This window comes from Cyprinus carpio, chromosome B3 (genome assembly GCF_018340385.1).
Source record: "Cyprinus carpio isolate SPL01 chromosome B3, ASM1834038v1, whole genome shotgun sequence".
NCBI classification, from domain to species: domain Eukaryota; kingdom Metazoa; phylum Chordata; class Actinopteri; order Cypriniformes; family Cyprinidae; genus Cyprinus; species Cyprinus carpio.
Genome location: NC_056599.1, coordinates 44,813,072 through 44,885,160, shown reverse-complemented (window position 1 = coordinate 44,885,160; position 72,089 = coordinate 44,813,072). Strand labels below are relative to the sequence as shown.

Below are 72,089 nucleotides of genomic sequence, written 5' to 3'. Positions count from 1 at the left end.
TTTAATTTTGAATTGACTTGAATTGTTGTTGATTTTTTTGATTTGATTTTTATTTTTACAATATAATTTTTAATGTGAAGAGCTAAAATTAAAAGTGCAGCACAAATGAGACGTGTAGAAGTCCACCTGACATTAAAAGCCTGAGAGCTTTAGTAAGTCCTCAACCCAGCAGACATCAAGGTTACAGGTGTTAGTTCTTATATCTGACTGTCCTGGTTTAGGTCTCATACGTTAAGCATATCCAGTTGGGGATAAAGAGGTATTTTTAGAAACCAAAGATGTGAACAATGTAATGCAAAGCATTCAAATTTTTGCCATCTAATATATTATGTTTTTATAGAGAATTATGTGAAGGAAATTAGAACTTGTAAGAATAATACTAAAATTATCAGGCCATGGCTGCTAAATTGGTAATATGCCTGGCTGTACAGAAAGCTTGCTCACCTGTACATATTTCCTTGTAAATATGGGAGGGGAAAATTGGCTAGATAATGCAGATACACCATACATTTGCTATGAACATGTGGTAGTGACTAGCCAGCCATATTGTTAAGACTGAGGCCAAAGAAAAGCTACAAGGCTTACAGTTACCTGCACTGCAAAATGAACAGATTATGTTTAAAGGGCAAAATGTGTTAAAGTGGGAATATCATGTTGCACAGATAACCCTCATAATGAGGCGGATGGTAAATGATTGATAAAGGTTTACTGAATATGTCTAGGAATGCTTAGGAATTATAAGGCAAGGGAAGTAGCGAATACTCAGAATGATTTTTGCCTTGATTCGCAAGTTGGTAAAGGATGCTCGTAAGTGCATTGATGAATAGAACTGTTAAATGTGCTGATCTTAAGTGGATTGAGAAAAATGCTGAGTTAATGTTAAGAGAAGGGGAATTGGCCAGAGAGCCTTTATGTTGTTTATTGTATAAACAAATGGGGGAACTGTTAGATTATATTATGCACTCTGCCAGATTTTTTGTGCCTCTCTGCAATCCCTCCTCCCTTCTTACTCCTTTTCTTCTGTCTTGCTCCCTCCTCCCTTCTGTGTTCTCTTTCTCTACCTCAATGTATGCGCACACATGCATATTTCCTCATGAGTTCAGAGGTTCAGACCAGGACGGGGGCTATAGGCCCGAAGGTTATTGAGTTCGGTCTGTCCTTCTGCTCAGAGTTGAGGTATCCTTGGCCAAGTGTGCTCCTAATATGTCCAGAACTTCCTGGCCATACTTCCATTTTATATAACGTATATTTCTTGGTTTGGGTACCACACATATGTAATCCATATCTCATTGGATAAACTAAAACACCACCCCTTGCAATGCAACTATATAATGTGTGAATTTAATAATAAACTGGGAAGAAATTTGTGAGCAGACTAAGAGGCTTCATGTTCATTTACTTCTTTCCATGAGCTCATGCAAGGACTGAGAATGGTCAGATGGCATCGAAAGATAAAGACAGGATTATGTGTTATTTAACAGGTAGTGAAACTGACAATACTTCGCAAAGGCCTATTTGGCCTGGCCATGCTGAAATGGCTGCCAAACAGGAAGTGATCACAGAAACAGCAGAGGGAGTGGTACCAGTCAGAACTCGGACGAGGGTTCCCTCTGAAACAATTCATATTGGTTGTTTTAATTTATTGCTTTGATCATGATTGGTTAATCTGGCTGTCATCCAGGAAACTGGCCAATGAAACTGCGCGCCTTTCTAAATTCGAAAATATGACTTTTATTATTGTCTTTGTGAATGATACTGTGAGCGCAGCTCATTGAGATTGCTCAGTTGGTCCCAAATTATTTTATATTAAGATACAGTTTTCAGAGCTTTACTTGGGTATCTAAATATAATTTCAATGTATGATGTTAAATTGTTATTTCTCCCTCAAATTTCCATTTGGTCATCAGTTACTGACTCTCACTTTCATGTCTTTCCAAACCTAACTTGCTTATTTCTGTAGAATCTGTGGAACAAAATTTTTTGTAATAAAACTTTCAGTTCCCATTGACTTGAATTTGTGCTGACCAAATGTTAAATTCAAGTCAACAAGAACTGAAACTCTTTTCTTACCGACATCCTCCAAAATATATTTTTTAGTAATCCACCTCGGTGTGGAGGTGTGTCCACACTGTCACCAACGCCCTTCTGTGCCATGCCGGGGATTACATCCGGGAAATCATCATTTTCTGACGCTCATGTCGTTACAAACCTGCATGAGTGAGTTTCAATTTTGGGTAAACTATCCTGATTATTCTTAAGCCCGAGGCACACTGCTCGATTTTAGCAATCCTATAAGATCACTGCAAACCACACATACTACAATAGTTTGGTTCCAAAACGCAATAAACTGCATTTTTTTAAAAAAGCTGAGTTTCCGCCAAAATCAGTATTGTATCAGGGCCCGGTTCCCCAAAACGTTCTTATCGCTAAGTAGTTCTTAACCTATTCCTTAACCTCTTTCTTAACCTTATGGCACGATTCCCAACACATTCGTACACTAAGTATATCTTCTGTAAGTCACACTTTCGTAAGGTTGGTTTGGACCATTCGTAAGCTCTCTCTTAGCGTTGTTTGAGCTCAAGACGCTAGTCGCCGCAACTGTGCAGCAGTCTTTAGAAATCAGTGCAGCGCAGTACAAGTCAAACTATGGTATGTTGACAATGTTGTGGCTCAACAATGATTTTATGTTATGGACATTTTAAGACTACTGATAAAATATGTTCGCAATGGATACAGGCCTATTTAGTTGACTTTATTTGGTATCAGAACTAATATAGTGGTAATTAGCCTAGGCTATTTTGTAATGTCATTAAAGCGTTTAAATTGGCAATCACTTTTGATAATTAAAATCTGGCAAACAATTTGGCTCTAAATGGCTAAGATCTATAAATGGGTAAGCATGGTGGTGTCCAAGCGACCAACTATGGCAGCGATCCAACGTGTCCTTGTATTGAATCAAAGACGGCGCCGGCCGTGGAGCCGTTTAGTCCATGTCAATTTTTTTATTCGGCAAAATTTAAGCCCTTTTGACATTTTGCCTGACGTGGCTATATTAAAATAAATTCGCCTCCCAAGACAACTCATTATGGAGCTGCTGGACCTTCTCAGACCTGTGCTTGCCAGGCTAACGCAGCGGAATTTTGCTTTAAGCCCTGAAGTCCAGCTGCTTGCAGCGCTAAGGTTTTTTGCTACAGGGAGCTTCATCGAGGTAGTGGGAGAGGGCTACGGCCTAAGCAAGACCTCGGTGTGGAGGTGTGTCCACACTGTCACCAACGCCCTTCTGTGTAGAGCTGTAGTCAAGTCCAGCTTTGTCGAGTCCAAGTCAAGTCCAAGTCCAAAAGTTTCGAGTCCAAGTCAAGACCGAGTCCAAAGAGGTTCGAGTCCAAGTCAAGTCCAAGTCCAAAAGTTTCGAGTCCAAGTCAAGACCGAGTCCAAATGAGAGAAAAAAAAGATCCTCTTCAAGACCACATACTTAACTAATGTATGTGATGCGAGAGACAGCATCCTATTCTAAGAAAATAATTTTACATTATTATTTGTAATAATCAAAAAGCATGTGCAAAGTAACAACTCTGTAGGAGTTTAGCTCCAACTGGCCTTAACACTATCTGGATGTTTCTAGTGTGTCTAGTAAGAGCTTGATTAGCTGGTTCAAGTGTGTTTAATTAGGGTTGGAGCTAAACTCTAAAGGACACCGGCCCTCTAGGACCGAGTTTGGAGCTGTAGGGTCAAAAATTATTTTTATGTACTTTATTTACAGTTTATTTACTTTATAATGCTGCTGTTGCTGACATTATGTCTGTGGTCAAAAATTAAAATGACTGATGCCTTGGCGCAGCATACACACGCAAAGCTCGGGATATGACAATGCGCAGTTAAGGCTAGAAGGGATACGTTTGGCTCCACTGGGCATGCGCACATAAATACAGCGAAATTTTTGTCATACTGTACTAGGGCTTGTCGCAAACAATCGACTACTAGAGCATGTATTAACCATAATGCATACAAAGAGTTTGCAAGTGCGTGAATTTTAGGATTACAATATTGCGTGGAGCTGTTACTTTCTATGACTTTATCTATGTTCCATGTAAAAATAAAATATGTAATGTAATAATTAGGCGTGTGCCTAAAGCCTAATACCTGGATAATGGCTTCAAAAACGAATAAGGGACAAGGAATAATTCTGCCTGAATAATCGGCTGAAGCTGGCACAGTCCGGTGTTTGCTAGATAACAGCTGAGTCATGTGATCAGCGCAATATTATACACAGACCTCTAAAGTCACGAGTGTGAAGTGAATGAATGTAAACTTTATGAGTGAAAAGAGCGCAAATCAAACACCGCATTAGTGTTTCCTCTCCGTGCATCTCTCAGAAATCAGAGCTCGGCAGGAGTAATATCTCCTACATCATACACGTTATATTATTTGTATATATTTAAAAGGCAATGATTTAAACCTCAGGCTACGATATGATACGAATGAATGGAATAAGCACAGCGCGCTCACCAATCAAACAGCCGCGTTGCGCGTCTCAGTCTCTCAAAAACCAAACCAGTTCTCTCTCAAGAGTAGGCTAATAATCAGCGTAGATACGGATACATATTCTACTTGTCCTACATGTTTGCATCGTTATCTTTTGCTGGTTTGCGCGGCACACCCACATTTGTTTAGTGAAGTTCACTAAACATTGAGACTTGCTTAAAGAGTTCTGCGTAATGAAAATGTGCGCATTGAATAGATTCAGTCGTGTTCAAATGATCACTAAATGTTTGTCATGACATCTCTCTGCTTGCATGATAAATATTATTTTAGAAATTAATAGTTATTTTAGTTTAACATGACATACTTGTTCAGTGATAACTATGAAAAAAAGATAAAAAGTCATAACGGTCTTGTCAAGTAACTGTACGACGTTGTATCCGAATGCAGATACGAAAAATGTTGTGATTGCTACAAATACTGGCTGTTACATGAAAATTTTAATATGTAATGTCATAATTATAAAGTTTTGCAAATTTACATATGTAATTGTTGCATAAGGCTATAAATTAATAAGCGTTTATTGATTAAAAAAAACTGTTTAATGTGTTTTCATTAACAATAGCATGAACCACGAGTAGTTGAGTAACTAAAATAAAATAAAAAATCAACTAGTAGAAATCAGTAGTCTTGCAACCCCTATACTGTACAACATTAATAGGTATTTCATTATTGGTAAATTTAAGGCTACCTATGTGTAGACGTAAATAAAACACAATCTAACAGGTAGAAAATTAAATTAGAAACATCTAAACTTTTCAGAACGCAGCAAGTGCGCCGCTGGTCATACACATCCTTTCCATAACAAAATTGAAAGCTAAGCCAAGATGGAGAAACAGGTGATCATAGTTGTACAAGGATAGCCATTTTTAAAATGAATTTTTTAGCAGAGCTACTGCAAGGGATTTTTAGTGATGGAAATCCATTTATTTTTTGCTGAAACTTGTGCGTCTTCATGGATAGCAGGTCATGGTTTCTTAGCAGCAGCAGACGCCACTGGAGCGCAAGCATAGAGCGCAGGCTGCAGAGTGCTTTGGAAAAAAAGGAGAAAGCGGCGCGTTTCCACACGTTTTCAGTCGCGACAAATGTGGTTTTGTTTTGAAGGAGAAATTTTTTTTTTTTTTTTTTTTTTTTTGCTGGACTCGACAGCGAGTCCAATGACCAAGTCCGAGACAAGTCCGAGTGCAAACACCACCAAGTCCGAGACGATAGAAAAATGTCTCGAGTCTGGACTCGAGTAATACAGCCCTACTTCTGTGCCATGCCGGGGATTACATCCGGGGAATTCTGATTGTAAAGTACCTTACCATTAATATAAAAGTGTATTTCATCATTTTTAGAAGTCGTTAAACCCATGTCAAGAAGCGGCACAAGTGGCACAACGGGATAAGGAGGGTGGATGATTAGTGAGGGATGGTTCGTCTACCCGTCACAACATATCGTGTGAACATATTACTGACAATTTGATAATTTAATTAATAGACTATATTTTACGGATAACTTAAAACTATGTTAAATAAATGTTACTGGAATAATTTGAGGAATGTTTCATTTGCATAGAACGTGTTGTCTTTCTTAACGCTGTAATGCACCTTCGCGTGAAGTGGAAAATCGATTCCTGAGCAATCTATGCCAACTTATTCAGCACCTTCACTTGGGACAGCGCCTTTTGTAACGTCGGACGTAAGAGGCAGCGTGATAAGAAGCTTCCTAAGGGACACTTCGGGGATCACACTTAGGAACATAAACAACTTTGGTAAGATATATCTTTCGAGTCTTCTTAGCGCGCTAAGAGTGAGCGTTAACGGGGAACCGGGCCCTGGACGGTATTGAAAAGTCCATTTTTAATTTTACGCAAAATGGGATACCCGCTGAGTTATTAGGTCATGTTTTCTCCCTTTTTTTCAAACCGCAACAAACGCCAGTCTCCTTTCTCTGTAGAATTCATTATATATGCTCTCAACCAATCACAGCACACCATTCCAGGCATTCTAGACAGTAATGGCGACGCCTTTAATACACCCGACATACTAGTTTTTCCTCATTTACTTTGTACTTTGTGATCAAAAAAACAAGGGCTGCATGAATCGCTTTCGATTATAAACGCGATATTACGTGGCTTCCCTGCTGAAAAAAACAGTATATGCTGGTTAGGTATGTATTGACGCTGGGATGCTGGTTTATGCTGGTTTCTGCTGGGCCTTTGCTGGTTTATGCTGGTCCTTTGCCAGCATATGACCAGCAAAGGACCAGCATATGACCAGCATAAACCAGCATCCCAGCGTCAAAACATACCTAACCAGCATATGCTGGTTTTTTCAGCAGGGTTGTCAGTGTTAGTGTTTTTATTAATGCCATTTATGGTTTTGTTAATACAGCACATAGCACTAGTCAACTAAATGAATGTAACATGGCAAAGATGAATGCACTTTTGGAAGTTGATTGTAAGGGAAATGTCATTTTGTAATATCTGTGGTCTAATGTGATGTTGTTCATGTTCTTGTTCATGATGAAATTTTCTTTTATTGTTGTAATTAATTTATAGCAAACAAGATGACCGTTGAATTCATTTTGGGAGCGATGACTGATGAAAGTTTTTTTAGTCCAGTGCCTGTATATAAGATTAGTATTGACCAAGTTCAGAGGCTGTCATATGTGGATCAACTTACTATGTTGTGTACTTTCAACAGTTCCAATATGAAAAATAACTTTCATATTAATTCAATGGATTTATTGCATTTTGAAAAAAAAAAAAGAAAACAAAATTATCATGGATTTATTGCATTTTGGGGATTATTATTATTTTTTTTTCAATAATAATAAATCTTTGAAAATCAAAATCTGGATTTTGAATTTTTTATGTTATTATAACCTAAAGATGCTATGTGAAAGTTTGAAACAGAAAATAGTGGTTTTCATCTTGCCACTTTCTTGGAAAAGAAAATTTTTACTCAAATTAATCAAAATGGATTTATAGCATTTTGGAACCAAACTCTTAATATATTTGATTACTACATAATACTACAAAAAGATATTTTTGGAGGATGTCGGTAAGAAAAGAGTTTCAGTTCCTGTTCACTTGAATTGAACATTTGGTCAGCACAAATGCAAGTAAATGGGAACTGAAAGTGTTTTATTACCAAAATATTGTTCCACACATTCCACAGAAGTAAGCAAGTTAGGTTTGGAAAGACAGAGTGAGAGTAAATGATGACCAAATTATAATTTGAGGGAGAAATAACTCTTTAACATCATACATCATGCATCAAGATATACAGTACTATAACTCTGAAAATGGTATCACAAGAAATTTCAGCTCAATACTATTTAATTAGCAGGTTTAACCAAAAAACTACTACTACTACACACACACACACACACACACACACACATGCATGTTCCTCTGCATTTAAACTTTGATCATTCCACTTTTTAGTTATTTTAGTTATTTCCATGAGTACAAATCTTAATGTTAAAGCATATAATGATATTCTAGGGAGTTGTGTGCTTCTAAACAGTTTGGACAGGACCCTTTTCTATTCTAACATGACAAGTCCTCTGTGTATAAGGCAAGGATTCAAAATGCAGACCTTGAGCCAAAAACTCATCACCAAACAGCAATAACTTGTACATACACTATATGGACAAGAGTACTGGGACACCCCCTTATTTAGAACAGAAAAGGCACTTCTGAAACTGTGGCAACAAAGATGGAAACAATCAATGCATTTAAAAATGTTATTTTCATCTCTGTTGCAACAGTTTTGGAAGTGTCTAAAATGACTTTACCAATATGTATAAGTCATTGGTGTTTGGTGATGAGTTTTTGGCTCAAGGTCTGCATTTAAAATCACACCAGAGGTGTTCAGCTGGGATTAGGACTTGGGTTTCTGCAGACCAGTCAAGTTCTTCCACACTGACTGAATGAATCATTTCTTTTTGAACCTTGTCTTATACACAGAGGCAACAAGTCACTGGTTCTAGTCAATGCTTGTGTTTAAACCAGCCTTGCCATGGCATGTTTAAGAAGTGTCCCAGAAGTGGCTCTCCGCACTGCTTTGCTTTTTGTGAGTTAGCACCCTGTAAAGGATGGAACAAAACCCTCATCGCAGCTGTAAAGCCTCGTTCAGACTGTCAGCCCAAATCCGATTTTGTGCATACTATTCTACTGCTAGTCAACTTCGTGAACACATCCCAGTCAGCACATGACCAACCTTCAACGTTGAAATATGGTTGAAATAATGGCAGTTCGTTTCAGCGTTGAAACAATGTTGATATAACGTTTAATGCGGAACGGTTGAAAACCCAGTCAGCACATGACCAACCTTCAACATTAATGTCAGATCTTGTTTCAATGTTGAAATAATGTTTAATGCTAAATGGTTGAAAAAGGTTTACAAAAACACTTATAAATCAACGCAATGTCTTCAACAACATACAAAAGAAATTTCTGCCTTTTAAATTATTATTACGACCATTATTATTATTATTTTATTAGCATTTTACAATATTTTGATCATGAAACCCATTCAAAAATCGAAAGGTATGTATTCAAATATAATGTTATCATCATTAACAACTATACAATTAAATATATTTCACAATGTTACCATGCTGTAATCAGGGTGAGGCCGAGGCTGTGTAAGAATCCATTTGCAGAAGTTTAATGAGCAAACAGTTCAACAATCCAGAATGTGGGGCAGAAATCAGAGTTGTGGTCACAGGCCAAGAAGTCAAAATCACAATAATCAGTCCAACCAGCAAACAAGCATGAGGGAAATCCAAAAGGCAAAATCCAGAGAAACAGGCGATAAATTGTACACGTAGAAATCAAAAAATGGAAATGCTCGGTAAGATAGTGAAACTGACAATACTTCACAAAGGCCTATTTGGCCTGGCCATGCTTAAATGGCTGCCAAACAGGAAGTGATCACAGAAACAGCAGAGGGAGTGGTACCAGTCAGAACTCGGACGAGGGTCCCCTTTGAAACAATTCATATTGGTTGTTTTAATTTATTGCTTTGATCATGATTGGTTAATCTGGCTGTCATCCAGGAAACTGGCCAATGAAACTGCGCGCCTTTCTAAATTCGAAAATATGACTGTTATTATCGTCTTTGTGAATGATACTGTGAGCGCAGCTCATTGAGATTGCTCATTTGGTCCCAAATTATTTTATATTAAGATACAGTTTTAGGAGCTTTACTTAGGTATCTAAATATTATTTCAATTCATGATGTTAAAGGGTTATTTCCCCCCTAAAACTTCCATTTGGTCATCAGTTACTGACTCTCACTTTCATGTCTTTCCAAACCTAACTTGCTTACTTCTGTAGAATCTGTGGAACAAAATTTTGATAATAAAACTTTCAGTTCCCATTGACTTGCTTTTGTGCTGACCAAATGTTCAATTCAAGTCAACAAGAACTGAAACTCTTTTCTTACCGACATCCTCCAAAATATATTTGTGACGAGTGGGGCGGGGCCGAGAGCCGTGGGAACGGAGCGAGGCCGGTGGAGTGATTGGGAAATGAGCGACACCTGCTCCACTCACCGGTCTCGAGTCCCACGGAGGAGATCGGGAGGATACAAAAGAGGAGCGACGACAGTGAAGGACGAGAGAGGACCAGGCCTGGGATTTATTTTGTGTTTGGTTTTTGTTTATGCGCGGCAGTCGCACGTGAGGGGCTGTCGCGCTGTTTTGTATTTATTTTGTCATTAAAGTTTTATTTGAGTGTCAAAAAAAAAAAAAAAAAAAATTCCGGTTCCCAGACACGCTGCCGCTCGGCCCTCCACCGGCTGTGTGAAGTCCTCCGCGGTGCCTGGCGGTGGCACTGGACGGCCCTCGGTGGACGGCACGACACTCCTCCGCCGCCCGGTGGACGGCGACGGCTTCTCCGGTTTCGGGCAGCCGGCGGGAGTCCCCCGTTCCCTGCTCCTCCCCATTCTTGGCGGATGGCAGCAGGCTCTCGGCCCCGCCCCACTCGTCACAATATTTTTTTAGTATTCCACAGAGGAAACGCTATCATCATTTTCTGACGCTCATGTCATTACAAACCTGCATGAGTGAGTTTCAATTTTGGGTAAACTATCCTGATTATTCTTAAGCCCGAGGCACACTGCTCGATTTTAGCAATCCTATAAGATCACTGTAAACCACACATACTACAATAGTTTGGTTCCAAAACGCGATAAACGCCATTTTTAAAAAAAGTTTCCGCCAAAATCAATGTTGTATCTGGTCTGTATTGAAAAGTCAATTTTTAATTTTATGCAAAAAAAAAAAAAAAACTTGGTTGAAATAAGGTCAGTTCTTGTTTCAACGTTGAAACAATGTTGATACAACATTTAATACTGAACTGTTGAAAACCCAGTCAGCACATGACCAACCTTCAACTTTGAAATATGGTTAAAATAATGTCAGTTCTTGTTTCAACATTGAAATAATGTTTAATGCTAAATGGTTGAAAAAGGTTTACAAAAACACTTATAAATCAATTTTGATTTTTTTTTTTTTTTTTTTTTACAAGATCTTCGTTGAATAAACGTAAATTTGAAAATATGTAAATATGACCGTTATTATCATCTTTGTGAGTGAGGCTGTGAGCGCTGCTCATTGAGATCGCTCAGTCGGTCGGTCCCGAATGATTTTATATTTGCCAGTTACATTTTTATTTTGAGTAAATTTGTGTCATGACATATCATGTCAACGGAGAACAAAACCTGGAATGTGAACACAGAGGAAGTGTCAGATGTGATCTGCGAGTTCCTGCAAACACAAAGGCAATATCAGGTAAGAAAATCGCTATCTTTATTAACTTACCTTTCAAAAATAGTAAAGTATAACGTTACCAGAATTTACAAATGGGTAAAGGGCATATAACCTGCAGAAGATACATTCTTGAGTGTGTGTGTGTGTGTGTATTTTTGTATTGCTTTATCACAGATGCTATAGTTAGATGCTAAACATCTGATGTTGTTGCTGGTAAAGTTAAGTGTTAATATCTTTTAGAGATTTTTCACATTTTTCTGATGTGAATGCCATGCATTAGGTGTGTTATATTTTTAATTGTATATAATAACAGTCTCAAGGATAAAATACTCAGTTTGTGTTTTCTGAATATCATATAATGGCAAATGTCGGTACAATTTAAATGAATTGTTTAAAGGAACGGTATAAAACGAAATCCTGCTTTTTAAGAACTTTTCAGTTAACCATTTCTTCTTTCTCCTTGTAGAGTCATTAAGGTTCCAGCTTATTATTGGCAATTTGGTAAGGAATTGTTCATCTGGTCACTTCTGGTAGATTCATTGACCTTTTGTGATAGGTTTTGATTTTACTTAGTTTAATGAAAATGTACTTAATTTGATTTGACTGGTTTTACTAAATATACTGTATAGTTAATGTTCTAATTAAAACAGTGTTAACTGGACTTCAGTAAAGTTGGTTTTATATTCGCACATTCAGACTTCCGCGTTCATTAACTTTCTAATTATATGTGCAATAAAGTAAATTTTTGCTAATTCTATTCAGCGACATGATTGTAAATCTACTCAATTTTTCACAGTCAATCAAAATGGCCTAGTATTGTTTAAATGGCATACTTGCAAACCTCCACTGAATGTCCAATGTAGTGCGGTAAATTCAGTTCAATTCAATTTTATTTGTATAGCACTTTTTACGATACAAATCGTTGCAAAGCAACTTTACAGAAAATTAATGTTTCCATAATATTTAGTAGTAGCTTATCAGTGGTGACTCAGTTTATGTACATATGGAAGAAATGTATGTAAAAATCAATTAAAGACGTAATCAAACAGACGATGAACAGACGATGAACAGACGATGAACACTATTAACAGCAATTATTATGATGCAATCAAACTTATAGCATAATTTGGTAGTTGTATGTTGTATGCTGTTTCAGGGTAAGCATCATCTGAGGTCCTCTGAGGGGTTGGCATCAACTCTTCTCAGGTGTTCTGGATCCAGACTGAAGCTTGTGTAAATCCTAGTTATGTAAATCCCATAGCAAAAAAGAGAAACAAATAGAGACATAATAAGCATAACTGCTGTTCCAACCAAGAAAAAAATTAATTAGTTTAACCCAAGCTAAAGAATAATAATGCACATTTGATCAGATATAACTGCAGTCCAAAATTAAGAGATGCATTATTTGAATGCTTGGCCAAAGAGATGTGTCTTTAATCTAGATTTAAACAGAGAGAGTGTGTCTGAACCCCTAACATTATCAGGAAGGCTATTCCAGAGTTTGGGAGCCAAATGCGAAAAAGCTCTACCTCCTTTAGTGGACTTTGCTATCCTAGGTACTACCAAAAGTCCAGAGTTTTGTGACCTTAGGGAGCATGATGGATTGTATCGTGGTAGAAGGCTAGTTAGGTATGCAGGAGCTAAACCATTAAGGGAATTTTAGGAGTTTTGTGATATTTTGTAAATGGTGGGTTGTTTAGTGGTTGGAGGGTGCAGAGACTGTAAAATTGGGGTAATATGATCATATTTTCTTGAACTGGTAAGGACTCAAGCTGCTGCATTTTGGACTACCTGTAGCTTGTTTATTGAACAAAAAAAAAATAAAAAATAAAATAAAATAAAAGATGCAGGACAACCACCTAGCAGTGCATTACAATAGTCCAGTCTAGAGGTCATGAATGCATGAACTAGCTTTTCTGCATCAGAAACAGGTAACATGTTTTGTAGCTTTGCAATGTTTCGAAGATGGAAAAATGCTGTTTTTGTAACATGGGAAATGTGATTTTCAAAAGACAAGTTGCTGTCTAATATAACACCCAGATTTTTGACTGTAGAGGAAGTAACAGTACATCCATCTAGTTGCAAATTGTAATCTACGAGATTCTGTGTACTGTTTTTTGGTCCAATAAGTAATATCTCTATCTTATTCAAATTTAATAGGAGAAAATTATTGGTCATCCAATCTTTTACATTTTTTACACACTCTGTTAGCTTAGATAATTTAGAAGTTTCATCTGGTCTTGTTGAGATATATAGTTGAGTATCATCAGCATAACAGTGGAAACTAATCCTGTATTTTCTAATATTATTACCAAGGGGCAATATATATATATATTGTGGCGGGGTGAAGTAGGACACGACACGAGGATGAGGGTAAGTTCCCCGAAGGGTGGATTTTATTAACTGAAAAGGCAGTGCGGTGAGGTGGTTTGGGTGTTCGGTGCTCGGCATCTTGTCTAGGAAGTGCTTTTAGTGCAGTGTGGGTCCGTGCTCTCCAATGGCGTTGGGGCTGGCGGTCACACGCTGCTGTCTAGGGGCAGAGGAAAAGACAATGTTAGCCGGCTCTCGTGGAGATATCTCTCACCTCTGTGCCCGCTTGCGGGGTTTAAATAAGCAGCGGCTGATGGCACGCACGTGTGGCCGCTCAGCCCGTGATGAGTAGGCGCAGGTGTGCCTGCGCTGTTGCCAGGGCGACGCTGATGAGTGCTCGGGACACGCGTCACACTCCCCCCTCCTAAGCGTCGTCCTAGTCCTCTGGAGCAGTAGGGAGATCTGGGGAGGGCGGGGAGTGGAGCCTGACATGCAGGGGGGCGTGGTCCGTGAGGAGGGTGAAGTGGCGGCCGAGGAGGTAATAGCGGAGCTCCAGGACTGCCCACTTGACGGCCAACGCTTCCCTCTCTACGGTGGCATATCGTTGCTCTGCGGGGGTCAGCTTTCGGCTGATGTACATCACCGGGTGTTCCTCACCATCGTGGCCCTGTGACAAGACGGCTCCCAACCCGGTGTCGGATGCGTCCGTTTGCAGCAGGAAGGGGCGGTTGAAGTCAGGGGCACGGAGGACCGGTTCCGTCGTCAGGGCGGCCTTGATGTTTAGGAATGCTGCTTCTGTTTCGGATCAGGCCGCGACCCACCTGATACCCCAAGTATTTGGCTTCGGCAAGGGCCAGATGACACTTCCAGGGGTTGGCGGTCAGGCCAGCCCAGCGCAGCTCCGTGAGCACCCTCCGCAGCCGCTCCAGATGGTCCTGCCAGGTCTCCGAGTGGATCACGACGTCGTCGAGGTAGGCCGCCGCATAGTCCTGGTGCGGTCGGAGGAGGACGTCCATGAGCCACTGGAAGGTGGCTGGGGCCCCGTGTAGGCCAAAGGGAAGGACCCTGTATTGCCAGTGGCCGCTTGGGGTGGGAAAGGCTGTCTTGGGTTTCGCCCTCTCCGTTAGGGGGACCTGCCAGTAGCCCTTGGTGAGATCAAGCGTGGATATGAACCGAGCCCTTCCCAACCGGTCCAGCAGCTTGTCTACGCGGGGCATTGGGTAACCGTCAAACTCGGAGACCTCGTTCAGGTGGCGGAAGTCGTTACAAAAGCGGAGGGTGCCGTCGGGCTTCAGGACCATGACGATGGGGCTGGACCACGGGCTGCGCGATGGTTCTATTACCCCTAACCTCAACATCTCCTGTACTTCCTCCTCGATGGCGTGTCGCCGAGCCTCCGGGACACGGTAGGGCCGCTGCTGGACGATGGTCCCTGGTGGTGTGCGGATGTCATGCTCCAGTACTTTGGTCCGCCCTGGTTGGGGGGAGAACACATCCGGAAACTGACTGACCAGGTGCTGCAGCTCCGACTTCTGGGCGGCAGACAGTTGGGGATCCATATCCACAACCACGGGAGTGGAGCTGGCGTAGGCAGAGAGCTGGGGCCCGGTCCCGACCCAGCGGTTCAGCAGATTAATGTGGTAGAGCTAATCCTCCCTTCTTCTACCGGGCTGCCGCATGTGGTACGTAACTGGTCCAACCTTTTCCGTGACTGTATATGGGCCTTGCCAGGTAGCCAGGAACTTGCAGGCAGCCGTGGGCACCAGGACCAGGACGTGGTCTCCTCGCTGGAACTCCCGTGGTTGGGCCGCCCGGTTGTACTGTCGTTGCTGCGCCTGCTGGGCCTTCACTAGGTGTTCCCGGACGATGGGCATCACTCTCTCGATCCGTTCCCTCATCTCACGCACATGCTCGATGGTGGTTCGGTGTACCGCCGTTTGTTGTTCCCAGGCCTCTCGGGCTATGTCGAGCAATCCACGGGGCTGTCAGCCAAAGAGCAGCTTGAAGGGGGTGAAGCCAGTGAAGGCTTGAGGAATCTCCCGGATGCCGAAGAGCACGTAAGGAAGCATTTGGTCCCAGTCCCGTTTATCCTCGGCTGCCACCCAGCGCTGCATCTGCTTCAGGGTCTGGTTGAAGCGTTCGACGAGCCCGTCGGTCTGGGGGTGGTACACTGTGGTGCGGAGCTGTTGTACCTTCAGTAACTTGCATACCACTGCCATCATCCGGGACATGAAGGGGGTACCCTGGTCAGTCAGTATCTGCGACGGGATGCCAACCCGGCTGAAGAGGAGGAAGAGCTCCGGACGAGCTGGGTCTTGGTGTCAGCCCGCGGAGGTAATATGGAGGTCCTGACTAGGCTGACTATGCTGCCGGAGTCCAGAAGGGCGAGGAATGGCCGTCCGTTTATCCTCACGTCCGGCCGTGGTGCGTTCTCCGTGTGCATGGCACAGCCCGCCAGCCAAGGTCGTCCTGGGGTGCGGGGTGCTTCCGTGGGCATGGGCTCATCCTGTGGGCCGGGAACCGCCGGCCTGCCTACCGGACACTGGGTGCCCTCCGGTGAGCGCCGCTACTGGACCACCCTTCGGGGAAACGGCGGCGCTCTCTCCCCTATCTCCCGTTGTTGGGTGGCCTCCTCCAGCTCGATGGCCTCGACCAGCTCGTCTACGTTGGCCGGGTTCCGCATCCCGGCGGCCTGACGTAGTGGGCGGGGAAGGGCACGTAGGAGGCGGTCGACCACAACGCGCTCCGCTACCTGGTGTGCGGTGGGACCCCCGGCCAGCAACCAGTGTTGAGCCAGACGGGAGAGGCTAGCGGTTTGGGCCCGGGCTGGCTGCCGTGGGTCGAAGGTCCACTCGTTGAACAACTGGGCCGCGCTGATCGGTGACAATCCCATTCGTCCCAGGATCTCCTTTCGTAGGTCCTCATAGGAGGTGCTTAGCTCCGGGGAAAGAGCAAAGTAGGCACGCTGAGCCTCTCCCGTGAGCAAGGGTGCAATGATGCGTGCCCAATCTTCTTTGGGCCACGCTTCCCTCACAGCTACGGTCTCTAACATCTGGAGGTACATCGTTACATCGTCATGGCCAGTCATCCTGGGCAGCAGCTGGGTGGCTTGGACACGGGGGTCAGGTAGCGGAGTTCGCGGGGCTGTGGCTAGGCCCAGCATTGCCAACTCTCGCTCGGTTTCCCCCTGCCGAGAGGCCATGTGTTCCATAATCTGTTGCTGGCGGACGCTCACCTCGGTGAGATGTTTTAGCAAATCTTCCATCGTTGGGGGAGGAGCGCCACCTGGGGAACCAGAGAAGACGTGTGAGGCAAAGACCGTGAGGGGAAAAAAATCACAACAAAGAAATCCAAACCAGTCCACTCGTAGCCGCGGTGAGGGGTGGAGTCGTCGGTGTCCACTTCAGTTGTTATGCCCGCATTCTCCACCAGTGTGGCGGGGTGAAGTAGGACACGACACGAGGATGAGGGTAAGTTCCCCGAAGGGTGGATTTTTATTAACTGAAAAGGCGGTGCGGTGAGGTGGTTTGGGTGTTCGGTGCTCGACGTCTTGTCTAGGAAGTGCTTCTAGTGCAGTGTGGCTCCGTGCTCTCCCGTGGCGTTGGGGCTGGCGGTCACACGCTGCTGTCTAGGGGCAGAGGAAAAGACAATGTTAGCCGGCTCTCGTGGAGACATCTCTCACCTTCTCTCACGAAGGTGTGGCCACTCAGCCCGTGATGAGTAGGCGCAGGTGTGCCTGCGCTGTTGCCAGGGCGACGCTGATGAGTGCTCAGGACACGCGTCACAATATATATGTATGTGTATATATATATATATATATATATAACAATATATATGTATGTGCAATATATATGTATGTGTATATGACAGATCCTTGTGGCACTCCATATTTTACTGGTGATAAATGAGATGACTCCCCATTTAAATAAACAAAGTGGAAGCGATTGGACAGGTAGGATTAAACCATCTTAAAGCCTGCCCTTGGATACCTGTATAGTTTTGTAATCTATCTATGAGTATGTCATGATCTTTGGTGTGGTTGGAAGGGTTGGGTTCATGTTAAAGCATGAATGAGATGCAGTCTTGGTCTGACACAAGAAGCAAGTCATTTGTAATATTAACAAGTGCAGTTTCTGTGCTATGGTGGGGCCTGATTTTTTACTGAAATTCTTCATACAGATTATTTCATCATCATTTTTTGTAGGAAGGAGCACAGTTGAGCAGACACAACTTTTTCTAAAATTTTTGACATAAATGGAAGATTTAAAATGGGTCTGTAATTTGCCAGTTCACTAGGATCTAGTTGTGGTTTCTTATTAAGAGGCTTAAAACCCCGCCAGCTTGAATGGTTTTGGGACATGACCTAAAGATAACGACGAGTTAATAATATTGAGAAGTGGTTCTTCTGCTACATGTAACAACTCTTTCAGTAATTTACTGGGTACAGGATCTAATAAACATGTTGTTGGTTTAGATGCAATTTATCTGCAGTTTATCTTTGGGAGCGATGAATGAAGCTGAAGTATTAGACGCTGTAGCATCTACATTTGTTATTGTATTTCTGAAGTTATCTATTTTATCAGTGAATAAATTCCTAAAGTCATTACTATTAAACTGTGAGGGAATATTTAGATCGGGTGGTTTTTTTCTATGAGTTTGTGGATCTGCTCGGCCCCGGCAGTTTTTAGAGCTTGTCTATACTATTTTTCCACACAAAAGTTAATTGTTCTCCATTTGTCCTCAAGATTCCATGCAATATAATTAAGTCTAGCATATGACTAAAACGATGAGTGGGCCCGGTGATATTTCGCTTGATTCCAAAAGAGTGTATTAGGTTAGTAAACGCAAGTCCTAACGCATCATTTGAATTATCAACGTGAATATTAAAATCTCTGACAATTAGCGCTTTATCAACTGTAACCAAGAGGCCTGAGAGGAAATCTGCAAATTCTTTTAGGAATTCTGTATACGGCCCTGGTGGTCTATACACAGTAGCCAGAGAAAGAGATACAATAGATTTCTTTTGCATATCTGACAGTGTAACATTAAGCAGGAGTATTTCAAATGATTTAAACCTGTATCCTGTTTTCTGGGTAACATCACTAATATCACTATATATTGTTGCAATACCTCCCCCACGACCAGTCTGACGGGGCTCATGCTTATAACAGTAACTTGGTGGAGTAGACTCATTTAGACCAATATAATCATTTGGTTGTAGCCAGGTTTCAGTCAAGCAGAGTACATCAAAACTATTATCTGTGCTTATTTCATTTACAAAAACTGCTTTGGGTGTGAGTGATCTAATTTTTATAAGCCCAAACTTTAAAAACTGTTTTTGTTCAGTTATTTTACATTTTTCTGGTTTAATCACAATCAGATTTTTTTCTAGATCCTGCATAAAAGATAGGGACCATCACAGAACAAGATAGGGACCGTCTAAGAAGTTTTTTTTCTTTGTGTGCAAACAGACAACTACATTTTAGCCAACTACAGATGTACCAGCAAATATCACTCACATTATGCCTTCTAATGCTATAGATTTTCCTTTAGCAACGATATAAATTGCATTATAATGATTGTGTTTGAAAAGATGTTTACAAAATGAAAAAGAATGTACATGAACTGTAATTTGGTAAAAATCCAGACAAGTGGAAAATCACGTATAATCTCCTGAACCTATGGTTAATCGTTTAATTTTACAACTGGTTTTATTTATTTATTTGCCTCAAAATGGTTTTAACAATGACATATGATACCAAAGCAAGTTAGAACATCCTGTCTGGACCCTACAGAATATACTACAGCCCATGTCTTGCTGTTTTATTCACCTATGTTTTTCTGGTTTTAAAGGGGTCCTAAAGGGGGCTAACTTTAGTTAGTCTGTAATGTTGCTGTTTGAGGATAAAAAAAGATCTGCAAAGTTACAAAGCTCAAAGTCCACTTCAAAAGGAGGTATTTTATTTAACAGAAATCACTTTTCAAAAACTACAATGAACGACTCATTTGGACTACAACGCATATTTTCCGGGATTTGTGATATCACAAATACAGACGAATTGGACGAGACCTGGTTGAGCTGCAGTAGAGAAGGCAACGAGTGTTATCACTATGTCGGAGACAAGCTAGCTTTCCCAAGACAGACGAGCTTAGAGTGGTTACAATCATCCGGGTTTAAATCGCGCGCAAATATCTTAATTTAACTAAGGCCTAGTCCTGGCTTAAAGGGATACTCCATCCCAAAATGAAAATTTGGTCATTAATCACTAACCCCCATGTCGTTCCAAAGCTGTAAAAGCTCTGTTCGTCTTCAGAACACAATTTAAGATATTTTGGATGAAAACCTGGAGGCATGAGACTGTCCCATATACTGCCAAATAAATAACAGTGTCAAGGTCCATAAAAGGTATGAAAGTCGTCATTAGAATACTCATTTTGGGATGGAGTATCCCTTTAATCTAATTAAATTAAATCCCCATTTGTGAAACCGGGCCATTAACACTTAGCAGTGTAACAGTGTTCTCCAGGTGTTGAATGAAAAGTATGGCTAAAGTTTTATGTTTTCTTGTTGTATGACAGCTTTGTTTAATATTGAACTCTCACAATATCACAATTCATGTGCATTGATTGATGTTTACATTCCTGCAGAAATATCACTGTCCATGGTACTGAATCCATCAGATTATTGCAGACTGTCCTACAACAAAAAAATGACCTTATAGGTCGTTTGTGCAAGCACCTTATTATGACCTGTATTTACATTTTGAAGTTTAGTGCCCTCTAGACTGTCCTACAACATGTTGATGATGTTATTGTTTGTTTGTGCATTATGAAATTTGATTTTGTTGTTATTAAATAATATTTGTGTGTGTTTATTTATATGCTATTTTTGGATTTTTTTGTGTGTTTTTTTTCATGGTTTGAGTCTTATTACTAGATGGCTAATTAATGAATTTGAGGCCTGTTCATTAATTTTTCAACGAAATCTGCAATTTGCTTGTTTAATTTAAATGCTTTTTTTTTTATTTGTTTTTTAAAATACATGGTACTATCTTACAGCGATTTGCAACGATTCTCCTTTCCCCCACAATTTGTACCAAAGCCCGCCTTGAGAGCATATATTACTAGATGGCGCAGATTATAGATGAATAGATATAGATAGATAGACAGACATTAGATCGATAGATAGATATCGACCAACAGCGACCCCAACGCACTCACTTCCCTACAGCACAGCTTTCCAAACACAAGCACCAGCCAAACTAACACGCGCTACGTTTGCAACCATTTTCACGGAGAAGAGATCACGCTTAGAAACGCCCATATAGCTTAGTTTTACGACACTATGAGGTTACTGGTACTTATTTTCATGATCACTGCCACTAGATATAAAGAAAACGTTTATTTTTCACTGGGCTATCCAAAACAGTAAAAAAAAATAGACAGTAAATACAGTATATATATATGTGTGTCGTTATTGTGCACTGGTTTTTGTGTTCATTGTTGAGTTTTTATTTGTGCGTTGCTAAATGATAGCAACTCACCAGGACACTTCACTAACTCTCCACTCATTCATGCATTAATTGGGCTTTGACGGCCAAGTTCTTGGCAATTCCTCATTTGCTCTCTCTCGTCTGGCTGGTTCAAAATTATACGGCTGCGGTCCATCATACATGTTGGCTCTTGCCACCTCTTCCTCATCCCAGTTTTTTATCGCAACGTTACATTGTCCTAAAATCGTTTTTTTTTCAACGTGTACCACTTGCATAAACACTGCGTCCATAGGCAGTATTATCCGTTCTGTCATTGAGGTTTCGCGTCCTGTGTGACGACGGAACTCGGAGTACATCGATCTAGTACGAGTTCACGGGTGGGAAGTCACGGGTTTGACTGCCGTTCCAGTGCACTTTCACGGGTTTAAGGTTGGAAAAACACGGGTTACGGGTTTTGCCTGGAACGCGCATCATACTAGGCTGAGGCTACCTTTCCTCCACCTCTCCCCAATGTGACGTCATCACCGAATTGCGTAAAAAAACCCCGTTAATACCAAAAACGTAAAAAACTGGTTTTTAAGGCCATTTTTGAGACATTTTAAAAATGATATACATATCTTGAGTGATTTATGTACCCATTAATCGACAGTGGTGGTTAACCTGCAACATGGGCTTTAATGACCACACCTAACCCAAGCCACTAAACCTACCCTCACAGAAATCAATTGATATCATTGAGTATAGTTATTAGTGAGTGTGTACTCTGGGATCGAACTCATGAACACATGATTGTATATTGTCCTATAACGCTATGCTCTACCAACTGAGCTATACGAAACCCAAATTATGACACAGATAAGAGTACAAAGCATTAATATGAAAGTGTCCTGTTGCCGATAGGAGGGCAATTGTAGTTTATACTCTAATGGGTCGTATTTCTGGGATTTGGGCAAACGACCTATGCGGGTGTATTGGTTGGATTATTGACAAGTACTCAGAAAGCATGACTGCAAATAGGATGTTTATTTTGGGTGAACACTTCAAAAATTAGTGGCAAAACATCTTAAAGATGGTCTATAAATTATTTGCGCCTCACATATATATTCAATTTATAGCATCACTGTGCTTTATGGGTTTTTTTAATGGTTCATTATCTTATTTAAGTAGGTTCTGAGTGCTTTTACAATGCAAGTTGTAAAATCTTTATTTGACCCTATAGAACTTACTACAACTATGCATTCTACAATTATTTGCTCTATATGTTTAATTTGTACCATCACTGTATTCTATGGGGTTCTTCAATGACACACCACCCAGTCCAATAGCTTTCCAAAGGAAGGTCACACTGTTCCTAAACAAGTTGCAAAATATGTTTTTTTGACCCTAAAGAACATACTACAAGTCTTTAATGTACAATTATTTACTCCAGGTGTTGAATATCTACCATCTCTGTATTCAATGGGGTTCTTCAATGGCACACCATCCAATTCAATAGCTTTTAAAAGCCTTGATTGACTGTTCCAGAACATAGTGGAAAATGTTTATTTTTACCTAAAGAACACACTACAGCTCTTCAATGTACAATTATTTGCTTTATTTGGTCAATGACATCTCCCAAACTGTTGCATTGGAAAAAATAGATCAACCAATGTGTAATGTGTCAGTGCCATTATGACGCCATCATTTGTACAGATTTATTTTTTTTTCCCAATAAAGTGAAAAAGTAGGTTATTATCAGTAGAAAGAAAGGAAGACAGAGGAGCAATTGTCTGAGATGAGTACAAATACATTTGCGCACGCTTAAAAACGTTTGCTCAGCGTTCAAAAACGTGCTACCATGATTTGGTGGCCAAAATCAATCAGCTCTCAAAAGTCCCCACATTATCATGGCCTGCTTAAAACTGTGCAAGTTATGCTGTTTTGACATGAGTGAATAAATGTGAATGAATGTGTATTGTTTTACCCAAGTTTCCATTTAAAAATAATTTTGGGTTGAAAAGGTTTTGATGGTCTTTTGAAACAATTTCTTCAGACATTTAAGGCCTATTTAAAGGTCCTTGTCTTGTTAAAATCCCTTTTGAAACTTACATTCAATTAAACTTTAACATAATTTAAGCCAGCCTGCAATTTATATAAAATGTCAGTCATATATGATACAAATTGTCATACATGGTCTCAACTTTAAGTTAGTTCAGAATGAGTCTCTACCAAAAGCTCTTGATGTATTTATCCCAATACATCCTGTTTAATGTCATGCTCTATCCTGTTTGTGTAAAGTCTCTTTAATAATATTATGGGTTCAGTACCATGGAGATGGACATGAGCATATTCCTTTGCTGTCAGCCAGTTTAACAGTCTTAAACCAGGCTCACACTACAGGATTTTTGGCAGGATTTTGCTGTCGAGGACAGATTTCCACAGTCTGCGACAAAACCCCCGGATCGCGACCAAATAGGTGCTCGTTGCGGTCGCCAAAGCGCAATAAGTATGAGTAGGTCAGCAACGTGAACCTGTCACTCCGCTTAATCTGACAGTTAATCTGCTTTAGACCAGGTCAGTTTCCCAGCATAAATTGCCACAGTGACTAAGCTTGATCTATTCTAGGCCCATGCTTTATGGATCCAAATAATTTGACAATGAGTCAAACTACCTGAAATAACCCTGGCTTATTTGGTAAACTTGTTTTTTGAAACAGGCCTCAAGGCATTAACAGTGATCATATTTTCTCCATTGCATCAAATCACATTGTGTTGAATCGAATCGAATCAAAATCATACCGCACTGCATCATAACGGGTGAATCGTATCGCATGGGTAGCTGCTTCATATGTATCTTCAATGTATCGTATCGTTGGCTATGCATCGAGATGAGTATCGTATCGGCCTGATTCATGAGATGGGTTAGACCCTAACTAATACTATTAGTACTACTACTAAAATTATTAAAACTTACATTTTTAAGGAATAATCACACAACCTTTCTTCAGTGTTTTATTAATAGTAAATCCCCTTTGTTTGCCAAAAATACAGTTTGATTTATTTTCAATAATTAAAAGATAAATGAAATGAATGTATTATGCCTTCATTTGATAACCAGAAAAAATTAAATACACAACACAGAATTTCTGAGAAAAAATAAATAAATTATAAGGCAATTTTAAGAATATATTTGAATAAATTAAGTTGTTTTATGCATTCATATGATCAGACATGCTAAAACAGAGAATTTGGTAACAATAAAACATACGGTGAGAAAAAATAAAACATTTCATAGGGCCCTAAGCATGTAGTTGATGTGAAATTGTATAAGTTTCATGGTTTGAATTAATTAAACATGCTTTTTGATTAATACAATTTAATTTAACCATTAAAAAGGAGTTCAGAAAAATTAAAACGGAAAAAAAATTTATTTGGGAAAAACATAAAACGGAATTTGAGAAAAATAAAACGGATTTCATAGGGCCCTACACAGTTGAGCACACGCCCACCAGCGGACAGAGGGTGCGTGTTGGAAAATGTCACGTCAAAAATGCCCTGCGTTCGCCTCTGTAGTTATTTACACTACATGCATGAATCGCATGTGCTAAACAGGCAGTGATGTAGAAACAGGCATTGGTCTTTTTCTGCGGAGGTGGTGTTTAGCCACACTAATACATCATAGAGTGGCACATTCCACAACCTGTTGTTTTGACAGATTGGTTTCAATATAAGCTGTTTTTAGACTACCGAGAAAGTTTTGAGTTCTGAAACTAACAATATATTTTTATAGTAATGGCCTCTCATATGTCAAAAGATCAAGGGAATTTTGGTTCCCTTTAGATTCTTTACTTAGACATTGCATTTGCTAATGCTTATGGAGAAACCCCTTCTCCAAATACTGCAGAAGCCTTATTAAATCACACCAGTAACACTGGTGTTCAAGTGCATGAAAAATATGAGGGGCTCCCCTCTCTGTATAAGGCAATGCTTGTACATCATCCATTTAGTATCTTTTCCTTTAGCCAACATTCTGCAACTAGAAAGAAGCCTATCATCAAAGAGTACTTACCGTAATCTACACGTTGCAGTGGAGAACGTCTTCTCTTCCCCTGCTGTGTTCCAGTGAAAGTGACAGCTTGAGCGATCAGCCACAATGTAAAATCCTATGGTGCTAGATCATCACCTGTGGCTTATGCTGACTGAGTTAAAAGACTTAGAAGAAGACAGCCCTTCTGGACGTACACCCGTGAATCCCTCAGGTCTCTTCAGAGTTGCGGTGGAGAAGTTCACGGAGAAACAGTCAAAGGCCATTAGCCACTTCCTGCCAAAGTGCGCTGGTGCAAACCCTCCAATGCGTTCCTGCTTCTCCTCAGCACAGCTTACTGGAAGATCACACCCTCCTTCTGCTGCTGCTTTGCACAAACATGAACCGGCAGTTTGGCCGAAGCGTTATTAGGGCTTGAAGTGCCAGAGACCCTGCCCTGTCAGAGACAGCAAAGCCGTGTTCCTGACACTGTCCCTCTGAGAAGGAAAGCTGCACCCAGCGTCAAATTCCACTCGCTCCACTGTATTAAACTCACCGCTCCCCAATGGCGAGTTATCCCTCACAGTGTGCAGTCTGCCTCACCCGCTGTCACAATTCACAAAAGCAGGGGTATCAGAATGGGTTATGAAATCAAACAAAGAACGGCTACATGCTTCAGTTCTTCCGTAGACCACCCCCTTTCAATGGTGTGTTAATGTCCACTGTATGGTAGAGACAATGCCACTTGCAGATTGTGAGAGTGGCTTCTACAGTCGATATTTTCTGGTACCAAAGAAAGACGGCGGACTCCGCCCAATCTTGGATCTGAGAACACTGAATCACTCCTTCAAAATAATTACGCCGAGGCAAATCCTCTCACACAGACCGGTTGATTCTTTTTTTCTCTGTGCATTTAAAGGATGCTTATTTTCACATTCAGGTAGCCCCTCATCACATGCGCTTCCTAAGATTTGCATTCGAGGTGATAGAGTATCAATTCATGGTCCTACCCTTAGGGTTATCTCTGGCCCCGCGTACATTCACAAATTGCATGGATGTGGATCTCTCTCCTCTGAAGCAGAGCAGAATGTTCATCCTGTATTATCTCTTCGATTGGCTAATCTTAGCCCAATCAGAGAGCGCACTGCTCAGTGACAAACTCATGTGTGACATCTTGCTCAACTTCAGAGCTTAGGGCTGACTGTGAATTTGTAAACGAGCATGCTGGCACAGAGCCCGAACATCTCCTTTTTAGGAGTGGAGCTGAACTCAATATGCGAGTGCTTCTGTCGGAGGAATGCTCACAAAAACTAATCTGCTAACTTGCAGTCTTCAAGTTCGGGCATTCTCCTCCGCTGAAATGCTTTCAGAGGACAATAGGCCAGATGGCTGCCACCTCAACAGTATGCAAATTAGGGCTACTGCATATGTGACTGCTTCAGCTCTGGTTGAAAAGGCACGTGGGCACTTTACGTGTCAGAGTGACGCGTGACTGCTTGGATGCGCTGACCCCTTGGTGCGATATGACTCTGTATCGCCAGGGTGTTCCTATTGATCAAGTGATCAGGAGGAAGACTGTTGTGACAGATCCATCGAACACAGGCTGGGGAGCCATATGCAATGGCACACAAGCCTTCAGAACATGGTCAGAAACGGAGAAGTTGTGGCACATAAACTGTCTGGAGCTCCATGCTGTACACCTAGCACTTGAGTACTTTCTCCTGGACATTCTCCATCATCATGTTCTCATCAGGACGGACAACATGACACAGACAGTGGCAGTGTTTATAAATCACCAAGGGGGTGTAAGATTTGGGTCTCTGCTGCAGCTGGTGAAAGACCTTCTTGTGAGCAGATCAACACCTCCTCTCCATTCGAGCAGTACATGTCCCTGTACGCCTGAATTATGGCGCAGACTTACTGTCAAGAGGTGGGGTGATCCACGGAGAGTAAAGATTACACCCTTTGACTGTCAATATGATTTGGAGTGTATTTGGTAGGGTGGAGGTGGATCTCTTCACATCCATGGAGAACAAGCACTGCCTGCTGTTTTATTCACTGACATCTCCCCTGGGGGTGAACGCATTCGCTCACAGCTGGCCAAAAGCACACAAGTATTCCTTTCCTCTAGTGAAATTTCTGTCTTGCATGCTTTGCAAAATCAGAGAAGAAAGAAAATGGCCCAACCAGCCATGGTTCCCAGAACTAGTGGAGATGCTGGTGTGGTAGATTTTTATTAATCAAAATCTAAATTATTCAAGGATAATCAATGGGAATATAGCCATTTATGTGTTACATTATTCTGCATTATTTAAGGCCTAATGACTGCATCGTGATCCCATAACAAATTATGAATGAAATGTATTGAACACGCCTAGAGAAAAAAATGTATATAAGAGAGTACAGAAAAAACATTCAGGAGGATTACTCTATAGAGTATTTCTTGGCTTTATTTCATCTGAAGAATAAAGTCTATCTTCTGGCTTCAAAACCCCAAGACTCTGAGAATGATTCCTTGCAGCACCTGCAGAAGCCACCACACTGGTAGTACCTCCGTGGACTATCCCACTGAAGAGAGACCTCCTCTCTCAAACACAGGGAATGATTTGGCAATACAACATAGAGTCATGGAATCTTCATGTCTGGCCGCTCGACGGAGCTCACCAGTAACAGATGCGCTTTCTCAGCATGTGTGGCCATATAGTGGTCTTACCCAATCCACGTTGAAAGTGTATGTGGCCGCTATAACAGCGTTCCACGTGCACGTCGATAATTGCCCAATCGGTAGAAATGACCTGGTCATATGATTTATAAAGGGAGCAAGAAGGCTGAAACCCTCTCACCCTTCCACCCTACCCACTTGGGACTTAGCTCTCACGGTACCCCCATTCGGGCCCTTGCAATCAGCAAGCTTGTATGCGCTCTCTCTCAAGGCAGCGCTCCTACTCACGCTGGCCTCTGGTAAGCAAGTTGGGGACCTGCAGGCAGTGTCAGTTGAGGACTCCTTGTACTGAATTCAGGCCAGGTGATTGCAGAGTCACCTTGAAGCCTAGGGCCTAAAGTCCCTATGGGCCTAAAGTGCTTTCGACAATATCTGTCTCATTTTAAATGATGTAAGTCATATCGAAAACAAATATTCTGTGATAAAGTAATCCATGTGAAACCAACGTGATGTCCAGTTTTTCCCGTCTGAGCTCATTATTTCTAATGTAATCATGCCCATGCGCTATTCGTGCTTTTGATATTACAATCAACCACGTGAGACACCCGGCATGTAAATGCCCACATCAGCTGCGTAAACAAAGAAACAGTCATCAAGTTCATCTTGGCTACTTCCCGTTTTTGGAAGAAGACACATTGAGAGGAATAAGCTTTGGATTACCTCAGAAAAAAAAGGAGATGCAGTGTGTGGCTTGATCCAGCAGAGGATATTATTCTGATGAGTAAGTAATGTTTCTTTTTTGCATTAGTTAACGTGTTATTGTGATAGAAACTTGAACAGATTTACTAGGGGTGGGAATCACCAGAGGCCCCACGGTACCATATTATCACGATACTTGTGTCATGATACAATATTATTGCGATATTAAATATATTTATTTATTACCTTTTTCCAACTTCAAATTATGTCCCCAAACGAAAACTTTGGCAATATCTATTTTAGCTAAAAAGAAATATTTCTCAGTTTGTGTATCTCACTTCAGTTTTATTGTTGCAGTGCAAAATGGGTATTTTGAACAACACAACTTAAACTTGTCCAAAAAAAGTTGTGCAGACCCTTCAGAAATTGGGGCATTTGAAAGTAAATTACTGTTAAATTTAAAATAAATAAAACATAGCCTTACATTAAAATAAAAAATATATATTTTTTAAAAATGTTAATTTTAAGCATTTAAATTAAACATAACATGTACTCTTAAAGTAAACAATATGCTACAACAGGTATACTACAGTAGGTGGCCATCCAAAACGTTGGTTCTACCGCCGCACGTACCGCCGCGTCTGCAAAGTGCATTTGCAGCTTTTGACCACTGAGTGGCGCTTTAATCACAAGTTTTCAAACAAGCGCATCAAAGCACATTTTCGCAAATAGCCGTCAGCTTTGCCTCACCGAAGTGTTATATTTCACTGTAGTCTGGGAAAATGAAAGAAAAACACTGTAGGCTAGTTGAAATATTTAATATTCACAGATGAAAGTTTAGTCCTTATGAAGATATGTGTGTTTCTTAGAACGAATTAAAGCAGGATAAATGTCAAGCCTGTGCCTGAGCCTGTGCTTATATTTTCTCTACATCATATTTTAGATTTGACACATTTAAATAGTGTGAAGTATTATTTATATAATATGAATTATGTGTTATATTATTAAAAAGAAAATGTGGTTTACTTTGCATCGGAGCATTAAAAGTGGTAGCCTATTGTGAGCTAGGCTTGCGTGTTTTATAAATTATTTTCTTTATTTTAGTAAAACATGAGGCACTGTGTAATTTCGCTCCCATTATTTAGGCCATTATTTATATAAGAAACGAATAAATTAAACCTGCACGATTTAGCTAAATCTTTGAAACTCTAAAGAATGGATGGATTAATAAAACGTCCTCACGTTTAAACTCAGGTTCTCTCATTATAATCAACAAAATACACACGATGTAAAAAAGAGCTTCATTAATTGACAACTTCAGTGATTTTAAATTGAGCCTTCTTTACTTGCTTTCATATAATTTAAGTAAAAATAAATAAATAAAATAAATAAATAAATTGCAGCCGCATTTTAAATGCAGGTTTGTATAATATTCCGTAAAATATCAGTGCAAGATTTGCTCTGCATGATGCTGAGTGCACGTGCAGCATTTATTCTTATTTGTCTACATATTTTATCTTCATTAGAAATCTTGTTTGGTTTTATTTTGGATAATTGCATGTAAAAAAAAAAAAATATTTACTTTGTAATGCATATGTGAAATGTGAATTATTATTCATATTCAAGTGTTTGTGCAAAAATTATTAATGCGCATGCATGACAGGGAGGCGCCCTCTCGATCACGTGATTTTATTTCCTGATAATGAAATAACTGAAAATTGGGGTGTCTCACATACATGAGAAATATATCTACAGAAAGCTTGAAATGTCTTTTAAACGAATCAATTTAAAACTAAAGCATTATGTAATCTGTGAAGGTGCATTTCTCTCTAAAGGCGCATCCATGTGGAGAGAGCCAGCACTGTGAATTTCATCTTGCAGCCAACAAAAAAAACATTTGTTTATTAATAAATAATTAAAATGTTCTCCTTTTTCACAATTATTAGGCTACTTCTGCCTGTGCTTTGTGGCAAACTTAATGCATGTGCTTGGATTATAGATGTAAATTTAATATAAACCTGCGATTAGTTGAATACGAATAATGACAAATGACCGACTAATAACTAGAAAAATCTTACGTGGGGGCAGACCTATTAAATACCCTCTAGACATCTCTGTTAAAATTTTTAAAGCATTTTATACGTTTGCATAAATTCTTTTCTCAGAAAGGTCTGTAATGAAGAGATGCCTTAAGACTGAATGCATTCTTGAGGTGTAGACACGGTTAGACAGTGTCTGCTATATTTTCAAATAATTGATATAAGAAATAAAAATAAATACATAACCTAAACCAGCGGCATAACGAGATGAAAATATAGACTAGAAAAGATATTTACACTTGCTCTGCCCTCCGTCCATGACACTGACTCACTGTGGAGTTGCCAGTTTTAATCTGAACATCTCTTAGCGCCGAGTGGCTGGTTAGATGCATGATGGGCTGGTATTAATAAATAAATAAATAAATAAATAAAATAAAGGTCTTTCCAGCATCAAGGAAATAACATTTCTGCTTTTTTAATCATCTTGTTTCAGTTATAAATTTGACTGGTAAATGATAAAGAATTATATAAAAACTTGTTTTGAACAATTTCTTTGTCATTTGAATATTGATTTTAAGTAGGGAGGCAAAAAAAATCTAATTAAATCGTAAATCGGATTTTTTTTTTGTGAAAATTTTTTTTTTATTTTTTTATTAGTTATTATAACTTTTTTATTTTTTTAGTTAAGGCAACTTTCTCTGAAATTAAGTTATAATAACTAATAAACTTTATTGCGCTATACAGTAGTCAATATTTGAAGTGGATCAAACCTTTCTTTAAAGTTGTCCTAAAACCTGTTCTGCAAGTTTGATACCCTCATAAGGCACTGTGCATATGAAAGAGCAAGAAATTCACACCTTTATCTCGACCCCCACAAGCTACAGAACTACCCCAGCCCCCTCCAGCTGAGCTGAATTCGGTCTGTTTTGGGGTGTGAGGAACCGTGTGTTGTCATGTTACTGGGCTGAAACATGCCTGCACTCACAGCAGCCATACTCTTTGTACTCATTATTTTATCGCAGCCCATATTAGTATTTTCACTAGACCAAAATAATAACAAATTATAAATTGATAATTAATCATTATTTTTTGTGAAAAATCATTCTTATTTGTGACCGTAGCGTTTGCGGAAGGCTTAAAGACCAAGCGGAGTCCTCCATCAGCTGCTCCCGCTTCACAGCACGTGGACCTCGTCTGACCCAACATTTAGCAAGGCAGGAAAACATTCAGTCTGCCTGAAGGAAGACGTATTTCATTGTAAGTTAATGCTGTTAAATAGAGAGTAAAAAAAATAAATAAAAAAAACTAGTGTTGACTATTCTTAAACTTGGATCTCATTATATTGAAGTCCAAATCCAAACACCAGACGCAACCTACACTCTCAGTGTTCTTTCACTGAAAAGTATGCATTTTATTTATTCACAGGCTATATGGTTGAAATAGTAATATTTTAGTTGAAAACTTTAAGTGACATTGTTTAAAAAAATGCATCATAGAACTGTTTCATAGACCTTCAGTTGTTATGCTTTGAAATCCCATGCCATTTGTAATTTCACTTTATTTTCACCTCCTAAATTACTACCCCAGTTCTATAATGGTAAAATTTATTCAGGCCGATGGCATTTTTTATGACATTATTTATTTTTATTTTTATTTTTTAGACTAGGCTAATTGTAGCCTACATAAATGGATGAATCAAAACAAATATATCTTTTTAACTGCAGGCAGATATAGGCCTATATTATTGTACATTACAAATATTTGGATCGTCCCTTATTCTGTCCTTTATTTTATTAAAAAATAAATACTTATTTTCTTTAAGAATAAAACATTATAAATAAATATATAAAAGAACCTCTATTAGCCCTTATTTGTAGGTTGTAGGAGATATGCGAGCGATTAATAGATTTAAAAAAAGAAAAAAGTGGGTGCTTGGTTTCAGAAAATGAATACAGATCGTAAAAAATGCTATGATGAAAAAGTCATGCTAACTTATTAATTCATAGAAATAATTTAAGCAATTAAAACCTTTTTTATACCAGATTCAACTTGAATTTCAATACTATTAAACTGACTTTAAAATCTCAAGGAGTTTATTTGTAACGATAAAATGTCACAGTGCATGTTAAATAGTCTAAATGAACTTGTATCTTGTATAGTATCCGAAGACCTTGATTGCATGTTAGTATAAAACTAACAATATAATTGAATTGTTTGTTTAATAGTATAAATGATCTTTGTATATTGTGTGGTATCAACCTTTATATCAAACATTTTGAAATCGTCCACAGCTGAACAACGCGAGAGGCGGATCTGAAGTTATATTTGTTTTGTTTACGAAGTGAATGTGAGGCACAAAGTCATTTTTAGATGCAATGAAAAAGTAAAGCTGAATAAAAACATACACGAAAAACACGCTAAAAAATAAATTAAGTTTGTGAGAGTTGCATTTTATTACATTCAGAAATAATAACGGCAGGCCTAATAATGCTATAGGCTAATGTACCAACAGGATATTTTTTAGTTCCCTTCACTTCACAACAAATTCTTTAAATTTAACAAATTTATCAGAACAGAACAAGAATTACAAATATATAATTCTAATGGATAAATATAATTGCAGTATATAATAATATAGGCTTATAAACAACAACAAAAATATTATTATAATAATATTTTTTTAATTGATAATTATTGTAAGTTTTTTATTGTGTTTCTTATTTTGGACAAATCCAAACATGTTGCCCATTTGAAGTTAAACTCTTATTTATTAGGTAAAATAGGTTTTTGATTTCACACGTGTTTCAGTATCGACGGAAAAAAAAAATCATAATGAGCAAAAAACATGCCAAAGTGGACCGCTGCTTGCGCCGCATGGCTCGGTGAACGACTGCTGTTTCCAGATATGTGCGCGTGAGGCACCAGCACAATCAAAGTCACAATTCACAATTTTTGGTCACACAGTAAAGTCATAATTCAAAAATGCAAAGTGTTAGCAGTTTGAAAAATCAAGAATGATAACAGAGTTAATAAGAATTATTTGTAAATGCTGCACCGTTCTCATTTCGCTCTGTAAATGGAACCTGAAGATTATTTTTTTTTTAACCAAGAATGAACCGAAATGAAAACATTTAGCTTTTAATGTGTATATATATATATATAATGACTGTTTAATAACAATAGCATGCATACGAGCCTTTGTGTAAAGGTCTTTCTTTAATTTTTTGATGAGTAGACTGTAGCCTAAGAATATCCTATTTATTTTTTTAATGGCTTTTAAGGATTTTATAATGTATATTATAATGTTATTGTTGTTTTACGTCTTCCTTTCATTTTACAATTACATTCAGTTCACAATCCGTCCCTTTGCGCCACCCGGCGGTAGTTTCGCGAATGATTTTAACACGCGATTGATTTGCAGACGCCGCGGCAGTTGTTTTACGTCTTCCTTTCATTTAGCGGTCGATTGATTTGCAGACGCCGCGGCATTACCCATTTTGGTTGTCTTGTATATGCTCTGCTGTGCTCTTAGAATATTTTACTTTCATTTATTCCATTGTCTGTTGGAATTCTTGATTCTGAATGGCTGGCAGGTATGCATTAAAACCATTTAATGCTCAGGTAGTGCCCCGCTACTTTTATTAATAAAATGGATTAGATACTCAATCACTTCATTATATTCCTCAGCAACGAGGAGGTTAAAATCTCTGTTTTAGTTACTAAACTCACAGCTTCATCGTTTGTAGAGCCCGACGCACAGACGCAGGTAATTCACACACACACACACACACAACTGTCATCTTTCTCTCTCTCGAACAAACGATTGATAATTAATTCAAATGTTATAATTCTGTAATTCTATAATTCCGTAACTGATGAAAATAACCGTCATTTTTACCCATTCGGACAAATATTGCGCTGCAAAGATCAATACTAGTTTTAGCTTGTCTATAACTTGGCAAATGGAATAACGGGCCAGGTATACTTCACTTTTTCGCATACCATTCCATCTCACACACAGCTGCGCCCGCACAGCTTTCAACCGCGGATGGACGAGCTCAACACATGCACAGTACCAGCTACTGGACTTGCGCTCTGTCTCAACCATAGACAAAACATACAGTTCTTCTGTATGTTTTGTGGCATTATATCAGTGACTTATACATATTTGTTTTTCCCTAAACATTCATAAATGTTTTCTCAAAAGTAAATACTTGTACACACATGCTGCTCACATGCCCAGTTTGTGCTGGATACAGTGTAATCAGACTTTAGCCATTAATACGTTATAAGAAACTGAAAAAAAAAACACACAAACACAAATGACAGGGCATGTCAAAACTTCTCCAGGGTCCCCAAACCTCCTCAGGCCCCAGAGGGTTAAATATGTCATCGCTTGACTCACATGTACCCAACTACCCAATCTCAGTTATGATCTGAGCTACATGCCTCAGTGGTTTCAACCAGGTCGTATACACCCCTGTATTGACATACCCCCAATCCAGTGCTGTCCCTATCAGCTTATCACATTGTAATGATATAGTTCATCATGTTTTTTATGAAATGTGATCACCATCATACTCTACTCATTTGAGTAGATAGCTGCATGCCAAATTTTGTGCACTTGTTACTGGCATGATTCAATAAGCCTTCAGTAGTAGATGGAGTACGACTTTTTTTAGTAGTTATTTGCAAGTTGAATTTCTTGTTTTATATTGTGGAGGGAGTTTAGGTTACATGAGTTTCCAGAACTCAGTTCATGAACCCTTTAACCCTCTGGGGTCAACAAAAGTGCCAGCGCGTTTTGTGGCATTTTTTCCTGATAATGCCAAAAGGAACTCAAATTAATCTGTCATTTTTGATCATACAGATAAGAGCAATACATCATTAGAATCTGTAAAGGGTTTAAACAAGGTACGCTTTCTGCCGTCTTGGTCTCTGTGATCTTCTTTTTGAAATGCGTCACAAAAATTAACCAAAAGTCAGGGAATACTTGACACACCGACATGAGAGAGATATCTAGAGAAAACTTGAATTGTCTACTTTTAAATGAAGTAAGTCTTATCGAAAATAAATATTCTCTGATAAAGTAATCCATATGAAACCAACGAGAGGTCCAGTCTTTCCCGTCTGAGCTCATTATCTGTAATGTGATCACGCCCTCAAGCAACTTTCGCTTTTCATATGACAATCATCCACATGAGATGCGCTAACATGTAAACGCCCACATCACCTCAGTAAACAAAACCTGAAGATTCAAGTTCATGTCGGCTACTTTTCGTTTCTGGAAGAAGATGCGCTGAGAGGAATAAGCCAGAATTTACCTCAGAAGAAAAATCTGATGAGTAAGTGTTTTATTACTTGCATTACTTGTTTTTTGTTATTGTGACGTAACTTGTACACATTTTACTAGTTAGACTTTTCCCAAACTATAATTACTGACTACATGTATAATCAAATGAAACATTTTGAAGTATGTTTCATTTCATTGCATCTAAATGTCTCACTATGCCAGGATGTTTTTTAAATATAAAAACAAATGTTCATTTAAGGTCTAATTTCAGTGGCTTAATGCTCACATATTATTGTAGCCCAGTTGTTCTTGATATAGTGTTATCAGGCTTTAGACATTAATATGTTTTTAAGATACTGACAAATGCACAAATGTCAGGGCATGTCAAAACCTCTCCAGGGCAGTGGCGGAGCCTGGATGTTTTCACCGGGATGGCCAGGAAGGGGCCAGCAACCAGTCTGGGGTGGCACAGAAATCTCCATTATTTCAATATGAAAATGTTTGACTATAATGTTCAGGACTGTTTTAGTGCCTAAAACACAACTGAATACAATTAATTTGTACTTATTTGTAAATTAAGTTGTGAATGAGATCAAGTAATACTGAGTGAATATGACTTTTTTTTGTATTATTCCTCATCTCCAGGTATTTTAATGAAGGGGCTCACTATAGCTTTATTGCACAGTCAGTTTGGTTTTGGTTATCAACACCCCCAAAAGCTTGTTCCATCATTGCATACTCATGGACGAGACATGCAGATAACTACTTAGTTTAAAGTTGTCAACCTTCACTGAATTTTATATAATCAATGAACTCTAAAAAAGTAAACAGTGAATGTTTAACATTCTATTAGTTGCCAAAATAAATGAATTACAACATTTCTTTCATACCTTAATTGAACTCTGTACAAAGGAAAAGAAAAAAAATGTTCTCTTTTTTTCCCCATGTGCAATTACAACATTTCTTTCATACCTTAATTGAACTCTGTAGATGAGGCCACAGTAAATCTTGGGGTGGCACATCAAAAAATAAATAAATAAATTTGCAATATTGACAAAAAAATGATATCTCTGTGATTTCTGGGATTTTATCGATAACGAAAATTAGACAATATTTTGCTGTGTGTGTTATTGTGCTGATATCTTATTTCTAAGTGTGGTGACAGCTGAGGGTTTTTTTTTTTTTTTTACCTTTACGCCATTTTTTTTTCTAAAAGTGTGCACCATCTTTTAAGTCAGACACTTGCATTTGGGCTGTTACCAAGCAAATGCAATCAGTATCAACAAAATTGATCTTTGCAATGCAGAGAAAACAGAAACTGCATCTGAAGTGCCATTTAGGTGTTTTTTACACACTGTTTAATGGAGCTCTGAGGGACATGGAATACTTTAACCTGGAGTTACAAATGAATAAATAATGTTTTGATATTTTAAACATAAAACATTAAAAACTGATGTTTGAAATTGTTTAAAAAAATGAAATGGTACCTTAAATGTGAAATTAAAACAGCCAGTAGGTGGCAGCGAGTCACTGTTAATAAGTGAGTCATTGCGATTGAACCGAATCATCATTTAAACGGTTGATTCATTCAGGAACAAAACACTATCATGTTTCTCAGAGACGCAAAACAGTGGCTGTGTTTGGAATGATTTTTGTTTTTAGAAATAGAGCGCAAAAACTGAATATGTTGTCTAAAACGTTAAAACCCTTGATATTAACTTCTTGTTTATTGAACTATTGTATAAAATCAATGTCACATTTGCAATTATGCAGACTTCTGGAGAAAAAAACGTCACTCTTAGTGTGATAGTAACTATATTAAATGATATATAAATTATATAGATCTAAAATTAATAGATTTATAATAGATTTAAATTAATAGTAGCCACTGCAAATCATCCTAGGGGTGGCCACAGGGGTGGCCAGAGTTTATACAGGGGTGGCCGTGGCCACCCCTTGGGGGCGCCCCTGTCTTTTTATGTGTGTGAAAAGGGGTGGAGGTTGTTTATATAGGTGTGGGAATGTAAAATTAGATATTTTATGCATTTAAATATGGTTTGATTTCATTTTCATACTTACAAATGAACAAAAAATCAGCAAACATTTTTCTAGTGCAAGTGCACTGTGCTCACATTTACTTGTGCATTAAATTGCAAATAAAAAAAAATACATATCAGCTTGCACCTTATATTTTGATTTTGAATTGTAGAATATTTTTGTAGGCCTATACGCATTCGAGATGTTCTTAAATGTGATATAAATACATGCATGCTCAGCCCCTGCTCCAGGGCCCCAAAACCCTCTCAGTCCCCAGAGGGTTAAGATTTGAAAATCATCTACTATGTCCCAGGCCTTAGTTTAGAAACATTTCTAAGGTGGAAAAAGACTGTTATGCAAAGATTGTATGATGAAATATGATCTTCCGAGTTGTTTGATGCAATAACTACCTCTTTTGTCAGAATTGAGAAGGAAAATACTGACCTTTCAGTTTTGCTAACTTGGCAAATTGAGAATGTCACATCTGGGGAAAAATAAAACTGATTGGAATTTATTAATAAACTGTTTCATGAGCTAACAGGAAGTCACGTGGAAAAGAATTGAAGTTTTAGTTTTAAATTTGGGGTGGTAAATGTGTGGTGTAAGGATTTTTGTAAGGATTTTAGTTAAGATGAGTGTTTAGGTGAGTAAATATTTAAGTCATTTTTTTTAATATATTTTTTTTTTCGTTTTCTGAGCCAAAATTAGAAAAATAAATGATAGACATCTTCAGCTGATCAATATATATTATACATATTCTTAAAACAATAAATATAAAAACGTATTAATATTTAACATACAGTGAAATCTATATATATTTTTTAAGTGTTTATTTACCTCAGGTACATTTCAAATTAGAATTGATTATTTTATTAGATTGTCTCTATATTACACTGGATTTTTTTGGCTAAAAATGAAGTATAAATAACTGTGTGTCTCAGTTACCTATTTCAGACCATTACTGTGTGTTCTTTAGTGTTGAAGGAAATCTATCACAAGTTAGAGGGGAATCTTTATTTTTGGAGGGAATGTATTTTTTTTTATAGGGTTATTAATGACTCAGAAGTGAATTTCAAAGGCTTTTGTGATTTTTAATGTTATGATGTTGTATTGTTTTTTGACAGCAAAATATCATCAATAAGAACTAGTATTGTGGCTAATGTAAATATAGTTGATAAATCCAAAGAAAGAGATGTAACTATGGGACAATTTACTTGTGTAACATTAACAGAACTTCAGAAGGTTGTCAACGAAGGTAATTCTACTACTTCATGCATTGACCCTGTACCTACAGCTTTTTTTAAACGGGTGTTTGATTGTGTCTCAATTCAAGTTTTATATATTAGAAATACATCCTTGCAGATTGGGAAGGTAATTCTACTACTTATAATTGCAGTTTTGAATAATGTATTAGTGGTAGAATATTTTTTAAAGTGGTGTAATGTGTAATTTTATGTCGATATCAAATCTCCCGTTTATTAGTAAAATACTTGAAACGGTGGTTGCAACACAAATAAAATCTTTTCTAGAAGAAAATCAAATTATGAAAATATGGTTTCAGTCTAGCTGTAGAAAGTTCCACAGTACCAAAACTGCTCTTATAAAAATGATGAGTGATCTTAGAGTTAATTCTGGTGAAAACAAAGTTTCAATTCTCGTTCTTTTAGATTTGAGTGCAGCATTTGACAGTTGAAATTGACATTTTAATAAATCATTTGGAAAAATTGGTAGGTCTTTTCTGATAATGTGAAAACAAAGTTTCAATTCTCGTTCTTTTAGATTTGTGGCCCTTTATTATTTTCATTATATATGTTGCCACTTGGTGACATCATCAGAAAAAACAATGTAAGTTTTCACAGTTATGCTGATGATACACAGCTATACATTTCTGTTGAGCCAAATGACACTGTAGCTATTAACTGTCACTTGACTACTGCAATGCACTTTTTACCGGTCTTTCACAAAAATCAATTAATAGACTTCAGCTAATCCAAAATTCGGCATCTCTGTTATTGAATTTTTATATTAAATGAGCTTATTTCCTATAAAATGTAGAATAGATTATAAAGTCCTTCTTATTACATATAAAGCCCATAATGGGCAAGGACCTAATTACATTAACAGTTCTCTTGTTAATTATACGCCATCAAGAACTTTAAGATCATCTAATACAGGTTGATTGGAGGTATCCAGTTCTAGAAGGAAAAAAAAGTAATTTTTGATGATTCATTAATTATTTTTGTTAAATATGGATATTGAATTAATTTCAGTTATTTGTTAGGGTGGTTAGTTCAGTATTTTTAAAAGTAAGCTAAAAACATTTTTTTTTTATTTTGGCTTTTAGTTAGTTTATTTTGCAAATGTATGTTTGTTTTCTATTGAATGTGTTAAATGGGCGTCTTTTATACTTATGCTTGATGTATTTGTTTTATTGGTTGTAATGTTGTTGCTTATTTAACTGTGTATTCTTGATTATGTAAAGCACTTTGAGTCTCATTTTCTGCTGGAAGGGTGCTCTGTGTATGTGAAGCACTTTGAGTCTCATTTTCTGCTTGCTGTCTATAGATTATAAACTCAAAAGAATTTACACACGGCACATGAACCGTGATGGATAATGATGATGAAATCGCTGTTGTTGGCATTGGATGCCATTTTCCTGGAGGTAATTGTTATGAATTTACAGTCTTTCATTATTTGTTTATGCTATGATTTTGGCCTGAATTGTATTTACATTGTATGTTCTCATCTATTTTAGGTGAGGGACTTGAAAACTTCTGGAGAGTCCTCCTTCATGGAGAGAACTGTGCAGTTCAGATACCAAATGATAGGTTTAATCTCTCTCAATGGTATGATCCAGATGAGAGTAAAGCAGGAAAGATGCACACAGCAAAGGCAGCCCTTATTGATGGGTAAGACTTCAATTCATTTGCCCTCTTTAAAAGATCTTGTGATGTTCACTTATGTTTCTCAAGTTCAAAAATTGTCAAAATTTAATAATACATGAACCTTTATCAATCAGTCTCTGAAAGACTCTGAAATTGACTAAAAAGTGTATAGTGTATATTTCACTTGTTTTTGTGGTGAGGTGGTACAGCGGCGACAGCAGCAGTTAGTAAACAAAGTTTCAGTGGGAGGCAGCGTCTCTCTTGCCTCCCTCGAGCCCAATGAGTTTTAATAAACCCCCTAAAACAGGATTCCTCAAATCCACCCCTGCAGAGTTGAGATAATTTTTTTAGTAACTCTGAAGACTTTGATTAGCTTGCTCAAGTGTCTTTGATTAGAATTAGAGCTGAACTCTGCAGGGCAGTGGCCTTCCAAGGTCGGAGTTGAGGAACCAGGCTCTAAAGCGTAGGATGTAGATATTGCCTTGTCTTGTCAAGATCAAACCTGAAATGAAAACTTGATTAGATTTTTAGTGAGCAATCATCTCGGTGAAATTAAAGGTACATCTCTTTGTGAGCAATATGCACCTGCAGTCAGGGCCAGAATGGGATTTTAATGCCCAAAACCAGCCACTGAAAAAATTAAATCATAAAATGAATAAATGGAGCCAAATCATGAAAAAAACTGCAAACACTGTCCATTTTATTATCAGTGTCAGGTAAGTGTAAGATGCGTATCTAAATATTTCTTCTCACTTATGCAAGTTTATTATAAACAGCAACTTTTTAAAATGTGAAATTTACTTAAATACTTTTAAAATGAAAATTAAATATATAAATACATAATTAATTGAAAGGCATATACGCCATACATAATACAGGCAAACGTCCTTCTGTAACGTCCACATCTAGAAAACACGCACTGCCACAGAGGTGTTATTCCTGTCTGAATCGTACATTAAATCACAGAAGTTGGATGATCAGAATTGTAACTCATTGTTATTTAGAAAACTAGTCCTGTCTGACTAGTGATATAGTATGTCATAAGTCAATTTCAAATGAGTGTTAACTTATCATTTGCAGTTCAAAATTTGTATACATCAGTATTTCTTATGTTTTTTCAATATATTTTAATTAGCCTAATTATCAAATTAATTATATAAAACTCTGTTGTCAGTGACCAACAAATGGCTCTATATCTTTATTTTGTTATTCAAATTAATTTTTTTTTAGTTTTTTTTTATCATTTGAATAATAACGTAGGCAAAAGCATCAAAGTTTGAATAGGCTAAAATGCACACATCAATGAATGGGTTAAATTGTCAAGATCAGATGTCTTTAGCCCCGCTCCTAGGCATCCCCTTTTCCCAAAAGTTTATTTCCAACCTGGTTTAATACACACTCACACTCACACCAAGAGACTGAGGGGTGAGGAGGAGGAGGAGAGGGAGAGACTTAAAGGGCAAATGTTATGGTTTTTTTTTTTGGTTTTTATACTCCTTTTGGTTCCTCTTTTGTCTGACCCAAAAAATGAAAAGGTTTTTTTGTTTGGTTTTTATACTCCTTTTGGTATAAAAAATGTCATTTTTGGGGCGTGTCTAAAAAAGAGCTGTTTTCTATGCATTGTTTTTTAGAAGAGGGCGTAGCTTATATATATATATATATATATATATATATATATATATATATACAGTGGGTACGGAAAGTATTCAGACCCCCTTAAATTTTTCACTCTTTGTTATATTGCAGCCATTATCTAAAATAATCTAAGTTATTTTTTTTCCTCATTAATGTACACACAGAACCCCATATTGACAGAAAAACACAGAATTGTTGACATTTTTGCTGATTTTATTAAAAGAGTAAAACTGAAATATCACATGGTCCTAAGTATTCAGACCGTTTGCTGTGACACTCAGGGGCTGTCCATTTCTTCTGATCATCCTTGAGATGGTTCTACACCTTCATTTGAGTCCAGCTGTGTTTGATTATACTGATTGGACTTGATTAGGGAAAGCCACACACCTGTCTATATGAGACCTTACAGCTCACAGTGCATGTCAGAGCAAATGAGAATCATGAGGTCAAAGGAACTGCCTGAAGAGCTCAGAGACAGAATTGTGGCAAGGCACAGATCTGGCCAAGGTTACAAAAAACATTTCTGCTGCACTTAAGGTTCCTAAGAGCACAGTGGCCTCATAATCCTTAAATGGAAGACGTTTGGGACGACCAGAACCCTTCCTAGAGCTGGCCGTCCGGCCAAACTGAGCTATCGGGGGAGAAGAGCCTTGGTGAGAGAGGTAAAGGAGAACCCAAAGATCACTGTGGCTGAGCTCCAGAGATGCAGTCGGGAGATGGGAGAAAGTTGTAGAAAGTCAACCATCACTGCAGCCCTCCACCAGTCGGGGCTTTATGGCAGAGTGGCTTGACAGAAGCCTCTCATCAGTGCAAGACACAAGAAAGCCCGCATGGAGTTTGCTAAAAATCAGCTGCAGGGACAGGACGACTGCTGAATGCGGCCAAGTACAGGGATATCCTGGATGAAAACCTTCTCCAGAGTGCTCAGGACCTCAGACTGGGCAGAAGGTTCACCTTCCAGCAAGATAATGACCCAAAGCACAAAGCTAAAAAATAACCAAGGACTGGCTTCACAACAACTCCGAGACTGTTCTTGAATGGCCCAGCCAGAGCCCTGACTTAAACCCAATTGATCATCTCTGGAGAGACCTGAAAATGGCTGTCTACCAACGTTTACCATCCAACCTGACAGAACTGGAGAGGATCTGCAAGGAGGAAATGGCAGAGGATCCCCAAATCCAGGTGTGAAAATCTTGTTGCATCTTTCCCAAAAAGACTCATGGCTGTATTAGATCAAAAGGGTGCTTCTACTAAATACTGAGCAAAGGGTCTGAATACTTAGGACCATGTAATATTTCAGTTTTTCTTTTTTAATAAATCTGCAAAAATGTCAACAATTCTGTGTTTTTCTGTCAATATGGGGTGCTGTGTGTACATTAATGAGGAAAAAAAATGGACTTAAATGATTTTAGTAAATGGCTGCAATATAACAAAGAGTGAAAAATTTAAGGGGGTCTAAATACTGGGGGGGCAGTGGCTTATGGGGATGTCTACCCGCCACCCCCTGCAGCTGCCCTCACTGGGATACCGAGCCCCAATTCCTGTTCCTCCTCCGTAGCCACAACCAGTAGATTGCCTTCTTTGCCTCCTCCGCCAGCTCTTTGATGGCTCTCATCAGGCTTACCCCAGTTGTCCCACGAAGACCCTGCATCCAACTTCTACAGGATGGATGGTCCTGGTCCATCCCCTTGTCTCTGCACTCCACCGCCAGATCAGAGTACTTGAGCCGCTTGAACTTGTACGCTGCTGGTATTTCCTCTTCCCATGGCACAGTCAGCTAAATAATGAGGGCCTTCTTGGCCATCTGGCCTTCTGCTGGGCTATGGTTTGCTACCAGGCTTTGGGACAACTAATTTATTTACTTTATATCTATAAGTCTTAAATCCTTGTATGCACATCACTGCCTGTTACTGTATTTGGGTGCTTAGTTGCAAAACTTTGTAAACTTTTCAGATCGTGATTATGATGTTTTAACTGACTGAAATTATGATTACTGACTTTATATATTTGAATGTGTAGACTTGATATCATTACGTTATCGCGAATGAGGTCATTACGTTGGAGCATAAAAGAACCGATGAACCGTTTTTTTGAACCGGTTCATTGAAACGAACTGTCCAGAAGAACAGGTTCACTGAAAGGAACCGGACTTCCAATCACTACGTTTGACTAGCACCTGTCGCTGAGGCAAAGTGGAGTGCATGTCTGAAAAATCTCTTGGGCCTTGTCCACACTAATAAGTTTTCGTTTGAAAATGCATCTTTTTCTCCCCGTTTTGGCCTTCCGTCCACACTGAGATGGCATTTTTAATCGAGGAAAATTTAGCTTTTTGAAAACGCTCTCCAAAGTGGATAAATTGGAATATGCCGTTTTCGCGTTGTAGTGTGAACTGTGAAAATGGAGGCTTTTAAAAATAATGATGCAAGTTTAGTCATGTGACGATTTTATACCAATAGATATCCGTGTATATACGTTATGTGCAATGCACTTTCACACTATTGCTGCAGATGTGTTACCTTGTACACTCTTCATTTTACAGTCCTGCAAAGTTGAAAGCAAATTTACTCATGATCGTTATTTGCAGCAAAACATGAGGACAGTTGCATTTTAGATCAGACATACAATTGTGAGTGTGACCTGGACAGGTCAGTGAATGGTGAGTTATTTTCATAAAAAAATTCATCCTGTCAGAAGAACTGCATGAAAACGTATCATGCCTGTTCTGTGTGTATCATCTGCAGTGAGCTTTTTTGAGGGTTTACACATACGCAGAAAGCGAATTTAACATTTTCTGATATTTCAGTGTGGGTGAGACACTTTCAGAAAATGCTTGAAAACACTAGTGTGGATGGACAGGATTTTAAAACGAAAATGCCGTTTTCAAATGCATCCAGATTAATGTAGACGTAGCCTTGATTGATTAAATAATTGCAATTCTTGTCAAGAAAAAAGAGACAGAATCAGCAGTTGTGAGTGGGGAGGCCCACCCTAGCTCCGCTCCTACATAAACTGGAAATATTAATTGCATGTGTTAACGTGCTAATTTTGAGAGCACTAATCTAAAAAATGTTTTTATTAAAGATCAATGTTAACTCATTAAAGCGAAACTTCTTTCACTAAGAATTTTCAATATCTTTTGTACATGTATGAAAGAAATATAGTCAAAGGCTTGTAGTAAGTGAAGACGGTAATGCTGTTTTTGGAGTTGTTTAGTCATCCTCTGGTGGGATCAGGTTTGGTTCTAGGATTTCATTCTTAGGGGCGTTTAGCACTCAGTGAGAATGTGTAGCAAGAGACCATTGCCTAAGTGGTGCCTCTTTGTAAATTGGCTCCAACTTATTTCTATATAGTAAGTCAAAATTAGCCTAGTCTGTATTGTGAAAAAGTGTTATACAAATAAATGTGAATTACAGTACTTAAATTGGTAACTGTCATGTGTAGGTTGAGAAGCTATATTTATTCGCAGCAGTGGAAAAACATCTAATGAACACTTCCAAGGTAGAACTAGTAAACAGACTGTGTGATGTTTGGCTATTTCATTGCACACTCCATCACTAAATGATATACGCCAGGGGTCACCAAGCTTTTTTAGCCCAAGATCCCTGACCTCGGTCTTTATGAAAGACAAGATCTACCTATTGAAAAACTGATAGAAAAAGACAACCCAGATTGTACTTCCAATCTGAGGCCTTTTATTTAGTACTTTAATTAGTGATGCACTATAGAAAAAGACAGTAACAAGTTGATTAGTTTTGTTTTGTTTTTGTTTTTTAATTTTTTATTAAGAACCCCTTTGTTTTGTTTTTGTTTTCAAAATTTTTTTATTATTTTCAAGCTAAAATATTTATTGTTTATCTACTCTATAACACGCTAACTGGCCTTAAAAATATGTGTGTGCTTGATATTAAGGTAAATTGCCTTAAAATTAATCCAAACCAAGATGCTACACCATGCTACGTTGCATTAGCAGTCATATCAAGGTAACTGGCCTTAAAAATATCTGTGGCCATGAAATTAAAGGCAAGCACTGCATTTTATTCAAAATTCAAACCAAATTATACTACATAAAACATGCTTGCACGAAACAACAACAGCAGTTGTTCTGAATGAGATGTCTGACTTTATTCTGGCAGATGGTGTTGCTTATGTAAAAGAAGGGGTTGAGTGTTTGATTGTTTAGCACTGTGAAAATTGAATTTGTGAGAGGGTGGTGCTTATGTAACAGCAGCGATACAGTGTTTCCTTGGTTACCACTGTAAACAAATATAACCCTTCAACCCCAATTCTATATTTATATTTTCTCCTATATTTCGAGCATCGTGAACAGTGAGCTTGTTCTCTGCCTACTACAGTATTTTCTCCTCTTTGTGTCCATCTTCAGCGTCTCTGGCCTCTGTTAAAGTCCTGTTTACAGACTCAGGCATGATGTGCAGTATATTTTATCACTGTCCCAGTAGCTCCCGAAAATAATAGAAAAATAAATACGAAAAATACTGTACAAAGGCTGAAGAAATGTATTTTTTGTATTTATTTTTTCTGTTGTTTTCTGGAGCTACTGGGACAGTGGTAAAGATTTACCAGTTAATCGTGATCGACAGGTTGGCGACCACTGATATATACGTTTTGTTTGAAGCAGTTGGTAGAAGGCAAAAAAAAAAATATCCTCAAGCACAGCTGTTTTCTTTGTTTTGTTTTCAGAGTTATGCCGATGGAATAAATAGTAATTTAAGAGATCATTCAGTCAAAAAAGATTGTTGTTCTTAACTAATGTTGTTCCAAACCTTTCATGCTATTTTGCTATATTTATTTTTTTTCCACACAGTGAAAGTCAATGAGGTTCAAGGACGTTTGGAGCCCACTGACTTTCAAAGTATCATCTGTCATGTTTTTCTGAAGAAAATAAATCATACAAGTTTGCAATAACATCACGTGAAGGATGAGTGATGATGGAATTGTCCTTCTTGGTTGAAATATGCCTGTGGTATCTAAACTCCAAAAAACAATAACCCCATTATTTATCTTTTATTCTGTGTAGCTTGAATGAGTTTGACCACAAGTTCTTCGGCATCACTAAAGCTGAAACAATCACCATGGACCCTCAGCACAAACTTCTCTTGCAGTGCACCTACAGGGCCCTAGAGGATGCTGGGATACCAATGGAAAAGGCCAGTGGAACGCAAACTGGAGTATTTTTGGGTAATATACAAGTTAAATAAAAAACAGTGAATTCTGGTGTCTTTTGAATCCCATTTAAAAAGTATATGCACTTACTGTATGGGAAGTACCTTCAAAGCAACCTCTGGTTAAGATGCCTTGCTAAATAGCACATCGATTTTCTCTGTAATTCCCCAGTTCACAAAAGGGATCGAATTTGTCCTGACCTCAATATATGTGCTTGTGCTTTAATTCCTTTGTGTCACAGTACAATTAGCACATGAGGGGGCTACAGCTAAGGGCTCGTAACTGAAATATTGCTTGTCGGAGCCGGGGCGTCATGCATTCATTATTTGTTAGGGTGCACAAGTGTGAGTGAGTGAGTGAGTGAGTGTGTGTGTGTGTGTGTGTGTGGGGGGGGGGGGTCGTCATGTGACACATAGCAGCCACAACAACACTTATGTTTTATTTATTTTTTCCTTTCTTATTAGAAACATTCTCAAATGCATTAACTATATCATTAAATATCTCGATTCTCACCATCATAGTTTATGTTAGATAATGTGATTGTATCAAATATAGAAAATATGAATCTGCTATTTTTTGTCTTTTGGAAGCTGCATTCAAAATCCACTTGACTCAAAAATCTGAAAGGGGCATGTACCCCCTCACTTTCAATCAGCGCCGGTGCTGTGGTGGGGCATTCGAGGGCCGTGCCCCCACTAGCGGTCATTGATGCCCCTCCTACAGGCCATGGCGTGGCCCAAAAAAAAAAAAATCCCTTTTAGTTATTATTTTAATATTAAATGTTAAAACTAACTTAAATTAAATAAAATAAAAAGAATGGGGAAAATGCATAATTTTGGTTGTTCATGGCACGTTACTAGGCTTCGTCATGGTGAATGCTTATTGGTCGCCGAGTAAACTTGTTAGCTACATTTGATTTGCAGCACCAGCGCGTGCGCAAAATCCATTTCAAGTTGAAGAACAGTTTGTCCGTCTATATTATAGACAGTTGTTTTTTAAAAATTTCAAAAAAAAAAAAAAAATTGGATTTACGAAAATGGTTTAGACCTCCGCTGCCTCGTCAATCAGCAGACTTAGATACTCCGGCCCACACGACCACCAGTACCTAGGTGTATGTTATGTGTTTTGTGGGTTCTTCTGCGAATGCTAGCTCCGGACAACCGCCAAAAGATTTAACCAGCAGACATTTGTGTGTTGATGTCCAACTCGTTTTCTGAAGAAAATCTATATAGATAAATCATTGGAGCTAACATTCTAGGGTAGAATGTCATCCTATATAGATCATTGGAGCTGATTGACTCTTGCCGTATCCGGTCGGCAAAACAGCAAATTTCAGCGCTGTCTTCTGTTCCTCTTTTAGATAAAAAACCCAAGTCTAAATAGTTCATTGTCATTCTATATAGATCTTTCAGATTTAGGTCTGGATTTCCATGCTACTATGATGTTGTCAATGCGTCAAAAAAAATATTTATCAAACGACAGTGCCCCCCCGCCGATGATCCAATGCCCCTCCAGTAGATCTGCTCTGACGCCGACTCTGATTTTTATGGGGCGGGTGTGCCCTCACGCCGATGATCCAATGCCCCTCCAGTAGAAACCTCAGGTTGCACTGCAGTAGGTATACAGTAAATGGCTATGGATAAAAGCATATCGCCAGCTAACATGTCTAATATGTTTTTTGTTTGCTTGTTTCAGGCCTAATGAACAGAGACTTTGAGCTAAGAAATGTGAGGCTCAATCCAGTAAACACAGACCACACCAGTACCACTGGTGCCGCTATGAGCATAGCTGCCAACCGCATCTCTTACATATTCAACTTCACTGGCCCCTCACTGTCCATTGACTGTGCCTGCTCATCATCCCTCGTCGCCCTTCACTTAGCTTGTCAAGCCATAAAACAAGGTAGTCTTCAAAAATATGTATGTTAACCCTGTGGAACAACTTAATTGCATATTTTATGAGGATTTTCGATATTTTATATATTATCATATGTGTACTATCATATATGTACTAATATAGTGCTGTACAAAAGACATTAGATGTTTGATGTTTTATGATTTTTTTTTTTTTACTTTAGTGTACCATTAGAAATATCAATTTTAGATTTTGCAGTTAGTGTAATTGATTTTTTTTTTTTTAGCAGATGGTATTTTTGAAAAGTAGTCCTACAGCAGATGGTAAAACTAAAGCCTAAATGAATAGCATAACTGTGGCTCAGCGTACAAAGAAGGAAAAATAAACCTCCAAACTATCTTATAATTGTGTGCAAAAAAAATAAAAAATGTCTGTGAAAAATCATCTTTCAATACACATATTTGTCTCCATCAATTTATTTATGTGCTTAAGTAAAAATGGTGATGAAGCAAGACAAGCTATAACTCCTTGTTCCTAAATTTTATTAGCCATAAGGCTTTCCCCCCTCCCCTCCCCTCCCCTCCCCTAAGTTGTGTGGTTATGTGTGTTCCACTCAACAGGAGACTGTGATATGGCCTTGTGTGGCGGTGTGACCTGTATTTTGGAGCCGACCATTTTTGTGGCTCTCTCCAAGGCAAGAATGATCTCCTCCGATGGAACGAGTAAACCATTCTTTAGCAAAGCAGACGGATATGGCAGAGGTGAAGGATGTGGTGTCGTTCTATTAAAGCCTCTGAAAAAAGTAATAAAAAGATTGCCACATATATACACAGCACTAGGACAGCAATGTACCTTATGATAAACTATTGCAATAAACACCCTTGTATTGTCTGTATTTTGACAGGCTCTCGAAAACCATGATCATATTTGGGGTATCATCAGCAAAACTGCAGTAAATCAAGATGGCCACAGTGTTAGTCCAATCACCAAACCATCCATGGTACAGCAGAAGGAGCTGCTTAGAAAAATCTACTCAACAGAGACTGACCTGACTAGTGTGCAGTATATCGAGGCACATGGAACTGGGACTCCAGTTGGAGATCCAATAGAGGCAGGTAGTATCTCAAAAGTCGTTGCCAAACCAAGACCTCAGAAGTCAGGGCCACTTATCATTGGGTCTGTTAAAGGCAATATTGGACACACAGAATCTGCTGCAGGTGTTGCAGGGCTCATAAAGGTTCTTTTGATGATGCAGCATGAAACCATTGTGCCATCATTGTTCTACTCTGTGGAAAACTCCAGCATAGACATCAAATCTCTCAATATGAAAATCCCCACCACAGCGGAAAAATGGATCAGTGACTGCAGAGCAGGGAGGTCTGCAGGAATCAATAACTTTGGGTTTGGTGGAACAAATGCACATGCATTTGTCAGACAATATGTGCAGACAAAAAAAACAAAAGCCCAGCTGATCAGCAAATCTCATCAGTATTTTGTGGTCTCTGCAGCCTCCGAAAAGTCCATGAAAAACATACTTGAAGATACAGCAGAACAGATCAGAGCAGGGAAAATATCAGATCTCCAGTTTTTACTGTACACATCCGCATGTAGAAGAAGTCACTTGAAGCACAAATACAGAAAAGTATTTCAAACGTCATCACTGACAGATCTGCAAGAGAAACTCACTGCTGCTGTGGAGAAAAAGCTTGTACCATCAAAAACAGACTCCAAGCTAGTTTTTGTGTTTTGTGGAAATGGTGTGACATATCAGGGTATGTGCAAGCAGCTCCTAAAACAAGAGCTAGTTTTCAGAGAGGAAATCGTGAAGATTGAAACTCTGTTACAAAGCTATAGAAGTCTGAATCTGATAGAGATGCTGGAAAGTGAATCTGAGAAAAGTACAGAGCCATCTGATCCAAATATTGTCCAGCCTCTGCTGTTTGCTATTCAGGTTGCTGTTGTCAAACTTCTGAAACATTGGGGCATTAGTCCTGATGCTGTTTTGGGGCACTCTATTGGAGAAGTTGCTGCAGCTCATTGTTCTGGTTTGTTATCAATTGAAGATGCAGTGAAAGTTATCCACTATCGCAGTTCTTTGCAAAGCACTGTGACTGGAGGGAAGATGCTGGTAGTCAGTAATATGGCTGTTTCTGAAGTCTTGAAAATTCTCCCATCTTATTCGGGAAGGGTTTGCCTGGCTGCTTATAACAGCCCTCAGTCATGCACCCTCTCAGGAGATGCAGATGACATTGACAGGTTGCAACAGAATTTGAGCAACTCAGCCAGTGGAAAAGATTTGTTCCTTCACATTTTAGATGTACCTGCAGCATTCCACAGTCATAAGATGGATCCCATTTTATCAAAAGTGAAAGAGAGTATAGGCTCATTGCAGGCACATAATTTGGAGACAGAATTGTTCTCAACAGTGACAGGTGTTAGTTTGTGTTCCTCAGATTTTATTACAGGTGAATATTGGGCAAAGAATATCAGAGAGCCAGTAAAATTTGAACAAGCTGTAAAGTCTGCAGCTGAAAACAAAAGTAATGTGATATTTGTTGAAATTGGCCCAAGAAGATCTTTGCAGAGATACATTACCGAGACTCTGGGAAAAGACTTCACTTTGATTCCCTCAGTGCTGCCTGATAAAGATCATGAGACAATGCTCGCTGTTGTTTCAAAATTGTTTGAGATTGGGGTCAAAGTGGACTGGGAAATGTTCTACAAAGGTTTTGAGACTGAACCAATTCCCTACCCACGATACCAGTTTGATGGTGTGAAGATGGATGTCTTAGCTTTACCTTTGCAGTCGATCTGTCCCACTGGCAACCATCCAGTAGTGACACAAATGGGTACAGACAGTTCAATGTTCAGCTGTGATTTATCCTCTGAATCAGTGTCCTTCCTGCAGGACCACAAGCACAGTGGGGTTACCATAATTCCTGGGGCATTTTATGCAGAATTGGGTTTAGCAACTTACATGGCATATGCAAAACCTAAGGTTCCACTAAGTTCTCTGCAGCTCAGCATAACATTCCAGAGTCCATTCGTTTACACCCAGAATTCCCCAGATATTAACATACAGCTGGATCATTTAGATAATTTGGCCAATAACACATGTAACTTCAAAGTACAGTCCACTTCTGCAGTCTATGCATTTGGCACAGTAGAAGCAAAACCAGGTAGGATGCCTGAAGAACAGTTCATTTCATTAGACTGTATTTCCAAAAGATGCACATTCCACATGACTACTGAAGAACTCTACACGCATCTAAATAATATAGGATTTGAGTATGGGTCTGTCTTTAGAAATAAGGCAGATGTTTATTGTGGGGAAGAATTTGGAGAGGCTATATCTATTGTGAAGGTCCAAGAGGAATTACTGCCTCAATTACATGACTATCACCTTCACCCAGTGGTCTTGGATTATGTCATGCAACTTATTCCTGCAACTATACTGCATGACCTATCAACAAGACCCCTATATCCTGCTCAAATAGGCAGCCTGACTGTATTTGAACCATTGCAAGAGGAAATGGTTGCTTATCTGAGAGCAATACATGTGGGAGAAGATGATTTTGACATTTGTGGTTGCTTGGCCAACAAACAAGGTAGGGTGTTAGTTGAACTCAGGCATGTGAAGATCAGAATGCTAGGAAGTCGTTCCCAAGTGGTCAAGGAGTACTTTTTCCACAACGATTTCAGTATCAACTCTGAAGTTGCCACGTTTGATACACAGATTAAGGCACTGGTCTTTTCAGACCAGGTAGGAATTTCTAAAGCTTTGCAACAGTACTTGGACCCAACATCTAGATACGTTACTTCTTCAAATGGTAACATACTGTTAGAAGATGGAGTTGAACTCCTTTTGTCAAATCTGAAAATTTCAAGTGTAAAGAAATGCTTCCAGGATATTTTGTTCATGTGGGGTGATGCAGACCTAACCTCTCTCGATTCAGACAATGTTTTGGATATTATGGCAAGTTTTTGTGAGATTTTCCAAAAGCTTGTCAGATATCTCAAGACACTTAATTTCCCAGGTGATATCAGAGTAGTAACTTATAGGTTGTCTGGGAGCAAAGTGGACCACATCAACCCTGGGTTTGTTCTGTCAGGCATGATAAGAGCATGTGCAGCTGAGTTGCCAGAACTTAACTTTCAGCTGATTGACATGAGCTCTGCCACTACTGAAGATATCAAAGCTTTGGTTCAGGTCCTCAGATCATACCCCTGTAGCAAATATCCAGAGCTAGTAGTGAAGGAGGGCAAAATTCTCAAACCCGAAATCACCCACACATCTTTGCCTACCATGGCAATCTCTTCAAGAAACCTCCACATGTTGGATGAAGAAGACTTCATCTTGCAAACATCTGACCCATATATAATGACAAATGTTTCAGCGACTCAAATGGACAATTCCATTAAACTGATTCAAGGAAAAAATATTGAGCTTCTTCTCAGTAAAATCTGTGTTCATTCATCAGATTACTTTCCAGTCAGCATTTCTGACCTGAATTATGGTAAGACATTGTATTGGAACAAGCACACAAATGAAAACCATAAGCTTTTAGCTCTTGACTTCAGTGGCACTGTCACAGCTGTGGGTAAAGATGTCAGCAAATTCAAAGTTGGTGATCATGTTGTCTCTTGTTACCCTGTGGCTGGTACCTCTAAAGTAGTTCTCCCAGCAGCTGTTTGCTGCAAAGCAAAAAGGCTTTCATTCCTGAATGAAATCCCTTGTGTCTCTTACATGGTACTGGCTTGGAAGATCTTCCATGAGGCTTTACCTAAATCTAAACAGAAAAGGAAACTGGGTATTTTCTCCACTGTCCCTGACTCAGCTTTGATGACTGTTCTAATCACTATTGCAAACAGATCAGGTTGGAATGTCAGAGTGAGCACTCAGGCTGATCAGCTGTCTTGTGATTTTAGTGAGGTTGTGGGAGCTGTTTTACTACCTCCTTATAATGTAGAAACCGCTGAAATAGTTAGCAGTGTTGGAGGCATCAAAGACGTTGTTCTTGTCTGTGACAACCAGATAGAATTTCCATTCAGTACTATAACATTCCAAGGTACAAAGGAGGAAGTCCGCTTCCATGCCCTTCTCATATCCCAAATAATGCAAAAAGGGTCTCTGCAAATGCAAATGCCAAAAATCTACCATTGGCTGAAATCCATGCGTTTGGACAGAAAGTCTTTTTCTCTGGACACAACTGCTGTTCAAAGAGTGAGATCTCAAGACACTGATCTTCTGTCAGTAAAAGAATCTGAATCATACTTCAGATGCCAGATTTTACCCATTATAGTCCTGAACAGTGATGCCAAGAACCAGCTGTCTGACATTCCAGTGATACCCAAACACAGACTATTCCAGAAAAATTCAGTCTATATTGTCACTGGTGGTCTAACAGGGTTGGGCTTTGAGACTGTAAAGTTCATCGCCCGGAAAGGAGGAGGAAACATTGTCATTCTGTCTAGGAGTAATCCAAATCCTCAGATGCAACAAGAGATAAGTCAAGTCAGTCGCCTTTGGGGTTCTGTCATTAAATCTTTGCCATGTGATGTTTCTGTATCCAAGCAAGTGGACCAGACAATTGTTAATATTGGAAAACTATTTCCATCCAGTCCTATCAAAGGGGTATTTCACAGTGCGGTTGTCCTGCATGATGGGCTGATTGAACATCTTGACAGATCCCTTTTTGAGAAAGTTTTCAGGCCAAAAGTAAATGGAGTGATTAACCTTCACCGTGCTACCATACAGTGCAATCTGGATTACTTTGTGTGCTATTCTTCCATCTCTGCCTTCATTGGCAGTGCCTTACAAACTAATTATGCTGCAGCTAATACATTCATGGACACTTTCTGTCAGTATCGCAGAAACATTGGGCTTTCTGGACAGTCCATTAATTGGGGGGCTTTGAATCTTGGCCTTTTGTTGAACAAAGTCCAGATCCAAAGATTTCTGGAGGCAAAGGGAATCATGCTTTTGGAGATTCCAGAAATCCATGAAAGTCTTGAGCAGTGCCTCTTGATCAACAAACCTCAACAGGTTGTATGCAAATTCAATTTTAAAAGCAACTGGAATAACATTTTCAGTCAGAACAAATCACTAAAGATGCGCTTGTACAAAATAGGAGAGGAAGCCACAGTTAAAAATGGACTAAACATGTCTAGCCCTAAGCAACCCATGACATCATCCTCACCACGTGATTATCTGAGGTTCATGATAAGCGAAACGATTGGTGTTGAGATGGATGAGCTGAATGATGATGTTCTTCTTTTCAATTTAGGCATTGACTCAATGTTAGCCTTGACTCTGCAGAATATTATCCTCAGTGATAGAGGTGCGAATGTCCCTCTAGTGACTCTGCTGGATCCAAATAGCACACTTGCAACTCTCATTAAAATCCTGGAGGAGGAGTGTGTAGATGAATAAGAGAGTGAATATGAGAGCAATTTCACATACTTATGATTTGTAATTTGTATTTCTCTAAAATAGTCTTGCATTCTCAAAAAAGGAAATTTCTTGGAAATTCATGAAATTTTGATGTGAAATGAGGTATAGTTAGTACTATAGTACTTAATTAAACAATGCAATGTACTCTCATAATTAAGTTCATTGAGTTTTTTGTGAAATGTGCTATTATAAACCTTTTTAAACTCAATGTTGTTATTTTGTAATTTATGCCAATATAAACCTTTTTAAACTTTGTTTTAACACCATATATCATTAAAGGTGCAGAATGTAATATTGTCAGCTAGCGGTTGAAATGGGTACTGCAGTCCAAATTCAAAATATTGGAGAGAGCCGTTTCTCCCGCTCCCTCCTACTCAGACTCGACACTCACACGGGTTTGCCACATTTTGGTTACGTGATTAGCTTTGTTATGTTGATTACCTTTGTTTTTTTGTTTTTTTTTGTTTTAATATTCCTCACAGAGCATTTTGCAGTATTTAATATTGCCAGCTATTGGTTGAAATGGGTACTGCAGCTCTGCCCTGGAACCTGCCTGGAACGCACATTTCAGAGTAGAAGTACTGGCTATAGCATTACTTTTCAGAGAAACAACTATGTAAACATAACATGTTTCTTAAATATCTACAAACATATTATGTTATTTTTTGGCTTAAGAAGAGTCAAAAACTTACATACAGTATCTTTAACATAGCAAATTGAGGTTCTGCAGACAGAGACTTCACTTTATTCATTGTTTTATCATTGTTTTAATTCAGGTTTTGTTTTTGAGATTACACTAGGTTCAAATACACATTCAGCACTCTTCAATTAGTAAATTGCTTTCTGTATCTGTTTTAATTTACTTGAAACCAAAGCTGTATGAGTGGCACATACTGATATCCTGCTGATGATTAAGATTATTTTGTTTTATTATTGTTGTTGTTTTTTCTAGCTAAAGATATTATGACAAACCTGTTTTTTAAGTTGGGTCACAGGTTACAGCAAATATTAAATGAGATGCTTGAAAGTATTAAATTAATTTTAATTAAAGAATTGATCCAAATAATAGTATTAGTAAGATTTATAGTAATTTCAAAATACATTGCTTTGTATGCTGAATGATGTTTAAAGTACCGTCTAGAATAACTATTGTAAAGATATGTTAATGGATTAATCTGTGCTTGTACTTTTATGTATAGATCAAGACTTTCTGTAGTAAATACGAGTATCATGATATTTTACAAAGTAAATGTTGAATCAATAGCGTAAAATTAGATGTCAATATGATATGATCACTTATCAGTAAAACTACAATGAGAAGAATAACTGTAATTGTACATGATGTGTGGGTATACAGTATATGCAGCAATCTTGTTACCCAAGGCAAATATCTGAGAAATAAAGAAATGTTATTAAGGTTAAAACATATGATTTATTGAATTATATGATAACTGTAAATTATTTTGCTCCCTCTGATGAAAGTGGAACTGAAAATTTTAATTGCTTAAGTTATGCTTAAATTAATAATCGATGTCACTGGTATACTGGTAAAACGTTTCAAACATCAAAGGAATTGTCTCCTGTTTCATAAGATCTGTACACAAATCAGTTAAAAAGAGCTTGTGTACATTGCATAACAATAACATTTAGAGATATGAAAAACAAAAAATGCTTATTAGAAGCTTAATCATAAGCAGTTTATTCAATAACAAGGGTTATGAGAAGAGATCTTTCAATAGGACAGTTAATAACAACTTGATAGTGAAAGTCCAAACTTAAAGTTGTTGTTTTTAAAGACTTTCATACTTACCTGGGATGTCACATATGTCCAAATCCAGCTGTCAGACAACTGTTTTCAAAAAGTGCACATAATAAAAGGTATGTCAGTGCAGTCAGGACCATTAAATATTATTGAAAATAGTGATAGCGTGCACTTTCAGTAATTTCTGAAACAGAGTTTATTCAACCAAAGTCAATGGCCAAGTGCCCAACTAAAGGGAACACTAATTACCATAATGGTAACAGACTTCAGCAACATATATATATGCACCATATGAAAGAAATAAAGCCAAACTGGTTTGCAAGAAGTGAATATGGTAATTATGTGTTAGTAGTTGATGTGTTTTTGCTCACCTATTCACTTTTGTTCTTGTTTCGGTGCATGTCCTTTTAAATGCTAACAGGTCTCTGAGAGACTTAACTTTAGCCACATTCATTGTGGAACTTGCTAACTAGCACAATATTAGGGAAGGTGATTTGCAAAGATTAATAAAAAAACCTTATACTCGCGTCTTCTGTAGGTGAAGCTGGATCAAAAATGTTTTGTGTGAAAGGCACATTTAGGTAGATCAGGAGGTGCATTCCCTTAAAAAACAAAAGTAATCCACTGTCTTCAGTGGCTCAGATGTCGGGAGTAAATTATTACTGCTATGTTCATTATTACCGCCAACAACAAAACACCTCAATCACTTAGGAGACATTCTTCTCTACACCTGCTCTGGCATCAAAACAATGGCGGACTGTTTACAGCTCACTCAGGGTGTCTGTCAAATAATCATGGGAGGGGCCTGCCAAAAGTATGTCACACTGCCCAAAATCTGAGAAAGGCTTGATCTAAGAAAGATTTATGGGGTTTAAAAAAAAAAAATGCTGGGTGGATGTGCACACACACTGCCAACACACATTTATGTTCAAAAACCATATAAAAGTGAATTTTGCATCTGATGTCCCATTTAAAGAAACTTTGCGCATCAGGCTTGTTCAAGTCCTTGGTAATACACATGCAGAATCCTCTGCAAACTTCAGAAAATACAATAAAGTCTAATCAAATGAACCCCCCCATAAGGGTCTAATCAGAAGATCCAGATGTCACAGTAAGGTTCTCAGTGGTACACAATATAGGTCTCCTTTGTAAAAGGCCCACAGTGATCCTTTGGAAGATGGTCTAATTTTTTCTAGGTGGATGCATTGCAATACCTCTTGTGTCCAATCCTCATGTGATGGGGGAGAGGCATGTTTCCATTTAAAGAGGATGGCACGCCTGGCCAACAAAGTGGTAAAGGCAATGATGCAGTGCACTGCAGATGATGCAGTTGAAGTTGGGGGAAGGTCAAACAGGACAGTGAATGTGGCAATAGTGGTATTAAGGGCCTGTGAGAGTGTTCTAAAAATGTCAAACCAATAATCTGTTAGCATCAGGCAAGACCAGAACATATGAAGATGATCAGCTGGAGATTGTTTGCATCTATTGCAGGCTTCGCTTCTGTTAGGAAATGTTTTAGCCAATTTAGCATGAGTGAAGTGAGCTCTGTGAAGCACTTTACATTGTATTAGCGCATGTCTAGCACAGACAGATGAAGAATGAATTAATCCAAGAATGCTCTTCCACAGGTCCTCCGATATGTCTGTAGTGTTTGCATGTAGTCCTGTTCCATGTTTTATGTTCAACAATAGAACTCTGACATAAGCACGTGAAAGGAAACAAGACGCTAAGCATGTGTGATTGCCATGGGGCAAGTGAACGGCCAAAGAAAGTAAACTACACGTTTGATAACAACGCTTCCTGTCTCAGTGATCTTTCTTTTCTTATATCAAAAAGATGCTACAACTTGGCGACGAGTGATAAACAGATCTGAACCCAAATTCATAACAAAAAATGGCTGGTTGGATCACACGGACTGCAAAATGACGACTCTCCCACATTTCCCGATGTTCGATTTCCACTCCAAACCCAGCTCAGTCTCTGTCACATGAAGACTGTGAGGCGCTGACCCGATCCAACTCAGAGAGAATTCCTGGTAACAGACAGCGAAGCACACTGGACGATATCCGAGGCCGAGAGCAAAACAAGACTCAGGGGACTGGAGAAAAAAGACAGTGGTGGAAAAAGTCAGACAAGCATTGATATGATAAAATGATGTTCTGAAAAAATGAAGTATAAAGAAAGGGAAGGATAAGGGTCAGGTGCAGCTACGCTGATTTGCAGTTAGGCCGGTAAGTCAGGTGCAGCTACGCTGATTAGCAATCAGACCGGTAATGAGAAACAGACATGCAGAACAAACACATGGATCCATGAACCATGGCAGTAACACCCTTATGGAAATATAATATTTTGTAATTATCAGTGGGTAAGATGCACCAGCTGTATGTAAAATTGCCATCTGACCGAATCTGATTCAAAGCCATGTGAAATAAATAACAATATAAAAACTAATTTAATAATTTCCTCTTACAAACAGTCATTTTTCTTTTCATAAAGTTAATTTGACTGAGGTTTAAATTTCAATATTTAATTGTTTGCATTTCTGAAACAGTATGTTGAACACCAAAGTTGTAGCCTTCCTAAAAACAGACTAAACAGAGAGTTTGTTGGCCATTGGGGACTACAAGTGGAGAGATATATCTGTTTATAATGTGAAAAGCATTTTCTGGTTCTTATCAGAGAAGTATTTGGTCCACTTGTACACTGTCCTTATCAAATAAACTACAAATAATATGTATATGATAAACAAAACCAGTAATATCACATTAAAACATCTGTTTATAAAAAAAAAGTTTTTAAAAAAGTAGCTACTGTAGCTTACCAGTTCAGGCTAATATTTAACTAAATGATTGGCATGGTTTTATTGTTAAATCGCCTATATGTATCATAAATATTTTTAGACCTGGATAAATTTGCTTTGATGAAACAACCATTACATCTGTTATTACTTTGAGAAGCCAAAAACCGTTTTTTTTAAGTAAATGGGTGCCTTCCACTCCCCCCATGTGTTTCTCCTTATCACAGTCTGGCAGAAATGATGGGTGGTTCCAAAATAAATGGTCACATGACAGTAAAAGTGTACAGCTGCCAAGAAACAGGGGGTGGGTCTACTTATCCCACTCTCCTGTTTTCTCTTTGTATATTTGTAACAAATGTATCACTTGTATTAACAAGCAACCACCCCCTAGTGCCCCTTTTTTCGGTTTGGGCCATTGCCTCTTAAAATGTCTGTGCACGGTCCTGGTTTGAGTCTCTTCAAACTGTTTTCCTCTGAGAGCACTGTTCAGCTACACTGATATTCTATGGTAAAACAAGCTCCTTGACTACTGATGATGTTTTTTTCCCTTAAATCCATGGAAAGAAGCAGCAAACACTTAAATATCAGGTATGATTTACTTGTTTCACTTGTTGAACAGAATCTGTTTTCAGGAATGACTCAAAGTCAGTTCACATCTCTGTGGTTAGATCAGTGTGCACAATAATGTTTCTTTGACCTTAATTATATGTCTTGATTATACTGTGTTGTAAATAAAAAGCAAATCATTTAAAAAGCCACTTTTCAGACATTCTTTCTTACCTGCCTCACAGTCACATGACTCAATGGTGATGGGCCATTAGGGGAGGGGCCCTTTGTCTCTCAGGTGTGAATCATTAAATATTCATGGCCGCTGTCACTCCCTCGCATAAAGCTTGTTTATCTTTTTTCTAAAAAATGCAAACATGTAGATCAATCTTGCTCACATATGTGTGACTGTGGAACAAAGTGTGTGTTTTGTGTATGTTTTTCAAAATTGAGATTTATACATCATCTAAGCTTTCCATTGATGTATGGTTTGTTAGGATCGGACAATATTTGGCCGATATATAACTATTTGAAAATCTGGAATCTGAGGGTGCAAAAAATTCGAAATATTGAGAAAATCGCCTCTAAATTTGTGCAAATTAAGTTCTTAGCAATGCATATTACTAATCAAAAATTGTAAAAAGTGTTTAAATTTAAAGTGACGTGACATACAGCCAAGTATGGTGACCCATACTCAGAATTCGTGCTCTGCATTTAACCCATCCAAAGTGCGCACACACACAGCAGTGAACACACACCCGGAGCAGTGGGCAGCCATTTATGCTGCAGCGCCCGGGGACATATATATAAATATATAATATATTTACAGTAGGGAATTTACAAAATATCTTCATGGAACATACTAATACATTTTATGTGCCCTATTAAACACCATGGAAGGATATTCCGGACAAATTTCAAAAGGAATTGCAAATTGTATTTGCAATTGCGTTTTCCATATGTGGACACATAAATTGTGACATAATCCAAACGCAATTGTAAATCTTGCATTACGATTTGCGTTTTTACTTTCATTAATGCACAGTGACTGCCAAAGTCAAATGAAAAACCAAAGTCCATTTGCAACTGTATTTCCATGTCTTACGAGTTATGACCATGTCATATTTAAATATCAATATTAATTACCACATCTGATTTTTCACTTTCTCGCCGCGTTTGTAGCCTGCCAAAACTTAAATGGAATCGCAATCCCTTTTGCATTTGAATTTCCAATGCCTTGCACGGAAATCTGTCAATCAGTGTCAGGGGCGGGACTATATAATTGGGCGTGTTTGTTTTGGGAAGTGACGTCACTCACAGTAGACCACATTTTGGCGTTCTTGCCATTTCCGGGCAGGACGGAAAATATAATGGGCTGAAGACCAGCTAAATTTATATAGTAATGGAGAAGTAAATTTCTCAGCTGCTGCAAGAGGTGCCTGAAGCTCTGGAACCTGCCGGGTCTCCATAATCGAGTGGTCCTTCCCCTGCGATGATGAGAGGGATAAAAAGTGATGGTTAGGGTGAGTATGTATTATTTTTAGTACTGTCAATCGATAAAAAAAAATTAACAAATGAATCCCACCTAACATTAAACTTTTTAAATATACATTTGGTTGGTCTCGTACTCTATCAAATACGTTGTCAGTGTGGTGCGCTTGCTTAGACCTTTGTTGTGATAAACAGTAAAGTGTGTTCAAGCGCTAGCAAAAGACAGTGTAAAGAAATACCCTTTGAGAGAAGCAGTTAAATCAGCGGAAGTTAAAAGCAGATTGTAAGTATTTATTTCTTGTCTCATTATAGTGTTTAGTGCAGTTGTCGTTGCTAGGAAACGCCTGTTTGTTTACTGTTTTGAGACGTACTGCGTTTGGTCTCGTACTCTATCGCATACGTTTCAGTGTCGTGCGCTTGCTTAGACCTTTGTTGTGATAAACAGTAAAGTGTGTTCAGCTGAATTCAATTTCCATTTTGTCTGACGGGTATGCAAAAAAAGTTGTTTGGTATAGTAGCGGCAGCGGTCCCGGCAGGCCTCCTGTTAAGCCCTACTCATGTGAAGACCGAAGAGTGTAAAGACCATCGACTCTACCGTGCGACTCCACCGGGCAGGGACACCGGCAAGGGATATAAGTATTGTTTTGATGAATCCTTTTTTTTTACTTCTACTTGTTTCACTTCTATTTCAGTTTTTATAACCAATTATTACTATGTGTTTCCAGATCCCTACTATCACTACCACTCGCAAACCACGCATCACACAATGTAGGCAGCACAATCCTAACAACCTGCACACTTTGTCTATGTCTGCTAATACACTATCTTTTTCTATTGGTCTCTGGAATTGCCAGTCTAGTGTAAACAAAGCTGATTTCATTACTTCTATTATTAGTCATTCAAAGCTTTATCTCATGGCCCTGACAGAGACCTGGATCAAACCAGAGGACACTGCTACACCTGCAGCCCTCTCCAATAATTTCTCACTTTTCCCACTCCCCCCGTTTGACTGGAAGAGGTGGAGGTACTGGTCTGCTCATCTCTAATGATTGGAAATTTAATCCTTTACCATCTTTAGGTATCAACAGCTCCTTTGAATCTCATTCAGTTACTGTTAAAATACATTTTGTAGTTGTCTATCGACCCCAGGACCACTAGGTAACTTTTTGGATGAATTAGATGTGCTGCTCTCAAACTTTCCTGAGGATGGTACTCCCCTAGTTATGCTTGGAGATTTCAACATCCACCTAGATAAACCTCTATCTGCTGACTGCCACACTCTGCTTGCTTCTTTTGATCTCAACCGAGTTTCAACTACTGCTACTCACAAATCAGGCAACCAACTGGATCTTATATACACACACGACACTGCTCCACTGATCATGTACTGGTTACTCCACTGCACACCTCAGATCACTTCCTCCTCACTCTTAACCTCAACATGGTTCCTGACACGTCACTTAACCCTTCACATGTCATCTTTCGACGTAACCTACGCTCACTCTCACCCTCCCGGCTATCTGCAATGGTTTCATCTTCGCTTCCTTCCCTTAAACTGTTAGCATCTTTTGATGCTAACAGGCTAACTGATACTTTCTGCTCCACTCTTACATCTTGTTTAGACACTGTTTGCCCCTTGTCTTCCAGGCCAGCCCTTACCACCCCTTCACCCCCTTGGTTATCTGATGTTCTACGCGAACATCGTTCTAAGCTTAGAGCTGCTGAAAGGGGTGTGGCGCAAATCCAAAAATACTACTGACCTTAATGTGTATCAGTCACTCCTCTCTTCCTTCTCTGCTAATGTCTCCACTGCTAAAAGGACATACTACCATAACAAAATTAACAATTTGTCTCTCACATGCTTTTTAAAACATTTTCCTTGCTCCTTTGTCCTCCTCCTCCCCCCCTCCTGCTTCATCTCTAATAGCTGACGACTTTGCCACGTTTTTCATTAATAAAATTAAAAACATCAGTGCACAATTTTCCACACCACAATCCATCAAGCACATCTCACCAGGAAACATACACTCATTCACATCCTCCTCTTCACTCTCTGAGGCAGAAGTCTCCAAACTCATCCTTTCTAATCATCCTACTACTTGTCCGCTTGATCCTATTCCATCTCATCTCCTTCAAGCCATTTCTCCTGCAGTTGTACCTGCACTCACTCACATCAACATATCCCTCCACACTGGTGTTTTCCCCTCATCATTTAGACAGGCTCGTATAACTCCACTACTTAAGAAACCCACCCTCAACCCATCTCTTTTAGAGAACTACAGACCAGTTTCCCTTCTTCCTTTCATTGCAAAAACACTTGAATGAGTTGTATTCAACCAAGTCTCTACCTTTCTCACACAGAACAACCTCCTTGACAGCAACAAATCTGGCTTCAGAAGTGGACATTCAACTGAGACTGCCTTGCTCTCAGTTGTTGAAGCCCTAAGACTGGCAAGAGCAGAATCCAAATCTTCAATACTTATCTTGCTCGATCTATCGGCTGCTTTAACCACCAGATCCTCCTGTCAACCCTACTGACAAAGGGCATCTAAGGAACCGCACTCCAGTGGTTTGAGTCTTACCTATCAGATAGGTCCTTCAAAGTATCTTGGAGAGGTGAGGTGTCCAAGTCGTAACATCTAACTACTGGGGTGCTTCAGGGCTCAGTTCTTGGACCACTTCTCTTCTCTGTCTACATGGCATCATTAGGTTCTGTCATTCAGAAACATGGCTTTTCATACCATTGCTACGCTGATGACACTCAGCTCTACCTCCCATTCCATCCTGATGATCCATCGGTAGCTACTCACATCTCAGCTTTTCTAACAGACATTTCTTGCTGGATGAAGGACCATCACCTTCAACTCAACCTTGCCAAGACAGAACTGCTTGTGGTTCCAGCAAACCCATCGTTTCATCACAATTTCACCATCAAGTTAGGCACATCAACCATAACTCCTTCAAAAACAGCCAGAAACCTTGGAGTTATGATTGATGATCAGCTAAATTTCTCAGATCACATTGCTAAAATTGTCTGGTCCTGCAGATTTGCTTTATTCAACATCAAGAAGATCAGGCCCTTTCTTTCGGAACATGCTGCACAACTCCTTGTTCAAGCTCTTGTTCTGTCCAGGCTAGACTATTGCAACGCTCTCTTGTCAGGTCTTCCAGCCAGTTCTATCAAACCTTTACAATTAATCCAGAACGCGGCAGCAAGATTAATTTTTAATGAGTGGAGAAGAATAGAATGTAAGTCATATGTTTGTTTATTTGTTTTGGCTGGCTATAGATGGTTGCTTAAATTTAATTGCTTTGATGTTTGCATACAAAACCACCACTGGCTCTGTGTGCGTTGTTTGTTAGGGTAAAATATAATCATTTCTGTGTGCAGTATGTGTACAATATAATCAAATGTTTTTCTATTCGCAAGAAACGCTTTAAGGCCGACAGCCCTCACTTACAGTAATTCACAATAGCTGTTTTGTTCTAACCATGAGTGAATTGAAAGATCACGACAAGTGAGAGAATGATAAAAACCTTGCTTAGCAAGCCATGGTATAATGAGTCATTTGTCTTAGTACAAATGACATGTGTTTCACTAACAGCATTATATTTTACTCATGTTGTCTGTACTATTTGCCAAGTTAGCAGAATTGAGAGAAAGATTAGAGTAAATGACGAATGTTTATCCTCTTGTGGTTTCCTCACCTTCTTTGAGAGTGACAGACAGCCCCAATAGGACACTCTACTCAGAAGACCAATAGAGTCAATCACTGATTCTACGAATTAGGGAACATTAAACATAAAATGGCCACGATTCTGCGAAAAAGAGATTATTTCTGGACACGAATGTACGTGCAGAGGGGTGGGGATGCCATATAGAGGATGGAATATAATGTTGTGAAATGATGCTGAACTTAACTCTCTGCTGTGGTGACACAAGGAGAGTTCCATGCGCATGTTATAATAAACATAGACCAAAGAAACATCTCTCTGACTCTTGTGCATTCCTCATCTGAGTGACTCTGAAATAACTTTTTCCACAACATCTGGCGGCGAGGATGGGATCCCATTCCTGAAGGAATTCAGCGGTCTGATCAACTCGACAAGAAAGCCTGTCGACCCAAACCCCCAACAGGGACGTGGGCGCTGGAACCTCCAGGGATTGGGATCCGAAAAAGAACCTGTGGAGGTACATCAGATCACTCAGGTGACGTATAAAATCCTTATAGTCCCCAGAGGGGTATAAAGTCCCCGAGGAGGTATAGAGTCCTCCTAATCGTCTTAAGAGGGGTATCAAGTCCCCAGAGGGGTATAAAGTCCCCGAGGAGGTATAGAGTCCTCCTAATCGTCTTAAGAGGGGTATCAAGTTTCCCAGAGGGGTATCAAGTCCCCCTAGGAGGTATAGAGTCCTCCTAGTCACTTAAAGAGGGGTATCAAGTCCCCCGAGGGGTATCAAGTCCCCCTAGGAGGTATAGAGTCCTCCTAGTAATAAGTGTTAATTGAGGTATAAAGTCCTCACGTGAGGTATAAAGTCCGCACGAAATGGGAAACAAAGATAGTAAGGTGGGTGCACCTGGAGGGAGAGATGATGCTTTGCCTATGTCTAGTTGTCTGTCTCAAATGTGTAAAAAACATGGAATGCAGTTTAAAGAAAGAACTGAATTCCTGCACAGGAGATTTGGCTATATACCAAATTTCTCGGTGCAGAAAAATACTGCATGGCAAGATAAAATTTATTATGAATATAAACCTAGTTCTAAGGAACCCTGCATAGCAGAGGTTCGTCAAACTATAGGATATTGGATAGAGGAAAGTAAGACTAGGGAAAGAAAAGCAAACAAGAAAAGTTCTTGTTGTAATTCTACTCATTCTTCTCCTGAGGTACAAAGTCGATGTGTCAAAGTCACAGAGGACGACTGCCTCCCACCCAGGGGCGAACGAAATCCACCTCCACCATACCACGGACTGACATCCGAACAACGCGCTGAACCCACCGCACCCAGCTCACCCCCACTCCCAGACCTGGACACCCCTGATGAGGCAGAAGATGACAAGAAACCACTGTTACTTAAGGATGGATTAATATTGATAGGTGTCTGTTGGAGAGTGGTAGAGAGAAGAAGTGAAAAAAACTTATGCAATCATATGAAATAAAAGCTGAAGCTGGATGACGCTGCAAACCCATCTCCGTATGAAGAGTTTGTTTTATACAAGGCATGAGAGAGGAAACAAGACGTGCAGTGGAGCGTTCATGCGTGGGACTCAGCAGAGCTAGGCTGGAGGAGGGTGAGAACACATGCCACACACGCTGATGAAGTAACATCCAGACAATCTGCAAAAGAAAGCAGACGCATTCACAACGTCAACCTAGCAGTGGCTGAAATGAGGATGCAACAAGTCAAGAAGGAGACTCAGGACTGGCATGCAGGAGAACGTGGAAGGGGCAGAGGCAGAGGTAGAGGCAGAGGGAGAGGAAGAGGACGAAGTGAACAACGAGAAAAAAAGGGTGCTGGAACTGCGGAAAAGAGGGACATTGGTATCGTAATTGTCCTGAGGGACTGAGAGCTGAGGTGGTGGGACACGATAAAATGGACTGATTTATCCCTGGGAGGGAGGAGGCGTCCAGCGAAGTGACAGCACAGCACACGATGAGTATCAATCCTTTCTCTTTGCGCAACGAAGTATCTGCTTTTTCTAACTGTAACTATGCTGAAAGGGAAATGTTAGTTAGCACAAATGAAACTATGTGTGTGTATAATCAGCCATACGTAACCAGCCCAGAAATAAAAATGTTAGTAGAAGGGAAACCATTGCGGTTTCTGGTAGACACTGGCGCGACAAGATCGTGCATATCACTAAAACAGGAGAAATCAGATAAATTTAGGGAGTCACATAATCAGCCATACGCAAATTATGGAAAAGTCATATCAGAAAATTGTTCCATTGCAATGTATATACGATAATCAATGCTTCGCGCTGCCATTTGCATTATCAGAAGAATGCCCCTTTAATCTGCTGGGCAGAGATGCTTTGTGTAAAATGAAAATGATGATTGTGTGTGATGAGGAGAGTGGTGTGACATGTGAAGCATGGCGCTTGCTGAGAGAGAGTGAGGATCTGTATGTGTATATGTGGTTACTGACTGAAAGTGAAACACTAAGAAACGTAGCAAAAGGGTGTATGAGAGAAGGCTCTGATTTTCAGAGCGAAGGCGAATTGCATGTTACAGCTCATGTTAGTGTGGGCCAAGATGTCCCATACGAAGAGGTCTGGTCAGGAGACGTCACTGACCAAATCTCATGTACAGAGGTCTATTGGGATGACAAACATTGTGCAGGAAAAATTAAATTAGAAACTGGGATGTGTTTGTTTGATGTGGCTGATTCCTTCCCACATGTGTCGTTGGCAAAAAGCCCAGACATAGAGTGGAAAGACAATGGTCCATTTTTGAAAAGCTGTGTTGAAAGCAAAAGCTGGCAAGCACATTTAGAAGGTTGTTTTTACAACCCCGAGCTAAAGGCTTGGAAACAGGCGGTCAAACCACAAACATGGTTGGGACTGCGTTCGATTAGAATAATTAGAGACTGCCAGCTGCCAAACACAGCTTGTCAAAACAGACTAATACCACAGGAAATAATGTCCCAAATACCACAGGAACTGTGGGCAAAGGACAGATATGACGTAGGGCTAATAAAAAACTGTCCTGAGGTCAGGATAACACCCAAGTCTAATTACAGACCACACAAACCGCAATATCCTGTCAAACGGGATGCATTGGAAGGCATAACGCCAGTGTTTGAGTCACTGCTAGAGCGAGGTATAATTATACCGTGTGCTGACTCACCAGTAAACACCCCGATATTTCCTGTAAAGAAAATACGTGATGTAGGCCAACCAGAAGAGTGGAGATTTGTGCAAGATTTACAAGCTGTAAATGCTGCAGTTGTAGCACGAGCACCAAATGTACCCAATCCGTACACCATTTTGTCTCAAATTCCATCTGATACCACTCACTTTACATCCGTGGATATATCAAATGCATTTTTTAGCGTACCAGTGCACAAAAATAGCCAATTCTGGTTTGCCTTCACGTTTAAAGGGAAAAGATATACCTTTACGAGACTGTGTCAGGGTTACTGTGAAAGCCCAACGATCTACAACGACGCGCTGCATGAAAACTTATTGTCGCTAAAACTGCCCAAGGGCGTGGCATTGCTGCAATATGTGGATGACTTGCTTCTATGCGCACCTTCCAGAGAAGTGTGTTTAGAGGCAACTCTGAAACTACTAAACCATTTAGCAGAAAACGGTCATAAAGTGAATATCAAAAAGGTTTCTATCGCAGAGGAACAGGTTACATTTTTAGGCCATGTTATTTCGAAAAACGGGAAACACATTTCCGAGAAAAGGATCAGTGGAGTGTTACGGGTGCCAAAACCAAGAAATAAGAAACAGATGATGGCATTTCTGGGTATGACTTCGTATTGCAGAACGTTTATTATTAATTACAGCGAAATTGAAAGACCATTGAGTCAAATGATTTTTGACACCAAATTATCTGCAAACCAACTGATTACGTGGACAAAAGAGGGGGAAGAAGCATTTGAACAATTGAAATTAGCATTACAAAGTGCACCGACCTTAGGTTTACCTGATCAGACCAAACCGTTCTTCTTACACGTCCACGAAAAACGAGGTCACATGCTGAGTGTTCTCTTACAGGATCATGGCATGAAATTACGCCCAGTTGGCTATTTCTCAGGTCGACTGGACGCCGTGGCGGCTGGACTTCCGGCCTGTCTACGAGCTATAGCGGCCTGCGAAAAAGCTGTATTAGCCTGTAGAGATTTTGTTGGTTATGGCAGCCTGACACTCTTCGTTCCTCACAGCGTATCACTGATACTAAACGAAAGTAAAACTTCACATCTTTCTGCATATCGCTGGTATCGTTATACCACCAGCCTTATGGAAATGCCCAACATAACCATAAAACGCTGTAATACACTGAATCCAGCCACGCTGATGCCACTCCCTGACGAAGGGGAACCCCATTGCTGCATAACGGCTATCCAACAGGTCTGTGCACCACGCCCAGACTTGCTGGACGTGCCAATACCAAATGCAGAAATGACGCTGTACGTAGACGGCAGCGCATCTAAAACACCAGGGGGAGTGACACAGAGTGGATTTGCAGTAGTAACAGATAGCGAAACGCTGGACTGTGGAAGCTTGCCACAATATCCCTCAGTACAGGCAGCAGAACTATATGCATTAATCAGAGCGTGTAAACTGGCTGAAGGCAAAACTGCCTGCATTTACACAGATAGTAGATACGCATTTGGCGTGTGTCACGATTTCGGCACGCTGTGGAAACATAGAGATTTCTTGAAATCAGATGGCAAACCAATATTGCACAAAAAACTAGTCTCTGAGTTACTGGATGCTATTACATTACCAGCACAACTGGCAATTGTGAAATGTCAAGCTCATACTGGCAGAAAAGACATAGTGTCTGCAGGAAACGCTAGAGCGGATGCTGCAGCAAAACGTGCAGCTCTGTCTCAGCCAGAGCCTAAGAATAGCACACTAGTCTATAAAACTACTGAAACAGCCATAGTGTCACTGTCTGACATGCAGGCTTGGGCCTTTGGAGGACAAGGCTGCATGGAAAAAGGCAGGAGCCACATACAAAGAAAATGTGTGGCTAGGACCCAATAAAAAACCATGTTTGCCGTCTCATTTCTTTCCAACATACTGTGTTTTTGACCTATGGGGTAGACCATGTGTCAAAAGGGGGAATGATAGAGGCATTGAGGTCCTCATTTTTTACGAAAGGGTTCACAGTCCAAGCTGAAGCATTCTGTAAAAACTGCCTAATATGTGCGCAGCGAAACATAGGAAGAAATAACAAACAACCCATGGCAGGGCACCCACAAACCACACAGCCCTTCCAACACGTCATGATGGATTACATAGAGCTGACACCCCACAAGGGTAAGAAATACTGCCTAGTAATGGTTGACATGTTCTCTAAATGGACCGAGGCAATGCCCACGAGTAAAGCAGACTCAAAAGGAGTGGCAAAAATGCTATTACAGCACATAGTACCTAGGTGGGGCATACCAAGGAAAATTTCAAGTGACAATGGGTCTCACTTTGTCAATAGTGCAATCAAAACATTGAGTGAGGGACTTAAATTAGACCTCACTCACCATTGCTCTTACCACCCAGAATCAGGGGGGGCGGTGGAGCGTGAAAATGGAACAATAAAACTAAAATTGACTAAATGCATGGACGAAACAGGGCTGGGTGGACAGATGCTCTGCCATTGGTACTCATGTCAATGAGAATGCTGCGCGCGCGACAACCCACAGGCCTCTCACCGTTTGAGATCATGATGGGAAGACCACCACACATGGGGTGGTCTAACCCCTCCCTGAGGAATCTGGACCTGTTCGAAGGGGACAATGAAATGGTTAATTATTGCATTAATCTTGCAAAGTCTCTCTGCTATTTGTGTGCAGGTCAAACAAGCCAGACCAGACAGGAGTGCGAAGGAGCCATTGCACCAGTTACAACCAGGAGACTGGGTGGTCATACGAGACCTAAAAAGGAAACACTGGAAGCAGAAACGCT

At 39.3% G+C, this 72,089-nt stretch overlaps 2 protein-coding genes across 2 annotated transcripts; both read left to right on the top strand.

The window, feature by feature from the left end:
* The first annotated feature begins 40,390 nt into the window (after positions 1 to 40,390).
* fasn2 (fatty acid synthase 2) lies at positions 40,391 to 56,024 on the top strand. Its single transcript, XM_042721055.1, has 6 exons — positions 40,391 to 40,507; positions 40,601 to 40,754; positions 47,401 to 47,561; positions 49,242 to 49,448; positions 50,021 to 50,202; positions 50,305 to 56,024. Exons 1-6 carry the CDS (start codon positions 40,453 to 40,455, stop codon positions 55,831 to 55,833), a joined length of 6,288 nt encoding a protein of 2,095 aa, XP_042576989.1. The 5' UTR covers positions 40,391 to 40,452; the 3' UTR covers positions 55,834 to 56,024.
* Positions 56,025 to 68,396: 12,372 nt separating this feature from the next.
* LOC122136662 lies at positions 68,397 to 71,749 on the top strand. The gene is made up of 2 exons (XM_042721054.1): positions 68,397 to 70,040; positions 71,244 to 71,749. The coding sequence occupies exons 1-2, from the start codon at positions 68,493 to 68,495 to the stop codon at positions 71,253 to 71,255; spliced, it is 1,560 nt and encodes a 519-aa protein (XP_042576988.1). The 5' UTR covers positions 68,397 to 68,492; the 3' UTR covers positions 71,256 to 71,749.
* Positions 71,750 to 72,089: the final 340 nt, after the last annotated feature.

Excerpts from the sequence above, each read along its gene's own strand:
- fasn2 (XM_042721055.1), top strand. The coding sequence starts at position 40,453 with ATGGATAATGATGATGAAATCGCTGTTGTTGGCATTGGATGCCATTTT. Across the intron at positions 47,562-49,241 it reads GCAAACTGGAGTATTTTTGG|GCCTAATGAACAGAGACTTT; the intron begins GTAATATACAAG and ends TGCTTGTTTCAG. Across the intron at positions 50,203-50,304 it reads TATTAAAGCCTCTGAAAAAA|GCTCTCGAAAACCATGATCA; the intron begins GTAATAAAAAGA and ends GTATTTTGACAG.
- LOC122136662 (XM_042721054.1), top strand. The coding sequence starts at position 68,493 with ATGAAAATGATGATTGTGTGTGATGAGGAGAGTGGTGTGACATGTGAA.